Below are 72,089 nucleotides of genomic sequence, written 5' to 3'. Positions count from 1 at the left end.
AAGCTTAGCTCATCAGCAGCTGGCTGTCGGCCCATGACATACATTTTCTCATCTAATGGCCAACAGGAAGCCCATCAAGTCTATTTCACAAAATGTCAAACAACTCCTTTAAATGAATTGATAGTTATTCAGCATGTTTTCTTCTTCCTGTTCAGAGTGTGCCCATCTCTTCCATAAGGGTGGCGCCCGGCTGATCCTGTGTGGGACGAGCTGGGATAAGCTGGAGTCTCTGTATGACTCTCTGATTAGTGACGCAGACCCCAGAGAGGTGAGGAAATAAAATAAATAAGCATGTGTCAGAGTAAACTCTTATGAGCCAACACCATTAATCTGTTTATATGGTGGCTGAATGACAAATCCTTCACTATGGCTGCTCCAGTAAACACGACCTCATGTCTATTCATTTATGCTGGAAACTTTGGCAGTTCTTAACCCTCGTGTTGTCCTTGGGTCAAAATGACCCGCAGCTGTGTTCAACCAAGTTCTATTTTATTTTCATATTTTTGGGGATCATTGGTGACAAGGAGGCTGTGAGGGTTTCTCTAAAGAATGATGACCAATGATCCCCAAAAAATATAAAACTATAGAAATAAAATAGAACTTGGTTGAACACAGCTGCGGGTCATTTTGATCCAAGGACAACATGAGGGTTAAGAGAGAGCAAAGTCCTTTTCATACCACAAAAGTCTGTCAGATAACCAGCAGGAATGAACGTGTGACACTGACATGACACGGTGGGTTTGAAGTGTAAGAAAGAGCATATCAGGTTCTGTCCTTGTTTTTATCGTGATCCTGCTCTGTCACCACCTCCCAGATCAACACTTCCTCTGGTCAACACAATAGCAGGATGTCCTGTCTGACAGCACACTGTCCTCCATGTGTCTTCTGCATACAGAGCTGAGCAGATGTGAAGACAGGAAGAAAAGCAAACATCTATGTATACAGCTGACACAAAGCAAATTAATTTCTGTTTACAGTTGGTTACTTGTTTTCCTTGGGATTATCATTGACTGGCGGTCAGAGCTCACTTACCTTTCTTGTCCCACAGCTGCATCTATAGGCCCTCATGTGCCTATAGGCCCTAGATGTTTGCAGTCTATTACTGCCAGTGATGCCAAAACAGCTCCGTTTCCCCCTTAACATCTTTGTCACACTGTAAAAAGATATTTTAATATAATAATGACATATTTCCTAGTTACCACGTACCAAATTATTTAAGAAATCTGTCTTTTTATAACAATCTATCATTTTTGCACAAAAAGCATCTTTAAACCTGTTAATCTAAAGTTATTTAAAAAAAATGGCAAATACTTGTTTACATTACATTACATTTCATTTAGCTGATGCTTTTATCCAAAGCGACTTGCAATAAGTGCATTTCAACCATGAGGGTACAAAACCCAGAACAACAGGAATCAAGAAAATACAATTTCTTCAAGAAAGCCAAACTGCAAAATGCTATCAGTAAGTGCCATTTTAACATGTACTGATAAAGCTTTATAATATACTCAAGGTGAGAAATGAGGAAATTACAAATTTCACGTTGTTTAAAGATGTCAACAAAGACACAAAAATACTCTTAAGTTGATTATTTTCTGACATATTTAGTTTGTGAGCAAGAAAAGGTGTCATTAAGTAACTATCCATAAGAGCAAAAACTTTAATTTTACAGGTTTGTTTTTGAACAGATTTTAAACTAATAATAATTCAATTTTGGACAGAGGCATCTGTCCTTCTGGTTTTTATGCTACGCTAAGATAATCACCTATCTTAATATTTATCTTACGGACATAAATATGGTATCAATCTTCTAATCTAAAGAAATCCCTGAAACGTGAAATGTATTGTTTCTTCTGACCGGGACCAGGACATATTGTTCACACAGTGAAGTAACACTTGTCTCTCCCCAGACGTTTGCCCCTAAGCTGGTGATCCTGGACTTCAGTGATATGGACGTCGTAGAGGACGTGGTGGTGGAGGTGATGGAGTGTTACGGCTACGTGGACGTGTTGATCTGCAATAGCAGCATGAAGCTGAAAGCCCCAGTTCAGAGTGTCTCTCTGGAAGTGGACAGAAACATCATGGACATTAACTACTTCGGACCAAGCACTTTGGCTAAAGGTGGGCCGGATGTTGCTGGAAATCACCACCGAACAGGCCGTCAGTTGTATTTAATTGTCTGTTCTTAATTATATTAATTCTGATATGTCTGAATAATGCGGCAGGTGTTCTTCCAGCGATGGTCTCAAGAAGATCAGGACACATAATCCTGGTCAACAGCATTCAGGGCCGACTGGCCGTCCCGTTCAGAAGTTCATGTGAGTTGCCACAAGAGTCACTGCGACCTTTGTGATGAAGTGTCGCGTCATCATTCAGTTGCCAGTTCATTGGGTGCATCCAGCTAAAACAAATGCAATCTAATACAAGAGTCTTAAAACATATCTTCTTTTGTGTTGGTTCAACTGAATGATCATTTTGATTACTGACAGGTGTTTCTATTATTTTGTCCACCCTATTTATATCAGTGATAATCTAAATAACATTAAGATCTTTCTAAGCTGAACTTGATAACCTTCAGGAAGGGAAGCTTTATTGCATAACTGTTGTATTACACTACATTAGTTTTAGTCCCTAAAAGACTGGTAACTGAGTGCATATCAATGTATATATATATAAAGTATTTATATGTATATGTATATGTTAGGGGGTGTGTGATAACATACAAAATCAATGTGAGCATGCAGGTCCTTTATGATTAAAAAAAAAAATACAAGCAGGGACCACATTAACTGTTGTGTCAAAAAGACAGTATCAATATGTTATGGAGTCAAAAAAGTATTTGAATTTGGATCTACCTTCTACTAAAGAAAGAGTCTCTATGGAAATCGTTGGTTACATGAATTGTACAGACCAACAGAGCAAAGATTTCTGACAACCTCCCGAGCTTTCAAACACATTGGTCTTGTTGTTCTCACAGTATGTTGTAACACACAAGAATGCTTCGAGCTTACAAGACAGTCAATAATTAGACGAAGTATGCTCTTTGCGATGTTTGGAATGAGACGTCTTTCTGGGTTGATCACACCTTTTCTGTTGGATGAATGTGTGTGTTTGTGTTGGTGTCTGTCAGATGCCGCGTCTAAGCATGCGGCGCAGGCCTTCTTCGACTGCCTGCGGGCCGAAGTGGAGGAGTACGGGATCGTCGTCAGCACCGTCAGTCATACTTTCATCAACGTCTCCGACCTGCCGCCAGTTAGGGAACACGCCACTAAAGTCAACGCCCTGGCTGCATGTGAGTAAAACAACTGGTTTGATGTCTTGAGGAAGCTGAAAGAGTAAAAATACAAAACAAATCTTTACACATGCGCAAAGACTTTCAGTGTTCCTTTCACTGTGGTGCATGGTTGAATCTAAATCTGTCGTTTTTCCACAGTTGTTAGAAGGCAGTTGACCCATGGCGTGCGCCCGTCAGAGCTGGCCAATGAGATTGTGCAAATGGTGAACAGGAAGAGGAAGGAGGTTGTGCTGGCCCACCCCATCCCCAGGGTGGCCCTCTACCTCCGCTCCCTCGTCCCCCCCTTCCTCTTCGCTGTGCTGGCTGCTGGAGTGAAGGACTCAGGGTTGGCTGAGCAGATGTAGGACGAAGGCAGAGAGAGAAAATGGAGTCATACAGATGTGGAATAAGGCAAATGATTGTTCGGAAATGCCAGATGTGTAAATGTATGTCCCGAAGGCTTCAGGCTGTCGCGTAATAACCAGAAAAGCACATTGTAAACTGAGATGATACAAGTCTTAAACTTTGAAACAAGACGAAGATACAAAATCATCTTATAAAGTTGATGTGGCTACTGGAACAGGAAACAGTTGCCTACTTACACACTCAGCAAACTCAGAGCAAATTTATAATTAGAAACGTGTAAGTCCAGTGTTCATTCTCGTTTTAGCTCTGTTTTGGTCTCCACCATATCCTGAGAAAAATATCTGGCTCTATGTTTACTAACTAGTTGCAAACCTTGTGTGTCCGCTGCTTGATGACAGGCAGGTGTAGTCAATGTTTTAGGTCATCCCACCGCTGCCACTCTTTTACAGACCTTTGTTATTTAACTGTATAAACAGCGAGTTAATCCAGTGCTGGCGCGACACAATGTTAAAGTGGCTGCACTCTCACAAAATAAAATAAAACAAAATTCAAATGAAATCAAGGCTGACCTGGGGTGATCCGAAATATTGATAATAGTAATTTTCTTCAGTGTTGCATTTCATCAATAAGAGCCGGTCAGATCAGAAGAATCTCAAACTGGATGTTTAGTGTCACTCGAAAACCTCTATTGTAATTATTTGTTTGTGCTGTTTCACTCTTCCATGTAAAAAGAAAACAACTGAATCTTTTTGTTTTGTTTTCTTCTTTATTGCACTTTGTTTACTTGATAAATGTTGCGTATGGATTGACTTTGAGGAACCTGTGATGAGAAGAGGAAAAGGAACGATTCTGATTAACAGCGGGACAATTAGGAAGTGGAGGAGATGTCGACAAACAAACAGCAAATCAAAGAAATGTAACAAATATCCATCTTCATCAAATATGCAACTCACCATGAATCATATTTACTTGATCAGATTAAATTAGTGTTAGAATTTGCAGGGATTTACAGGCAGAGGATGCAGTGCCATATGTGCTGCAACATTTGCTTAATGTCTGTAATGAAGTGTATTTTTTACATACCTTAACTTTATGGAAAGACAGAAAGGCCATAAGGATTTGAATGTTATAAGCATCTGAATACCTGATTGTAAAATGTAACCACTATAGTTGATCATCTATTTTTATCTCTTTATCTGAAAAAAAATCATAGTAATTATTTTTTATTTCAAATTTTGAGAACTCAACTTTCTCTTTTTTACAGTGTAGGAGGCAAAAGAATATGAAGGTTTAATCCAATGCTATACAACATATTTCCATGACATAAATTCTTAGAAAATAGCACTGACAGTGCACATTCAAGATGAAGAGTGGAAGGAAAATAAAATAAATCTACAGCCTCTCATTTCTTGTGGGGAATGGAAAGTGTTTTCTTTTTCATAACACCGGTAAAATCATCAGGATCTCTTAAATGTTAACATTCATAACCCACCTCAGATAAATCCCCCGGGAAGACATACTTCAAGAAATGGAGTCCACAATTACATTTTTGTTTATAATAAGCAATATTACACTGTGATAGACTGGCGACCTGTCCAGGGTGAAACCTGTCTTTGCCCAAAATGAGTTAGGATAGGCTCCACCCCTCCCCCTCCCCCTCTCCATGACCCTGTTCAGGATAAATCAGGTATAGATAACGGATGGATATAATATTATACTTTAGGTGATAAATGTTGCGATAAAGGATGGACAAAAGAGATGAGACTATGAAGAATATTAAGACCCACTGCTTTGAAATTAATCTTGAAAAAAGCGCTGCAAGTAACATGCTCAAGATAAATTGAAGCAATTTTATGTATGGGAAAATGACTTATGAAGTAAGAGCATTATTTCATTATATGAAAAAAGATTGTCTCTCACTGTTCCTTTTTATTCTATATTATAAAAATGATTTAAAATTGTTGCCGTGTAATTAATGCATACATTTTGCAAAATGGATTAAAGAATTTATTAGTTTTTCTGGATAACAATAATAATGATAATAATAATATAAGGTCTATACATAATATCGAATAATGTAAAATTAAATAAAAAATGTAGATAAAACAGTGGATGGAGTGTTGAAGGCAACACATTGATATAAATGTAAATATTGTGTTTAACTCATGGCACATTATGGGACAGCACCTGTCTGGAAAAAAAGAAAAAATAGAAAGAAGTATGAAAAAGTCGTGCATCTACAGTATCTGTATATACAGTATTTATCTACTCTATCTATAGATAAATATATACATAATCTGCTGCGTTGTAATCATGCTGGGGATAAACTAATGGCGCACAGTATCTGATATAAATATAGTGTTTTATGATGAAAATGAAGGTACTTCTCTGTATGTCCTCTAGGTGGCAGCAACATATTGTTGTGTTCACTATTGTGAAGAACCTTTTGCTGACCACATCACACAAAGGACTGTACTTTTGTTTAGGACCAAGTGTCCCAGTATTTATTCTGTTCAGATATGAACTAAATCTCCTGATGTCTTAGTTATTAAATGTGTGATTAATCGATATCAAATGGTTTTGGTTATGGTTTCACTGATTTCTTCTAATGCTGCAATAACTGCTTATGTAGAGCAAATAATAATATTTGCTCTACATAAGCAGTAGTATTTTATTAGAATAATAAAATAAACAACAAAGAAACTAAGCTTTTGTGATATAGATTGTTCCTCTAAAACACAAGATTTTCGTCAGGCAGTTCGGATGTTTACACACATGCAATGCGTCCAATTACATGCCACTCCCAGATTTATGGCTCTCATCACTTCAGGGCTGGAGGAGAAGAGCCGTGTGCTGCCACACTGCTGAGATCAATGCTCATCCATGTGCTCTGAACATGATGTTTATTCTTTTCTGTGACACGCTTGGCAAATTATATCAGAAATAACATGTCATATACAGGGTGTCCAACTCTTCTGTGTGCGTCTGTATATGTGTGTGTGTGTGTGTGTGTGTGTGTGTGTGTGTGTGTGTGTGTGTGTGTGTGTGTGTGTGTGTGTGTGTGTGTGTGTGTGTGTGTGCGCGCGTGGGAGAGACTATCGGCGTCAAGTCCAGCTGGTATGCGTGGGTCTGTCCTCCAGGTCACTCTCCTCTGGGGAGTTGCACGTCTTTTGTCTCCAGGGCCTCAGGACAGGAATGCGCCTCTAATGTTCACATGAATAAATGCAGCTCTGTGACATTTCCACATGTCAAACAGAAAAGATTTCTTTAGAGCACTCAGCTGGACTCTACTAAATTGGCATTTTGATCGGACACATTTACATATGTCACGCAGAACTGCCACATCATGTATGTTTCATTGGGTGTGACGGAGGTCAGCCTCACATATGAATAATTGCTTAACAAGAGTTTTCCGGGGAGATCACGAGCAAGTTGTTTCATATCAGCCAGAAAATTGTCAGATTTATCTCTGCTTAAAGGTAAATCAGACAGAAGAGCATTGATGTGTGCAGCAATATCTTTGAATGATCTAAGCCTAATAGTTTCTCTCAATCATCTGTCTGGGCTCTCTGGTGAGCAATATGTTGATAAAGCCCAAACACGGAGAAGATGATTGTCCTGGAGCGGTATTCAAAGTGATGCATCCTGAATGCAAGGCATGACTTATATATGAGAATCACCTCACAGGGACATCTCCTGCTCAGAAATGATCTTTCCATGAACGAGGTGATCACCCTTATCAATTTTTAAAGCCCAGATTATTGACACTAACCTGACTTATGGAGGTTATGCAGAGGCCATGATAATGATTCCACAAGCTTTCACATACAACACCAGAGGGGCCAGCTCTCACTTTAAAATATCAGATGATAGCAGACTTCGCTGCTCCAATGAGTCATGTCTTCTTTGTCCATCGCTTGTTGCCATGGATATTTATATTCTGCCCTGCGACATATAAAATAAGTCATAAAAAAACAGTCCAAAAAAATATTCTACCAGTAAACGTACACCATGCTGACGTATCTATGGCGGTATGTTCGGGTAATAATGGGATTTTATTACATGTTGGATGCTGAACAGTCAACCTGTCCACTTCTCCAGTCAATAATTACACATTTATGATGATGATCTAATTATCACAATATATTTGTGGCGGCATCAGAATAGGGTCTGATCTCACGGACTGAGAAATACATTTATAAATAACATTGTAAACAAAGTGCTACTTTACAAACAAATCAAAAACTGTAAGAATGAGCCTTTAAAATATTAATTTTAGAAATATATGCACAAAGCAAGCCGCCTGTTCAGGTGGCTATCTTTAGGCGACAAACGTCAATCACACAAAAGGCCATGTTTGTTGTTGAATGATAAGCCAATTTTGAAATGTTGAGTTTGTTAATCACATTCGTTGGGTCATTCTTTACTCATCTAAAATGATCGCACACTTCGGATGATTTCCTGCCTGACATACAGCCGTTTAACAACTTTGGTGACAAGGAGAAGTTCCTGTGAAGTTTGAGGTAATGTTGACCAATAGACTAAAAAAACCTGATTCAGTGAACTGGGTTATTTCACTGAGCTGGTTGAAACAATGGCAATAGCAAATGAATTGGTCTTTGTCAAATTTATATTGATTTTCTTTCATAGCCTATCAAAGTGTGGAGTAAATACAGAGCTTTAGCTTGTACCAGAGCTTGTGAAGTCTTGGCAGAAAGCCCATTTGTTCTCTGGTGTTTATAAAGTCTCCTCGTCTGTCCTGCCTGCGGTGGTGTTACTGCTCTGCATATGACTCAAAACACTGTAGGGCTTTTTCTTTTACTGCAACAAAAAGACCAAGAATACCTGATCGGCTAAGACTTTTTTCATTCGATGTCAGGTTGACTATTATGAAGCAGCCATATTGTTCCAAAAACGATACCAATGATTTATACTTTTCTATCTGTTTAATTAAGTACAAAACGGGTTCTCACACCCAAAACAATTAGGTATTTCTTTTTACATAGCCTAAATATGTAAATGTGGTCCTTTGATTTAATGGTTGCGTCCTTTTAACCTTTCCTCAACAATAAATGTCATATTACTTCTAACTGGTCTCTGAAGGGATGTCCACAAATTTGTCTCACTGAAAGCGCTTGCATATATTAAGAGAAATAGCTACAGATTATAAAAATACATTAGATTACAAAAAAATTGTCTCTAATCTGAACTGTAGGTATCCATTGTAAAACTTTAATTCAATACAAACAAATCTGAAAAAAAACAACTGTCATATACAAACAAAATAGGATATAGTAAAATATTTTATTTGGCTATTGAACCACGGAACTAGATTAATAAATAACATTTCAATCCATTATGCTAAAGACATACTAATCTTTTTTTCTTTAAAAAAAATATTAACAATGAATCAAATAACTGTGTAAAGTGAAAGTAGTGACTTTTAGTAAGATTCACAAAAAAAAAGTATCTCAAAGTCTGCAGTCCCCCCAGTTTAGCCTCTTTTAGCACATTGTTCTGCTTTTACATCCCAAGACTTTACTGTTTTAGATAAGCCTCACTAAGGCAAAGTTAATTCCCTTTGCAGCTGGCAACTTTTTTTTCAACAGAAAATACAGCTCTGATAAAATCACCATTAATGACCTCTCCAGCACCGAAATGGTAGACATACAAAGTTAACGACAGGCCGGTGAACATACTGTAGAGCCCATTTGTCTAGAGCTATATTTGTCCAGTCGGAGGAGACAAAATTAATGTAAAGGGAAGTAATTATTGGATCACATTTTGTAATTAGCTAAATAATTCATTGATGTCTTGAAATCAAAATGAACTGTCCGATGCATACATAGACAACTGTTTGTGAACGCATTGGCTACATTTGCATTATAAGTGATCATGTGTTGTGTTTACAGCTTGCTCTGCTGCCTACAAGTGGCCAACATATCAAGTAATGCTGCTTTAAGACAAGAGACTAAAATAGACAGTCAGCAATATCAACGTGTAAATTTCTCATCTGTGGACATTCAATGTGAGAGTGACACTGTAAACTACAAAATAGAGGCAATTAAAGATTACAGGCAATCCCTACTGCTGGAAAAGCAGGGCCACATTATACCTTTAAGAGAATCTAAAAACAAATATACAACTAATTTTAGATAACAATATGACTTTAAACCAACAGTGGAATTACCAACCAACCAAAAACCATATTGACTCTAGAAAGTTGACTGTTCAGTTCTTGATTAGTTTATGGGGTCATATTACAGTATCTTTTGCAGGATTAATATTAAAAAAAATTTTAGGATGAAAGAGACTCATTTGCCCTCAAATATTAAACCCAGGAAAATCCCTTTAAAACTGCATGTACTGCCCTCTGAAGTAGAAGAATTTGGATCAACCAGACCTGTCAGGCCGAATGCACTATACAGGATTAGACTATTCTTTCAAGGTATAATCTTGGCATCACATGTCATCTTGAGAAGGGATTTTTTTTTTTAGTCACAGAAGTCTTCCTAATCCCTCAATCTTGTTTGATTTAAAGATTACACATATTTAATCTTAAAGGGAAAGTTTGCCTTAATCTCTCATAAATCCAAGCACGCACTGCTTCTCATATCCCCTCACTTCAGAAACAGTTTCTCACAGGCACACAACAGCATCCGCAAGAATACAACCGCGCTGCCAGTTACAGATTAGAGGCTTTTAATGTTTAATCCCTCAATTTTCTTGCTTTTGGGTATAAACGCATTATAATATTTCTCATGACCCCCAAATGAAGAGATAACACAGATATAATTATGTTAGCAGAGAGGTTTAAATCAGCATTACAGTTGGCCTGGAGAAATCCTTTGTGTGCAAATGCAACAAAAGCCAAAGTAAAGCACGAATCCGGAGTCTTTGTACTGAAAATAGATATGGATTAATTTGATAAGTGCACGGCTGATGGCTTCTTTTTGGAGTTTAATTGTGGTCATTAGTAACAGCTCTCTGTTCGAATGTCAGCATGTCAGAGCCCTTATTGATCCACCTCAGTCCAAGTGGAGATCTTAATAAAGTTCGAGTGTCTCTATTGATTGTCTGCCTTTTATCAGTCAATGTATTGGGTGATAACTCAATGTTCAATGTCAGGCACTGGGCAATGCTCTGGCTTTATTGCTGTCCTTGTAAAGTCTTTGTTTTTGGATTACACACAGTAAAAGGTATTATTCTACCCATTGACAAAGAAGCTTGCCAATGGATCCTGTTCCTGTTGTATCTTTGCACATGACTCATGAAGCATTGAGGGAAAGGGATTGTGTGGTTTCATTAAATTGGAAGATTATTCAAGATTAAAGCAGGAATAGTCCAGCGTGTAATAGACATGCCCATCCACAACAGCAAAACGGGAGATAGCTACGCTTGCCGATGTATAGGCGTGTGAGTTACGTTTAGCCTTGGTGGACACGCATGTCTATTACACTCTTTGTCCTGTAGCCATTTCCAGGAAAATGAAACCAACTACAAAACTTCAACCATGTGATTTACAGGAAAACGAAACCATCAGCAAAAACACATAGTTGAGGTCAGGAATAAAATAAAAACTTTGTCACCTCCTAGATTTGAACTTCATCTTCTCACGTGGCAGTTTCTGAAGCCACCCCTCCTTCCTCCTAATACTGCGGAAAAATGTCCTTTGTACTTGATGTCAAGACCTCTGTTGTGATACTATGGTGTAAGTTTCACGGCTCCAAAACGTGTAATAGACACGCCGGTCCACTCTCATGCCTAGACAGCCCCAAGCTTAGCAATTCTCACGTTTTGCTGTGGTGGACGGGCGTGTCAATTTCACGCTTTGCCTTGATACTGGGTTGCATGGTCACAGTCAGTCAATTTTATAATGTACAGTTTAATCACATCTGTTGAGGATTTAGAAACATTTAAAATCAAGTTGTGACATGAGGAAATAATATTTCAGACTCAGTAATTAAGCTGAGACAAACTGGTGTCATTGAACATCTTATCTCTTTTGTACAGAAGGTCAGATTTTCTTCAGTTGGATCCTTTGAATGAAGCAGCGTTACTCTCAAGTGGATTTGATCTCCTCACCAGAGGCTTGTTAATGTACATTAACTTTGACCTGCTATAAATATGTCTGTGCCTGAAGTTTCCGGCGTTACTAACTCACTAAGTGTGATCAGAATTAGGTAAACATGGTATCAAATTGAAAGTATACGCTTTCATATGCTGGTAGTTGAAGCATAGTGTAGCCTGGTTAGTGCTTATTTCTCACAGATTCTTAATTTTTTTTTCAAATCATTACTGATGCTCTTTCATGTACACATTATAATTCTAAAAAGTTTGTCTAAAACAGAGGCACATGGAAAATACATATGCCTACTGCGTTTTTAAATCTGCCCCGATAGATTAAAAGATTGTACTTTATTCGTATATGATGTGGTCCGTGATGCATTTCAGGTGTGGAGACTGGAACAGGTAGAATCAAGGTTCTAACAAACGACAATTCATTTCTTAAACTCTGAGAAGGCTGCGCTACAGTGTTCAATTCCCATTTCAAACCAAAAGCCCGTATTTTTTTTTTTTAACCATGACGGTTCTATAATCCTATTTGCGTTTACAGCATTAATTATTGCGACCATGACGACCGAGGCCATGTACAGTATTATAACGCTCACCCTGAATCTAATCAATCCATTTAAGCACCTAAATCTAACCAGAGGCATCAAACACATGCGCTCTATCGACAGTGTTTGTATTTTACGCTCCTATTGGTTGTATTCAGAGGGAACAAACTACCTGTGTGGTTGTTCATATTGAAAGACTGAGCATGAATAAGCATGTAGAGTAAGGAAAATTATGTGTCTGTAATTCAAGAAGTTGCTCACTCTCTAAAGGGCAAACATGAACGCGACGACTTCAAACGCAAAGATGCCCGAAGGATGAAATTGAATTTGACACCACACAAGCAAAGATTTCACCAAAAACAGAATAAAACAGACGGTGACGGCCTGCAACATGATATCAATCTTTATGCAGCGCGGCCGACTCGCTGAGCTCAAGTGTATTGAGTTCTGATGAGCCATCCCTCTTTGTACATATTATATGAGAGCTATGGGAGTCTAAATGCAACAATATTGACACTGTGCAATTAGAGTGGGGTCATTAGGTCTGCTGCTTTTTCACGGGAAGAAAAAAGCAGGAGTTGCATCACAGGAATCCTGCCAGGCTGTGAGATGGAGAACACACACACACACACACACAAGCAAATAAACTTGGACACACACACTCACACACACAGAGTCCGAACCCTACCCGCCCCCACCCCACACACACACACACACACACACACACACACACACACACACACACACACACACACACACACACACACACACACACACACACACACACACACACACACACACACACACACACACACACACACACACACACACACACACACGCTCACACCCTCTCCGGCTCCTCATCTAAATTAGAGTGTGGTGATATTGAGAGGAGGGGGTGGCTAATGAAACAGAAGGGGCACTGGGCAGGCGGGGATTTCTAAAGCCCGTCGTTGCTGGATGCCTTGACCCCGGCTCAGCTCCTCACCTTCTTGGCCTCTTCGGGCCACCGTATCCCAGCAAGGCTTGAAGAGTGCCAGAAGCTTTTCAGAGGACTTGATTGGATTTTTCTCTGAAAGAGGAAAAATACATCAATGCAGGGAACTGTGCCTCTCAAGCGCTTCTCTGCACAATGACAGAAGAAGCTTGCAGCAGGGCTATCATCTTCCTCAGGATCATATCTGAGTGACCCTTGAATAACCTTACATAAGCCGTGTTAGAGGAGAAAACACACTTGTGCACACACACACACACACACACACACACACACACACACACACACACACACACACACACACACACACACACACACACACACACACACACACACACACACACACACTCATTTAAATGCAAACCTGTGCTGTTCAGTCACACATCTGCTTTAATCCTCTCGATTCACTGTTTTTTGTAAAAAACAAAACAAATTCTTCCCTTGTTGGCAACCTTTATTGTTCCTCTTAAACACAACTCATGCTGGGGCATGATACAGAAAGGTAAAATATAATAGAGGTTTTTTTTGTTGGGTTTAACTGAAATAAAAATTCCTTTGTAAATATTCAATATGTATGGAGTTTTTTTTGTTTGTTTTGATAAGAATTAACAATCCAGTACGATTCAGCCTGCTGTAACTTCTCGCAGCACAGCACCGAGTAAAACACAAGTTAGCCACCACAGTAAAAACTAATAAGTCATGTGTTCGTCATTATTGCAGAATAATTACTGTACAAAGCGCCCACCGCTCTTTTTTTCAGTTAGATATGATGCACAGATGTACCATCTCCCGCGTTTTTGTATTTTTTCAGATGAAGTGTTTTTTATTCTGGGGTAACTGAAAACGTTTCGTTTCAGAAGTAGCGGTATCTCTCTCCTTTTCCAAAGCAGCTGAATGGCAATGTTTTTGAGGAGGGTGGATGTTTGTGGGACCATCTGGCTTTCCAATTTAAAATCTGGCTTGGAAAATGACTTCATCAGTGAACGAACATCTTCTTTTGCAGAGCTGCTGTCATAAAAACCCTCCACCATCAAAGCAAATGCTGTTCTGCACTAAACCCGTAACCCAGGACCTGTGTTCTGACACTACCTTATTAAAAAAAAAAAAATTCATCATCGTGCACACATTTATATGTTCAAGCAGGAGGACTACTGCACCACCATGAGGTCAAACTAGAAAAAACAACTTCACCTTCAAATCACTTCAATCTGGCTTCCTGTAACAAAAAAAAAAATGGCACACTTGCATACGTAACTGTACTCTCTGAAAAGAAACTGTAGAAAAACATATTTTTGATCCCAACTTTGACAAATAGTTTCATTGTTTCCACCGAAAGGTGGGAGGAGATAGACGAAATAACGATTTACATGTTCATAGATCCACATGTACTGAATGAATGTAAAGATGTAGTCACATCCAAACCACTTTAAGGCAACAGGGGATTTTTTTTTTCTACAGGTTAAATTAATGTCAAGAGACGGAGCAGGAGACCTCATATCTCCTAGTAACAACTCAGTTGTCACTCAATGTAAAAAGGCCCATCAGGAAGCTTAAATGTGACATAAATGTTTTCACAAATACCTCTAGAAAAAAAATACGTGTTTTTCTCCACAAATTTCAGTGCATCCTGAAATTACAAAAATTAACCAAGAGAAAAGAATCACAAAATACAAACACAGCAGCTTTGTGTTACAAGGGAAAACATTAAGGCAGAATTTCATATGCAAAACAAGCCTGCCCCTACAATTCATCATACAGAAGGTGAAATGGGCTTCGTGGTATCCAGATTGTCTGCCTCACAGAATTTACACTCCGTAGGCGGCTGAACTTTGGCAGATTTTCAGCCTTGTATTGTTGCCTTCAGTCGCATCACATTTCCCCACCGGCCCTTTTAAAGCTGTTTTCGGTGTCCTGTCTGTCTTCCTTTATTTTGCTCCTAGCAGGAGCTGACAGCCTCAACAGGCTTGAAGGAGGTTCATCTCAGGGGGTGCAGTGGCGGATCAGAGTGGGAGTTGGGAGAACAGTGGAGAAAGAGGCAAGGCATGCATGGATGTAGACAAGAACACAAGCAGGAATCCTAATTGTCTGTTAAGAGGACTTTTGTTCTATTGCGCAGGGCTGACAGCATTTTCTTTATGTACCCACTAAAAGGTCCAGTGTGTGTCTGTGTGTGAGTGTGTGTCTTTTACATAGCCACTAACAGGTCTCGGATCACTGGGTATGAAAAGAGCGGCTGGTAACCGTTGTGTGTCTGCCGGTGGAAGTCTGTCCTGTGATTGGAGGGCTGGAGTCGTGCTGCCCGCTGCAGGCAGGAAGGGTTATTTTGGATTTGTGAATGGAGGCCATGTGGGCTGTTGGGTAATCTGTGTGACGAGTCACTGGGTACTGGTGTATAATGGTGCAAAGAACGTGACTTCTGTTGTGCACATGTGCTCCCATTCACCAAACTGATAGTTGTGTTTTAAAGGAGTTTAAAGGGGCATTTCCACATTTCCTAATTGTATAAACTAGGGGTTATATCTTGAGATATTAATGGCTTGTGCAAGTAACTAAATGCAAGTTTTGAGGCTGGCTAGAAAATGCTAATTTTGTATTGCCTTTTGAATATTTTACCTGTAAACATCATTACCATTGGATACTCTACCAATTTAGTGTGGCATTGATGGACAGTTAAAAAAACACAAAAAAAACCACACCTTCTTAGTCTCTGTTATAACCATGGATGATGTCTGTTTTGCTGGTGTTTGTCAGTCTACTAAGTAGATGTTGATATTTAAATCAATATAAATAATTAAGTCACACTTTTTTTTAATATATATAAACATGTGATGGAAATTCCCCCCAAATCAACTAAAATAAATAATTATCATTGGAGTCAGGAGTTGAAACTGTTCTAGTTAGCTTTAGTAGGCTTTTAAGAAGATTTTATTGAATCAAATTGTTGCCTCTGGCTTATGAAGGCATCAGTTCCACAAAGTGGTTTTCACATTCAGAATTTTTTTTTTGGTCATTTTAGTAATTAGTAATTTTTGGCAGAAAAAGTTTTAGTTAATCCGAGTCTGCATTTTGATTTACAAAAATGTGCTTGTTTTGTAAATTTTGTCAAACAGTCAAATCCTGTGCTCTCATTTTGTGTACTTCCGTTTGTGAACTAACATGCTAGTGCACTTTAGTGTAGTTTCTTAAATTACGTCCAACTACAGTTGTCTCAAATTGCACACTGCTATTCTGTATTAACCAGAAATAACTGTAACATTTAAATGCATCATCAGCAAACATATCTTCCAGCATAATTTGGTTATTTTGCCTAAAAATGAACGTGTTTTCATTCCCTCTGTTTCACAGAAAATGCTTTTGTGTGGACATGTAGGTACAGCTTGTATTTTCATAGTACAATTGGATGTTGTTCCAAAACAGCAGCAGCTTCTTGCCTCTCGGTGGTCTCGGTCTCCCTATTTGTGGATCAGTATAAATACACTATCCCGGTACTCATAGTACACTGCATGTTTCCATACCTGCCAATGTGAACACACTTATTCACTCAAAATAACAGGTGTGAGTACATTAGTACATCGTTTAAAACATGGCCCTGGTCTTTCCTCATTTTTGACTAAATATGTATTAACTTAGTGATTCACTAGACCTCACCGTGGCAGCACATTACCATTTGATGAATTTGGGATTGTTATCCGTCTTGATGGAGGCGACACTATAGTGCTCACCACAGGGGCATTGGTGGAAGCTGTGTTGCACTCTGGGGACTCTGAGGATCGATGGAGGGGTGGCTGGCTGCGATCGCCTCTGCTCAGCTGAAATAATGGCAAACAGCTCCGGTCTCTGTGGGAGTATTAGAGCATGTTGATAATGGCAAGGCTGCTTTTGAGCAGCTTAGATGTGCTTTAAGCAGAGAAACCAAGCACTCAGCACCACTTAAAAAAGAAAAAGAAAATAGAAAATCATACAATCAACCCTTAAACACAGACTTTTCTAAATATATATTGTAAAAAAGTGAAATTGAGATTGAGTTTTTATGTACAGTAAAAACAATGTTTTGATTGGAATCCTGTGATGTTATTTGCTCTTCTACTCAACAGGGATGAAGGCAAATATTGGCAGATTGGGATTTTAGCTCTTCAAACATTTCTCAGGGCAAATATGCTTTGGAGGCAGGAATAATATTGGCTGATCTGAATTGCGTGTTCACATGTAGTGTTTATTTTCCTAAAAAAATCCAAAAGAAGTGACTGAAAGGTGTTCCAACCTTTGCTGTGTCTCTCCTCTGACAGAGGTGGAGCAGAGATGGTGTTGTTCAGGTCACACAATTAAAAATGTTGGCCATTATTTGTGCTGGAGGGAAGCAGTTTGATGCAGTTTCTATCTGGATATAACAATCACTCTCCTTAAATGAGTCTGCCTTTGTGCAATAATGTCAATAGGTTTTATGGCGGGTTCAGACTATTGGATGCTCACTGTGTCAGATTGGATGAATGTAGAGTAAAATACTTAGACAGGACACATGACAAGAATACACGTTGGACAACGACTATCAAAGCTCGCCATTTTGGGCGCCCTCCATGATGCCATTAGGAAAGAGGTGCCAGAGACCTACTTCAGGAAACAATGGAGGTTTGTATGCTACTGACTGTTTTGTACTTAGAAAAGCTGAAAACAAACAAGCAAACAAGCAAACAAACAAACAAAACGGGAAGACATAATATATATAAAAAAAAATCAGACACTATCAAAGTAAAACATCTACCAGCATTCAGACACTTGATTTGTTCAACTAATAAAGACTTCGACTTGTTGTTTTCCAGCCTTTATGAACGTCATTAATAATGGCTGGATTCATTCAGGTGTGACACTTCCACTGTCCTGTCGTTGTGAATCCCGGTTTACGCTGGAATTACACATCTCCAAAAAGACACATAAACATCTCTGCAGGCGTACACAGCGAAGTGTGTTCTGGGTAACTGTAGATCACAGAGGAGCTGGTGTACACACATCCAAAATCTTAACAAATGAGGACCCGATTGAATAATTTAACTTCTAAGGGGATGCAGTTTGAAACTGAGATAAAATCAAATGTCAATGTAATATAAGCTAGTAAAACAGAAATGTATCCAAGCGTCTCCAGGAGAGGTTCAATTCCAGCCTGACTGGAAATAAGAAATGAAAACTCATGTTATTGACTACATCTATTATTTTTCTGCTGTGACAAGTCTCAATGTTGTTGTAGGGAAGGTGCAGGACTCGGCCGAGGCTAATCATGTACTTTTGGGGAACATCTCTTTGTAATAACAATGTCACAAATGATTACATGTATAATGCAACACATGGCGGTCGTAGAGACGTTTTTCAGCTCCTTATTGTCGTCTTCTGGTCTCAACTCTACTGTTTAGGTTCATTTTTACTCTTTTAACAATCTTCTCTCCAGCAGCAGGCGGCTGATTACAGTGAAAAACCTACAAAATAAGCCCCAAACTAGTCAGCACAGTTGAGCAACTGCAGAGAAAGAGAGTAGCCTGAATACTGTTGGAGTTAAGTTCAATGTCTCTCAAATGACTTTAGGACTCAAGTCAAGATGACACAATTTAAATCTGTCTAAAATTGCATGTTGAGTTCTGATATTAAGAAGAAAGAACTCATCACTTCCATCTTATCTTATTCAATATTCTATTTCTCGTGCATTATGGCACTCTGAGGTCAACAGGGATCAACATGCTAACAGTGGTGTCCGAAGATTGTTCCACATAAAGACAATAAAAAGTACAAACTGTCCCAAGAGTGCTCAGACTGTGTGTTAGTTTGTCTGTTTATTGTTGTGTACTTACAAGTGTCTATAGAGCAGCATATATCAAACTCAGTCAGATGGGCTTCTGTCTCAGTGGGAATATACACAGTAGTATACAGCTGGCATTCACAAGGGACATACACATGGGAACAGAAATATGTGCAAAGCTGCCCCAGTTAAAAGAAAGGATTATTTCTACTGTATAATTAGTAGTTGTGGGTGTCAGGTGGATTTGGGGCAATTCAGCATCAAATAAAGTAGTTGTCTTTTTAGTGCTGCTCAGATACAGCTAGGCCTCATCAAAAACAAAGAATCTTAATGATCAATATAATAATTTCACATAAAACCCGTCACTTCTTGGTTTAGCTGTGGTTTTTTTGGTCATGTGGTTTGTTTTGATGATGAGAGGTTGCCGACTTTAGACGAAGAGTTAATGTTTGGCGATAAATGCCCGTTTTGTTTGGAAAGGCTTACTTTGTGCTGCGATGTCATCAGCAAAGCTTCTATTGAATGTTTTTAATCACAAAAATACAAAATTGCAAAATTGTAAGCCCCCACAATTATTGTGGAGATTGCTTGTGTTTGGGTTAATTATTGTGATTGCAAGATTGTGATTTCCTGAAGGGACAAATAGTTGAAACCATTTAAGAACGTATTACAGTATACATACAATGTATTAAAATATATAATGGCAATACAAAACAGCAACATATTTGTCAAGATATATTGTAGTATTAAAACCTGCATTTGTAGCAACCAAACATTTGTGAATAAGCCTCGTGTCCGTACACATAAATGCATCAGGAGGTGGAGCTTCACCGAAACAATATTGCGGCCGCTTTGACGCCTCTGCAACGACAGCAGTCAATGAAGTATCTATGTTTTTCTATATCTATTACCCAAAGACTTAGAGAAGAGCATCTCAATCCAGACAAAACATATTACCGCCCGTGTGATCACTCATGTGTACTCTGGTGTCTCCATATGTGTGTGTCCTATGAGGAGCCAATGAGATGAGGGCCCCGAGGGGCCGGCTAAATGAACAGGGTGATCATTCTCAGGCGATTTTCTGCTGTCAGGACCAGAGCAGAGGAGAGGACGGTGAATTGGAGGATGTATACTGCATTTGGGCTGAAACGTGCACATGAGGATGACACTGAATAGGTGATATTGAGTATTGAATAACGCCTGGAGCTGCAACAACGTCAGAGCGACGGAACAAGAAGTTCAGGAAGCTGGTGTAAGGAAAGTAACAAAAACGAGAGGAGAGAACATGAAGCGGATTTAAGCTAAATTTTGTGGATGATCTAATGTCCTGCTTTTCCCCGAAAAGAAATTAATCATCTGTTATCCTGATGTGAGTAGATTGCAAAGTTTCTGTGAGTAAAATCAAATATACCCGAATCAACACTTGTACACCAAAAAAAATGAAAGCGATGAAAGATAGGCAAATACATTAAGGGATGTAATCCTGTTTGAGCTCAGGGGTCAAAGGTGGCACTAATCTTGTGGTATGAGATGCAAGAGGGAAAACTTAATCCCTCCTCCAGCCGTGCATGAATAATTTTTACTTAACATACCCCACTTTCGTGATCTGACACATAAACACGGGCTAATATACGACATGTGTTGCATTGCTCTTATGAGAAAAACACCATCAGATGGAAAGATAATGGGTCAAATAGATGAATGATAACGAGCGTGATTAAAAGTCCCATTGTTTAAATCTGACAGAAATCCAAACTGTTAAATCACGACATAATAATGATACAATCTTTTATTATTGTAATCAGGGAAAAGCTTAATGACGGACTGAATGTATAATTATTCCTGTAAATCCATATGAGCGGTGCTTAGGAAGCATTTTATTTTACTGTAAGCCGCTGAATGAGAAAATGAACAACAATGACACGTGAATTAGATAGGAAGAATGTTTTTGAGCCTCGAAATGAGCTTTTAAATTTTTATAAAAACACACTTGTGGAAACGTTTTCACGAGGAGAATCCCCTCTTTCCATGACAGCAGGTTTTTATAAAAGGTGAAACCGGAAACTGGATGGGATTACTCCCATATTGCGATACTCTCTCTCTCCGTCTTTAATCCCCTTGCAGAGAGTATCCCTGTACAAGCGCTGGATAACAGATTTATCTGGGATAACATCCATGTCGTTACATAGTCTCCCCTCCTCTCAGAGGCCAAGGGGAGCAATAATCCATCTCTCTTTACAACAGGGATGTTAAACAATGCTAGCAGATGTGTCTGGAAGCCTACGGAAATGAGGACAGGCTTTCCAGCAGGTAGTCTTAATCTCTTTTTTTCTCTCCTGATCTGTCTCTGTCTCTCACACACACTTGTACTTTATCTCTGCCTCTGAGTGCCGGGACATTAAACGGCCCATATTTCCCACTTTTCTGGTGTTTCACTTGCAATTTTGATATCCACAACAAAATATTTTTGTGGTTTTAATTATCAAAAACTTCCTTAACACTACCTTAAAGTATTTTCAGGGTAATTTCACTACCTTCATTTATTTGCACATATCTCGGTTATTGTTGGGGCAAACCATTCATGCTATATCTTGGTTTTTTTTCAGGACAGTTTAGGCTATCTGGATCTTTCATCATATTGTTTAATAATACTTAGATATTTTTTATATTAGCCTTTACAGCAAGGAAAATACTATGTTCGTCCTATGAGATTGTTTTGTTTTTACATGTATCTCACCAGAATATATAGTCAGTAGAGATATTTTCTTTTACAGTTGTGTAGATGAGATTGTCTCGAATCTGGTAATATATGAACCATGTTTGTGGGACTCAGCAATTTGAAAATAATATTTGCTTCGTTCCTGACAGAAAATAAATGTAACTCCTGGTGGCCCAAAACCAGGGACTCACACCCCTTGTGATATGTGCTGATAACAAATATGTTGTCATTATTATTTTTTTCATAGACAGTTTGATGTAATATCAGCCCTATGTTGGAGACAATATGGTCAGCTGTGATTTCAAAACTGAATTCGCTTAAAACAGTTTGTCGTACAGAGAAACGGCGGGTATCAGCAGAAGGGGGAAATTCTACTGTTTATTTTGACATGCAGTACGTTGAGAAGCGATCAGGAACTTCAACTTCGATTATCTCTGCACCGCTTAATCACACATACAAGGCACGGACATTTCTGGAAAGCTCAAGTCGTGCAGTTTCATGGGATGTAAACTTACATCTCAGTGTAATGAAAACTCTTTGCGCTGTTCAACCGAAAAGAATGCTCAAATTTGAGAAAGATTCTAGAAAGAATTTTAACGCAATTTGTGTTCATTGGGTTCTAAAGGTTAATATAGCTTCACATCACCTTTCTTAAATGTTTCTCTGGAAATCTACCAAGAACAGGCTAGTTTGTGTCTTTGAGACGTATTGGTATCATTGACCCTTTCTTTTGATTGGCTGACTCTTTACTCTCAACCGCAGGTTTTCCTCAGACTTGTAGCTCATTAGCTCTGCGATGGAATGACCGCTTATTGTTTTTCTTTCCATGTAAAAACTCGGACGTAGGGTCGTGCTGAGAGCGGACTTATGATGTGAGTGTGAGTTTGTGACATCACAAACTTACGCAGGTCCAAGCAGCACCGTTGCTGAATACGGGCTGTGTGTATTTCTCCATGGATTGAACTTTGTGACACTTTTACAGTGTCTACGAAGCACCTTGACCTGTTTAATAACCAGAAGAGAAATGGAAAAAGGACTTTCTACAACACGGGACCTTTAACCTGTTGTCTCCAGCAGTTACAGTTCAATAGTTTGACTTCGTTGGATGCGACCAGATAAGTCCGTGTGTGTGTTGGTGAGCATTCATGCGTGTGCGTACATGTGCTGCTGCCTGTGTAATAATACATTTTAATGGCAGAAAACTGGGAGGTAAACTACATCATGCCGCTGGTTCTCCTTGTAAAACCCGAATCAATATGGAATGTGAGGTGTTCATGCTTCAGCTGACTGCAGACGGGTCAATACCAAAAAATGCATCAAGGCCCAGAGAGAGGCTCTTTGCAATTACAACTCATTATTATTCCATTAGGATCCATAGAGGAACACTTTTGTCGATACGGGGAGAGCGGTGCAGCACCTGCAGGCTCGTTCCAGCTTCTTAACTAAGTGTGAATGTTGTCTGTTCTTCCATGCGGAAAAACACCTTCATCCCTTCAACTGTGTTAATCTTGTAATTTAAAGGAGTTAGAGGGTGTGGCTCTGGTGATTAACCCAGCTCTGCTGCAGAGATGCAGCCATTCTGATAGTAGCATTGTCACCTGCAGCTGGGCATTAGGGCAGATTAAGGTCACCCTCGAGAGCCCATACAACCCCTCTGACTGTTCTTGAGCTGTGGAGGCGGCACGGCACTCCACGTCTTGCCTCAGCAAGATGTCGGACAGTCGAGATATAGACGGTTAAACAGGTCAACCTAATTCCCAACATTGGAATTGTCAACATGCAACTGTGTCTGGATAATGACGTCAGAAAACACACACATTTTGTCTAAGTTAAGACCAGAATTAGACACTTTACCTCAATATTCAAAATATAATACCATAGAAATATGTTACTTTTTAAAGAAAAGAAAACAAATGAGCTAATTCACAATTCAGCAAGCTTTTCAGAGGCACATAAGATATGACAAAAACTCACATGAAGCATTGAAACTGAATGAGACATTTTTACAACACAGTATTGTTTGTTTTAAATACTGAAAGGCTACATTTTTTGTACAGTTGTGATAATAATATTTTTCTTAGCATTTATTACACCCAGGTTATTTATTATTTACATTTATTAAAATATTTTAAACAGCTAGGCACTGCAGTAGAAATGCTATAGGCTGCCATAAAAGTAGTAGTATTGTTTTGTTATGAATAGCGGTTAGATGAAGGCTCCATGTCACTCAATTTGTTGAAATGAAGTTTTTTCAGGAGTTTATTGGACAATATTTTGCCTTGGTGACAAAATTGGTATCTAGAATCCAAGAATTTCAGTCGTACTATTTCGACTACCAAATTTCTGGTATTGTGACATTTCTGAGAAGTATAAAACGTGACAGAAACCTTATTTGAGTTTTTTGGTTTGACTCATGTTGTATCTGCTTACATGGAGGAGGCATCGTTTTAGACCAATAGTGCAACCAGCGAACAGCAGTGCTATCTTTACATACAGTGTACGGTGGTCACACTGTGTGGACCGCTTTTACACTAAGTTGAGATCTAATCACAGTGCATTATGCATTTATTTTCCACGTAACAGCATGTGTTCTTTGGATGCAGATCACATGATGATACCGAGTGTAAAAGGGGTACCCAGGCCTTATTGTGCTGTGAATGAACTTGGTCGTACAGCACCAAGCGTAAGTTAGAAAAGACTGAAGTATCACCAGATTTGAGGAAGGCCTGGTGTCCTATGCTGTGTTCCAAATGATGAAATAATTAAATACTGAAATAATTAAAAACTGCAGATATTTTGACGGGTGATGTGTTCACATGCTGAGGTTATTTCCACTGAGTGCAGAATGGTCGTATGCAGTCGGAAACAACACGACTCCGGCACTACACAAGTTAGAGTCCAAACATGTAAGAGGACTACTTGTTAGTGTACTGAGGGAAGTATACCATTGGGAACACAGATTTCTCCTGACTTGTGACTCCTTATTTTTCTTGAGGAACCTTCCATCCTTTGAATATCTTTGGTCATCCACAAATGAGGAATTATACTAATAGAGAAAACGGTGAACATTTTTGGTCAGGGTCTGTTTGAAGTCTGTGATGTTGCACCCAAACACAAATTGAGCCTAAATTTCCCCAACTGCTTGATATTAAATCAGATTCCTGAAGAGTATTCTTTAGGTTTTGACTTCTGTCCTCAAACTTTAATGTCAACAGAACTTTACCGTTTACTTTTTAAATTTTCGTCTCCAGTGCTGATGATTCAAACAGACATTCATTCTAATGTTAACTTGGACACCCTGAGTCCTTCCACTTTTTTTTTTTTTTTAACAATGTGTTCAAAGCTGATGACAAAATAACAAGTTAATCATTCTTAAATTGAATTCAAAGTGCTGTGAATGTAAAAAAAAAACTAGTTACAAGCTCAGTTTTTCTGATTAGATTTTGAACCTGGCTGGCTGATGTGTTGATACATCAAAAAAAAGCTGCAACTTCTCTGCTCAATGCACTTACATAGACTACTATCTTCTGAGGGTGGAATTTAAGTAGCAGTACACTGAAGGTTGGAAAAGCTCACAAATAAATCCTGCTCACAACCTACAGACTCACTTAATTCAAACAGCGTGGTGGTTCAGTGGACCATGACCTGTATTTTATAACTACACAATAACCTCATTGCGGCCACGACATGGAGGGGTCAAACAAGCAGCTCACTCATTAAAACCAAAACCATATACACATGAAAAGGCTCCAAGGCTCACACAAAGGAACCGAACACACTCAGACATATACGCACACACACACACACACACACACACACACACACACACACACACACACACACACACACACACACACACACACACACACACACACACACACACACACACACACACACACACACACACACACACACACACACAAAAGGCCCTCCCCAAAGCAGCATAAGTAGAGCTTATCCTTTCTTGGAGAGCTGTGATCTGATCTGGCTCCTACCTCTGATCCCTGTTCACCCTGTGGGTCAAACGCACACTCACGCACACACTCACTCGCTCTTCAACGGGCCACTGTGTGGTTTCTTGGCCAGCGTGAAGATCAATGACAGGTGGAGAGGCTGCTGGGCGAGCAGTAGGTGCAGCCCTCTGATCAGGGTGGGGCTCTGGCAGGACTCAGTGACCCAGCAGGCCTCCGATTCAGGGACACAAGCAGGACGTCAAGGCTCTTCGAATGGAACCGTGGACACTGTATTTAGGACACTGTGACATTACCTGTTCTCTCCAGAGTTAAATGAAGAGAAACATTGAATAAAGTCACATGTAAAAATAACTCAGTATATGTTTAATACCATGATAACCTAATTAAATCCAGACATTAGTCTGTTACATAAACAGGTTTTACAGATAATCAAATTTGTACTTAGCAGTCAGTGTTGGTTGTCATACTAGCTTGTATGTGGACAGTTTTAGTTATTAGAAATAAAGGAACTTGGTGGGAACCCATAACATGTTCAGCATGTACATCCTCACATTAATAAAGATAAATATTTTCCTAAATTGTACAGTTTGGTAGATACCTGTCAGCTCTAGCTGACCAACATAATGCATATTGGGGGGACGGCTGAGGTTCAGACGGTGGAGCAGGTTTGATCCTTTCATTTTCATCCTCCTATCGACGTACCAAAGTGTCTTTGGGCAAAACACTGAATCCCAAGTCGCTCCTGATGGGATCTGATTGGAAACCCAATGACACTATACCTGCCTAGAGCCCCCAGGCCTTTCAATCAAACAGGCACACCCCCAAACATACCTCTGTAATAACTCATTATTATAGATTTTTTTTTTCCAGGTGGACCACCAGAACACGGATCGGAAGGAGTCAATCTATAGCGAATAACACAATGATAAATTGTGGAGAAATGATTGATTTCTTATTTCATGACAGAAACCAAATGAGAGTCTGAGGAACCAGAGGCTTTTTGGAGTGAACCCCTAGAGGCTCTCGGTGGCATTGCACTTGAAAGCACTTCTGCATTGCCCTCAGTTTTCAGAGCTGGAAGCTACGTCCACTTTTATATACAGTCTATTGAGTGACCTGCACAAATCCCAGGGAAAACGCTGGTTGAAATGTATTATTACAACTCCAGAATTCACCCCGTGATGCACACTGATCCTGAAATCATAGGCATAATGTCCCCTGTGATATCTACCCGCTCGTCCAAACATGGTCGCTTCAGGCTCCAAAAAAGAGATAGCGATGGCCAAAATGCCAGACTCAACTCTTTAAACCAGAAGTTCACAAAGCAATGGATGATGTAGCCTAACGGTGGATTTTCACTTGTTGGCAACGTGAACGTGTACAAAAATCCTGCTTTTTACCATCAAAATATTTCAGGAGATAAATTCCTGATGTGTTTCTGTGCAAATCTACCAGCTATTCAAATCCAGAGCTCTGACCAGAGCGCTGAAGTTAATGACTAAATCAGACCTCTCAGTCACTGCCATTTGTTTTCTAGTCTCCCCTGCATACATGCACTTCACTGATGATGTTGCTCAGAAACCTGATCCACACATCCCCCTTTGTACTATTGTTACTGAGTTATAGTCTCTTAGTTTGTGCCTTTTTTTTTTTTTTTTTTTTTTTAATTTCAGCTCATAGTTTCACAGAAGAATTGCAAGCATTTTAAAGTAGGTCATGTCAAACAGGATTGATATGATAAAAAAAAAAAGAGCATGACACATGGGGCTCTAGTGACAAATCAGTTTTAAAAGGTCACCTCAGCCAAATAATGGAAAATACATTTTAGTTTTGTTCAAACTGCTCGAAGCCACTTAGTAGAAAGATGTTTTTTTGGTAATTATTGTGATCGGACCTTGTAAGAGCCGGACAAAGACAACTTCAGCGTGGCCTTTGGTGCTGAGAGAAGTTAATACCAGGTCCTTATGTTTGAAATGGATGGTGAGGTCAGCGGTCAGCGAGTGCGGTTCATTAGTTTGTGACTGTGATTGGCTTGCAGGCATAAGGCTCTCCGCAGAGTGACTTATGGCTGTAATTTAGCCTTGATTACATATACCATTACTTTAACTCTAATTAGACTGTCACTCAGGGCAGGAATGAAGGCTGCAGTCAAACTGGCTGTAAGGGATTCATACTAAAAGCAAGGGTTAATGGCAAATATGTTGATTTCAAAGAAGCTCACTAAAACACCTCTGAAGCTTCTGGAAATGTTGAAAAACAGAAATCTAAACATCATCAGAGTGAGTCATGTTCACATTTTAAATAGTAAACACTTCTGAACCTCTTCATTTCATACATTGTGATGCAGCAGTGTATTAATCATCCCGCTCCATCCCCGTGTTGAATAATGAATCACTGCCTGGGCTCCGGCCCTGACCCCAGGGTCACGCTTTTATAGACGACCACTTCATCACGGAACAATCTGCCGGGCGACTGCAGACAAAAGACGCACTGCCTCACCTGATGACCTTGCCTCGTGATCCATGGAGGGAGGTTGAAGTATAAAATAAACAGGAAATAATAGGATATACAACCTATAGCTGTTCATCACTGAGGAACATCAGGGTTTAAATTTGATGCTGCCTCTCTTCATAAATGTTTGTCATGATGAGGTGGAGAAAAGAATACTTTGGAGTGACTTTGGTCAGTTATTAAGTAACTAGAGCACATAATGATTTCCTTCAGGGTCGGTTGAGCAACTGGACGGACACTTCAGAGTTGGGTGGTTTTGGATATCTATCAGAAAAACAGAAAGTCCCTTTAAGGAACTGCCACGGAAGTTGAAGTAGTAAAGAAGTAGAACACATGTATTCTATCTTTATATGGATGCTTTCATTTGACCAAATATCTAATAAACATTCACTTTCATCGTAAGACCAGGGCGATCCTTTAGTGATGGCCATAAGCCATAAGCAACCCGGGTGACTGGTGAAGTGTGAAATAGACACGCCCATCCACTACAGCAAAATGTGAGATTTTCCTGTAGTGGGCGAAAATTAAACCTACTGCATGCTTTCAGCCATGTGATTTACAAGAAAATGAAACTTACAAAATGTGTAACTTTCATGCCAAGGAAGGCCAAAGCGTGGCTACATTACATATTTTGCTGTACTGGACGGACGTGTCTATTTCACGCTTTGCCGTGAAACTGGGTTGACAGACAGTCATGCAATGCTGACATCATATCTTCAATAGCGGAACACTTACTGATTTTGCAAAACCTAACTTTGATGTGTATCACAACAGAGTGTGCCTGATCTGGACCTGAATCCATCTGATCCAAACAGACCCAGTCGCACTGTGCCGGGCTTTTGGTACACACTGTTCCCACTTGTCAAACCCTCTAGACTTAAGCTCAAATGCACAGTGTGAAGTAGCAAGTGTAGGAGCGCTCTTACTCAGTGTTACCAGTATCAGTTGTATCATCCATGACTGACCTGATGTACAACTGTAAGACAAACTAATGCAACTAATCAATGTAATAATACTGAAAAATGTAGTTATTGTTTTGACAACATTTTATAATGAGAACATTTTAGAACAATATTCAGTCTTGATGAAAAAATGTTTTGGGGCAAAACTGCCTTGTTGAGTGTTTATCCCAATGGAGTGAAGTTGTTTTTTTTTACAAAATAATTAAGAAATATATTGACACCAGTCAAGCCATGAGAAATAAAGCTACATAAAAACTGTATGTTTGCTTATAAAAACTCCACTATACATTTGGCATGTGACTAAAAGTCAAAAAAAAAACCACAACCATATTATTTTGTTCATAATTATGAGCAACTGAGTCACAAACCCTTTCCGACCCCAGACAAAAAAAAAGAAAAAAGGTCTAAGTGTAAGTCAGTCTGAGATTCTGGGAATTTGTGATGATATCTCCTACAGTGTTCATCCATCACTGTCATTTACAACTAAACAAAATCCAATATTATCACTAACAGATTTAGAGAAGCCATACCCAGTTTCTTCATGTTTGGTAATGTGACAAGATGTCTCAGTGGGGTAACCATCCAATAATGTGAATAACGCCCCCAAATTTAGTTGTAAGAGATTTTCCTGATACTCCTGTTCTCCCAACATTGTATGTGTGAACACCTGCTGTGTCCCCGTGGGATGTTTTGGGGTTGAACACACCTCAGTTGAGTGCTGGGCATTGGAGGTCTTCACAGATCTGATTGTGCTGGTTAGGCTCTTGTTTCATTGTCAATATGTCAAATACACGAGTGGATCCAAATGGACCCACAGATGAGCTATCTCTTCTCTCAGTGGCTTCGACTGTTGGTGAAACGGGTGAAAGTAGACAGCATCTGTCCTTTAATCACAGAAACAAATGATTTTTAAGTTACTTCACATTCTCCTGAAGCATTATTATTGCTATTATACTGCTGCTGCTTGTTGGAAGTGACCAGTTTTAACAAGTCAACCGCATTTTGTGTAATCATCCTCTAGTTTTTTTGGAATGGGGCTGGCTTGTGCCCGGTCCCACTTAAATGTGTGTATGCTGGGTTTGGGAAGTTTTTCCACGGGTCTGTTTCTGATCTTGGACCCATGAAGACGTCCACCAGAGATGACTCAACCAGGCTGTTGAAACAGACTACTGTAAGGACCATTAAAAGGTTAACTTCATGCTTTCTTTCTCTCTTACAAAGTTTTTTGCTTTTTGATTGTTGCCTCTCCATCCAGTTCCTTCGCTCGTGTAGTTTCTGTTCTTTCTTTTGCAGATGTCCCGTCATGGAGCTGCATGTCTCTGCTCTGCAATTGTCAGCCCCACCAACAGTTCATGTATTGGATCTCTATGCTGTCCTTTTCTCTCTCTTCTCTTCCCCCCCCCCCCAACTGGTCGAGGCAGATGGCTGCCCACTTCTGACCATGGTTCTGTCGGAGGTTCCTTCCTGTTAAAAGGGAGTTTTTCCTTCCCTCTGTCTCTCTTAATGACAATAAAGTAAATGTTGTATTCTATATTTTTTTAACATCCTCAGCTGCACTTGTGTATCAAGACATTCAGAGGATTTGAAGTCTCTTGGTTTTCTGAGGAATTAATTTCCCTGGTCTGATGGCAGCTGGTTAATAAAGTGTTAAACAGGAAACAGAATAATGATAAAGGGACTATTAGGACTTTATTGTATCAAACTAAAATAAATTACATTCCTTTTCACTTACTTCCAGATGGAAAGTACCAAGTTATAAGTCATAAAATAAACTGTATCATCATTTACCAGAAGTGTTAACATTTTATTTAGCGACCAGTTGTTTTCTGTCTCTATTTTAAAAAGAAGAAACGGCAGCCAAATAAACAAAGTTTTCTGCTGTTGTTTAAATAGATGGCGGATCTCTTTAGTTATTGCAGGACAATGCAGTGGTTTAATGGCACGGGTCACATCTGCTGGGGGATAATGACAGGGGTAAGCCAAATGGAACATCAAGTATGTGCGTATTTGTAAGTGTGTTGGGGGTGAATGTGTGTGTATGTGCGCAGGCGTCCGCTCATGCACGCGTGGTTGGGAGGGGGAACTAATGAGTCTCCTATGAGCTATTACCCGTACCTTAGCTTCGCACTCTGCAGTAATAAAAGCTAACATTGCCGAGCTCCCTAACAGGAAACAGCAACACAACACATACTGCGCTGATAATGTAAGTGATGAAGCGTCCACTTGTGATGAAGAAGCCTCTTCTTGGATCAAAATCAATTGTTTCTTTATTGGTTTGTCATTTGATTAAGAATTCAATATTTCTAATGAAAAATTAAGAAATCAAACAGAATAAATGTCGATTATGTCTGAGAAATGTCTGAATGATTACTGAATGTGGCTTCAGATTGTCTTTTGGGATCAGGATCAGTCGACTATTGGCAGCTGCACTATATAGTCTAAAACTGTCTAACCTCTAAGCCAATTACGCAATAGGTCATAAAGTACAGTGTCAGCAGAGTGATAAACCCAAATCCAAATGGCACCACACTTGTTTATATCGAGACAATAATCGGAGCCTTTCTTTACTACAAGTGATTGTGTCGTAGAAATAATAGTATTACATGGGTTGTAATGTGGCACAAAGTTGCAGAGGATCCTGCTTGATATATTGAAGAATCTAAATCAGTCAATCACATCAGATTAGAGTGATAACAGCAGTGGTTTGTGCACTTATTGCACATTATTTCCCAGGTTCCCCCCAAAAATATACCACTGGAATTAAAGTGCCTCCGGCCATGACCCAGCAATCAAAGGTATCTGAGGTGAAAAACTGAGAGAGAGAGAGAGAGAGAGAGAGAGAGAGAGAGAGAGAGAGAGAGAGAGATCCCTGTATGCGAATCACCGTGAGCCTTGGTGGAGAGACGCAGAGTAATCCCGTGGAGTGAAGAGAGAGAGAGAGAGAGAGAGAGAGAGAGAGAGAGAGAGAGAGAGAGAGAGAGAGATCCCCGCAGCCGCGCTGCTCGGATATTAGAGCTTTATTCTTCTCCCCACGTTGCCAGGATGGCCGAGTAAGTGGGGGCACACACTGGATGTCACGCAAAAACTACTTCTACTGATTTGAGGCTGATTAGTTAGCTGGTTTGGGGCGGGAGTGAGTGCTCAATGCGCTCCGGACGCGCAACATGAAGGAAGGAGCGAGCCGCGCAGCGCACTGACGGAGACTCTCCAAGAGTTAGCGGCATGTTCACGGCGTTAGGATGTGAGCTGAACTTGTGGTAGAATGGCCCCTCATCTCGCGTGGATCTCTGAGGGATGGCAGCTTTTCACCACCACCACCACCACCACTACAACCATCATCATCACCACCACCACCCAAGTGTGGACCTGCGGCGGATCTTCCACCGGCTCACCATCGCGTCCTCTCTGAGCATCCTCTGTTTCTCCCTGGTCTATCTCCTCACTGGATGCTGCGAGTCGGAATTGACAGAAAACTCTGAAATCAAGTCACCCACGAGCGAATTTCTCGTGTCCGGGTCGGGATGGCCGTACGAGAGAAACGAAACCAGGGTTGCCAAGGAGGCTGCCACCGCGGCTGGAGAAGGCGCGTTCAGCAGCGGTCATCCCGGGCTGGAGGCGAACAGCTCGGGGAAAGAGTGGACAGCCACCCGGAGGTTACCCCAGGCTCTGATCATAGGGGTCAAAAAGGGAGGCACCAGGGCTCTGTTGGAGTTTCTGCGGCTCCACCCGGACATCCGCGCGCTGGGTTCCGAACCGCACTTTTTTGACAGGCATTATGCGCGGGGATTGGACTGGTACAGGTACGCACACTTTACGCAAGGAATCCATCCCCACACAGTCACTTAATTTACTACTGAGTGTTCATACATGATTGCTATTTTCTTTTTCTTTTTACAAACTTCATTGACTGGAATGTATCTTATTTAAGCAGAAATGTGCAATTTCTGGGTAAAAAGGAGACTATTTTCTCATTCCTATTGGAGTTTTTTTCGCCTTTCAGCTCTCCACTAATACATTAGTGATTAGTGACTCTTGTCATTTTATTAGTAAACTTTGTACAAGTAGTGAGTTTTTACATTGCATGTACATCGGAGAGGAACCTAATTAGGAACCTCCAGCTTCCTTTTGAAGAAACCAATCTCTTTTTGTTGTTTGCATACCCAAACATATCCACAGCTATTCTGTGGAGGGTTAAGTGACAGTCAAAGAGGCTCTGCCATCTGGCTATGCCAATCTGTGCATGTGTACATGCGTGTGCCTCCAGTGCTTGCTATAAGTGGTGTGTGTGTGTGTGTGGGTGCGCGTGTGCATGCATATGTGTGTGTGTGTGTGTGTGTGTGTGTGTGTGTGTGTGTGTGTAGAGTGGAGAGAGCGAGGCCTCATATGATGAGTTCTCACAGAGCAGCAGAGTAATCATCTCTGGAGCCGGAACCAGATGTTACTGTTGTCATGTGGCTCTGTTGTCGGCCTGTTCCATGAAAACTTGGAAATACTCCGAACACAGCACATGAGTGAGGCTGAGGGGAACCACTTCTAATTGAGGTTACTTACAGCTTTTTGATGATAATTTGTGAGGAGAGGTTTCTCAGATCACGCAGGGTTGCAGATTTCTGGGCTTCATTCTGCATACAGTAAGCGCATGCACCTATAGAAGCACAAACTGCTCCAAATATGACCGATTTAAAACACATCCAAATCTGTGGTGTGCTGCTAACCAGCTTACAGGGGCTCACTACTGGCATTGACTCAGCTCTGGTAGCGTGTTTGGCATGTCAGCAGACAATTTAACCTATGACAGAGATAAAGTGAGAGGATGAAAGTCCTGGCTGATGTTTTTACACTGATGGGAGCACACGCACTGACAGAAAAAACAGCACCACGCCACAGCTGTGGGATGTAAACACAGAATATTCTGAAAATCTGGGAGTACTGGGAGAACCACTGTTACCTCACATCTGCTTTGTGTGTGTGTGTGTGTGTGTGTGTGTGTGTGTGTGTGTGTGTGTGTGTGTGTGTGTGTGTGTGTGTGTGTGTGTGTGTGTGTGTGTGTGTGTGTGTGTGTGTGTGTGTGTGTGTGTGTACGTGACACCAGATTGTCACATATTCCCTGCAGGCCATATGGGCCTCGCTGCATGTCGCCCTACTTGACATCACTGTCAGCGCTGTCAATTGACCTCTGACTCCAGGTCACTTTAGGCTGGGAGTTAATGATGTGTTCACACCACTTCATAACAAACAGCACACACCCAGATTATACAGACCGACAAAGGACATGTCTCTGATGTTTGGAAAAAAAAGTTGCAAAATTATTTTCGTTTTTTGTGCTTGTAAGAAAATTCGTTAACAATTCCGAGGATGTTTTTACGAATAGAATTACAGTTTATTACATTACATTTTTTTTTTTTATCCTTTATGATTAAATTACCAAAGTAATAGCTGAGGTCTGGGAATAAACAAACATAAGTCTAGACGAGGCACAACATTCATACACAGTTGAATCAGATTACTAATCCGTTTTACAGAGAAGGAAAAAAAACAGTATGACAAGTCAGATTGGAACCAGAGAGTAAACTATGATGGTAAACTCTTTACAAACTGTTTCAACATGCTTCCTGACCCGATGCTGATGTTGTCTGAAAGTTACAACATACACGTTTCAGTAAAAGACGTCTTTTTTCTTCTGTGAAAGTCACACATGAAAAAGTTTAAAGGAAAGTTTTTATGATACAGAAATTGGAAAGTCAGTGTAACAGGGTTCTTAAATCTCTTTCATTAAATCTGATTCAATTTATTGCTTTCAGAAATATTCATGACGATAATGCCATATTTTTGAGAGAGGTTAGCTTACAACCATTCTTAATTTATCCTTAATTTTACTTGCAGTATGAATCACAGCTTTTGGAAGTGTGTTTAATGAAAAATAGTCCACTGAAGATTTTTGTCTGTCTTTTGACCCGTGCGTCTTTGCAGCGGCTCGAAAAGAGTCTTTAAACTATGATGGACGTTTACAACAAACAGGTTGGGTAATCATTTTAGTGTTTGCCTTCAATTTGGTTTCCAGTTAAGTTTAACTAACCTGCGAGCTTGTCTGAATGCTCGTATTTCATGCAACATTTCCAGATTTCAGTAATAAGATGCATAAGTTCCAGGGGAGGAACTAGATACATGTAACAGAATTTCTTCAATAAATTACAAAATAAATGTAATTATAATCAATTATAGTTACTGAGAAAAAATGTGTAGTTAAATATAAATTAGCATTCAAAATGCTGCTAATTACAAAGGGGTTACATCTTTTTAAAAAGTGTATATAGAATATAACATTCATTCTGCTGCTTTCCATTGTTTTGCCTTCTGTTTACATCCAGACATGCTCCATTCATCTGGCAGTATGTGCTCAAATTTGGAGCCTTGTTTTTGATTGGTTCTCTTCTTTGGATTTGCTCCGCCTCTCATCTGTCAATCAAATCATTGTGTGGGCTAAGCAACCACAGCAATGTTGTCAGAAAAGACAAAAAGATATTTCAAGAGTCCCTTAAGAGCCAGTGTCAAAAAACTGTGACCAGTATCCAACTCATGACTCAGCACTTACAGAAAAATACAACATGAATTTACCCTGTTTACCACGTGATAACATGGATAAAATATGTGGAAAGGCTTATACATAAAACATTTCCAAAACTACGATTGCCATGTGCAAAATCACATGTTTTCTATCCCGCATGTTGATCACATGAGTTTTTTTGGACAGGTGAAGTTCATGTGCTTTTTCTGTAACAGTGAAGTTGACCTGAATACAGATTTGGATTAAAGTTATGGGAACATCTTTCCTTTACTTTAGTCGCTTGTGATCTACATCCTCATGATTTGTTTTAGTGGTTGTGCTTTAAAATCAAAACATTTTTATCTTAATTCAAGTTATAGTGAAGAACTTTCAATAAAAGTTTGACAGCAATCAGCGTTTAGTTGTTGTGAGGTTTATGACCTCTGTTACATTTACTTTTCAGGACTTTTCAGCCCAATTTAAAACATTTAATAGAAAAGTAAACGAAATCTAACACATGTAATAAATTACATTACTTTGATGGAGTCATTAAAATTAATTATACCATTTTTATCAGGGTACTTAGTAATCTGTAGTTATCAATCGTACAATATACAAAGTAATGTAACACTGATGGGTACAATGTCAATATTACACTTATGAATTATGTAATAAACCAGAATCATACCATAGTGCCCTTTTCCCATTACACAGCACAAGGACGCTCATCTGTAGTGCTGACTCGGTCAACATGACATTTCCATGTAGCTACTTTTCCTTTCCGACCGTATAGTGGACTATTAAAGAAGATGAGATATAGTGTATCTTCCTTAGAATCACTCTTGTATTTGATAGTAAGGGGCAAGGGAGATCAGAGCTCCTGACAAAGCTCCACTAATGGTGTTTGGACCGGAGATTGGATCTGAGAGAGCGCTGCGATGAGCCCCGAGATGGGCTGGAAGTTTCCTCCTCACTGTGCTGCCTGGGATCGATAGCGCTATCTCCTCGCTCTGACCTTGGGTTGACTCCAGCATTAGAGCGGTTAGCTTTGGTCAGCTCGGCTTCTGTTACAATTAGCAGGAAGCTTTATCCTACATTGGCATAACCCCCCCACACACACACACACACACACACACACACACACACACACACACACACACACACACACACACACACACACACACACACACACACACACACACACACACACACACACACACACACACACACACACACACACACATACAGGGCGTCATGTTACACACAGCTTTTTCTCTCCAGCTCCAGAGGAATCCATTAAAATTACTCAGCTGGAAATTCACAACTCACTCATGATGCTTTCGGGGTGAAAGATGGCATGACAGGCGAGTGGTGAAAAAAGGGGCGATAAAATAGAGGGAGCAGAGATAAGGCTCGGGTGAGCTCGAGGTTAAAGGGTAAAGTCAGTGTTACCGCAACCTCACACATCTCTGCTGACCTTTGGTTCAACCCCGGGGACTGTCATTAGAGCCGGCCTTGTGTGTGTGTGTGTGTGTGTGTGTGTGTGTGTGTGTGTGTGTGTGTGTGTGTGTGTGTGTGTGTGTGTGTGTGTGTGTGTGTGTGTGTAAGAAGGCGGACTTCTTCAGGGTCTGTCACAGTCTGGAGACCGTTTTGTCCTCCAGACAGCCGGGCTGGTAGTATTTTGTTCTTGAGGTACAGCGATATTTATCAATATATTATTGACTCTGAGTTACTGGCACAGCTTTAACCTGAGAGGTTGCTTCCTCAGTGATTTCCAAGAAGTGATGATTTCACAAAAAAGGAAAAAAATCATAGACAGCCCGACTCTCTGCAAGAGAAGCAGCCAAGAGCTTTGTGTTTGGAGGCAGATATGAGTTTATGCCAACGTAAAACTCTGCAAATCAGTTGAAAACTCACGTCTCCAGGTGACATGTTTCCCTATATAACTGGTTTTAAAAGAAGAAGCTTGTAAAAAGGCTTTAAAAAAACAGCATCCACATGACGGCTACATGTGTGTTATTATGGTCGAATACTGAGGAAAAGATGACAAATAATTGACGAGTTAATGCTAACTAACGTAGCGCTATTGAACTCAAGATCAGTGCCATGTAAACTTCCCGAAACTGAATAAAGAGCAAGACTTCACTGCTAAGCGCCACTCTAACTTAATCTTCGATATACTGCATACTAGTTACCTTGGCTCCCACCTTGTGGGTGTTCCAGACCCCAAAGAATATTTTTCTAATTACCTGTAATACCGCAAAATATGTAGTAAGGTAACGATGAGCGCCGTGTCAGGTGAAATAATTCTAAACTCATGTTTTAGTGCAGATTCAGCTCGACACTGTAGCACTTAAAAAAAAGAAAAAAAGAAGCTTACTTAATTATCTCTGAGTTTGGTTCAGATTTACATGCTTTTTATTGGTTTTGGTGTGTTATGTCTCTGTTTCATTGTCTTTCTGTTTATGTTGGAACTACTTTCTTTTGAGTTTTATTAAATTGAAGAGCTTTATAATCCAGTTGCAGGGAGAGGTGTTCCCAAGCTGCCACCTTCATGAATGTGTAGGCGAGGGTCCCACATCGCTCCGTGTTTGGATGGTTTTATGAAATAGTTTTTTTTTTTTTTTCAAAATAATCAAAAGTGTTTTCTCTAATCTCTAATAATAACAATCTCATAGGGCCTTAGTTTGTTTGAATTAATTTTGTGACGCCCTTTCTCTCAGGACGTAGAAGGATGAGAATGGAGGACTGAAATTACTCCGTCTTTTCAGAGTCAGCTGCTCCGATGGCACCCGTTCATTTGCAATTCATATTGAACTCGTTAAGGGAGGCTTTTAAATTCATACCCATACATTGACGGCTTTGTCCCACCGATGACACAGCACATGGTGCTACTTGTGTTTTTGTGTTTGTACAATGGAATATAATTGCCATGCAAATCGCAGAAGAATGGTTGCCAAAACATTTGATGTTCAGCGGGATTTAGTGGGCGGGAATTAGCAGTGAACACGAAAAGTGGATTTTCTGATGAATCTGATTTGATACTTTTTGTATTTTGGACTTGTGTTGGCACTGAAACATCACACCGAGGTGTGAAGTAGTTGAAGCTACAGGGACAGAATTAGTTGTGGCAGCCGTGTTGGGTTTTGTTTGCTGTGTTCAGGCTGGGGTTCAGGTGTGGTCCGTCCTGTCCCAATACTGTACTGGAGGTGATCAACATAAGGCCCAGACGGGTGGGGCAATCTAGCCCTCATTAGGGCCCTCTCCTGGGGCGTGGAAAGCAGAGGCGGAGGGGGTGGAGGTTGGGGGATGGGGGGGTCAGGAGCCCCCCTCTATGATGGATGTCTCCTGGAAGTGGACAGGGCACAACCACAATGGACCCGACCCCTTAATGGTCCCCCATTCAGAGGAAATGGATGAGCGGCCCCCCAATAACACACTCATGCATACGTGCGAACACACAAATACACACCCAAATCTCATATTTGACTCATAAATAAGCAGCCAGGTGTGTATAATGAACACAGCCAATATGCTGCTGCTCTTTGATTGGCTATTGTTTTCTCCTTGGATCGAACATCAAAGATGAACCGACCAGATTTTACATCTTTGATCCACCACACCCTCAAATCCTCCGATTCTTTGATGCATATTTCCTGCTGTATTTGTGATGGACATTGCAATTGTTTCCTATTTAATCACACACACACACACACACACACACACACACACACACACACACACACACACACACACACACACACACACACACACACACACACACACACACACACACACACACACACACACACACACACACACACATTAGCACAACACACATCACATGACACAGCATGCTACTGATGGGGCTCCAGAGGGTCCTGGCTCCCCCAGTCTCCACCTGCCACTCTTGGTCTCAGCTGAGGCTCAGTGCTGCATTACCATTCTCAGTCCATCGCCTCGCCTCGTACACCACATCAAATCGCACTCATCCCAATACATGTAATCCCTACTGTTCCTGGTTGTACCCCGTCCACACCCTCCTACACGTAGTTACCCTAAGCCCCCACAGGATCAATAGCCAGTGGCCTTGACTGGCCTGAGGTAATTCACCAGGGAGGTGCGCTGAAATATTGGAAAATGGATGACAAAAAGAGGTTCCTCAAAGCCAAACAGAAGCTTATTATAAGCCGCTGGATAATCCCTGTGTTCATCATCCTGGACGTTTGATCTCACACTCAGTAGTAAATGAGCAGTGTAAGGATGGAGCTAAAACAGGGCTTTTAAACTGCCAATTAATTCTTGCTATCTTTTTTTTGGAGGGGGATTTCCTCTGTCACACATGGTGTCTCCAGCCGGGTCCATTCACCTGCCAGTGTTTGGGTCGAACACATGGGAGGTTACTGTTTAGGGAACCGAACCATCCAGTAGGAGTCACTGCTGTGGCACAAGGAGCAGCTTCTCACTGACTGGCTGACCTCTTAAATAGCAAAGGTGGAAGTAGAGGGACATTTGTTATACAACTACTGTTAAAAAACATATTTGAGAAGCAATTTCACTTTATAAACAAGTGACTTTGATTTGGGAAACTGTGGATCATGTCTTGCTTCTACCAACAGACAGTACTGTGGTCTCTCAGCCATGATGGGGGGTTATTTACTCACCTGGGAGGGGAGGTACTGTGATCAAGAAGGTGGATCACCGTGGTGACACTCAGCCAGTGAACTCTGGTTGTGCTGACTCCTGTGAATTCCCCAAATTTGTGAATCTTGACTGCATAATTTACGTTTTTTCTGGGGCAGCTGTGACCTGGAAGTTTAGTTGCAGTGCTGTGGACTGTAGGGTTGCCAGTTTGAGTCCTTTCAAAACATTCAAGGCCAATGTGCTCTTGAGCAATGCACCTAACCTCCAACTGCTCCTCAGGTCACCTACTGCTCTGTCTCTCTCTCTCTCTCTGTGTGTGTGTGTGTGTGTGTGTGTGTGTGTGTGTGTGTGTGTGTGTGTGTGTGTGTGTGTGTGTGTGTGTGTGTTTTCACTCTTCGTGGATGGGTTAGATGCAGATTGTGGCTTCCTGTATCTAACTCACTGGCAAATAAGATGAGTCTTCTTCATGTCACTCTACTATTCAGGTCAGTTTTCACTTTGGCTCTTGTGTGGAAACACTGGATATACAGACCGGATCTATAGAACTGTAGATAAAGTCGGGTGAGGCGTCACCGTTTCCTCCCACTGTTCAAACGTGAAGCCAAAATGTTTCGTGAAGCCGTTGACGTCATCTCTGCAGTCGTGTCTGAGGTGGAGACGTGGTCGCGAGGCTCAGCCCACTTCTGATGACACACTCCACAAACTCGGCTTCCATGGACTATAGTGGATTGACTCTCATCATTTATTTAATAAAAAATAATTTGCAGTTGCTATTTGTCTTGCTAGCCAGCTAGCGACATATCAACTGCATTTTTCCCGTAGATTGGCTGTGCTCTTAGTTTACAAGATAAAGATTAGCATAAACTCACAAATCGATTTTATTTACTTCAAAACACAAACATACATTCTTTTTATAGTCACAAATTTATCGCAAAATGATTTTATGTTTTGTGTTTATGACCTAAACTGCACCATCCATGTTCATGTTTTCCATGTTTATTTACAGTCTGTGTGTGTAAATGGAGGAAGACATCGTGACCAATCAGATGGAAACATGTTTATAGGCCTTTTTGGGAAGTGAAAGCTGTGAGGAGAGCTACACCCTTCAATCATTCATGGACCTGGTGCCAACAGAAGTTTGCCAAATTAGCTACTAACAATTCCTGTTGGTGATGTATTCATGGATGTACAGAAAACTATCACTGGATTACTTTAATACTGAGGAGATGTGACATGATTCTCAGGCAACTTCCAAACTGTATTTTTGTCTATATTTCCCCAGTGAATTTATGGAAATGTATTTCTCAGGGCGAACGTTAATGGTACTGAAATCAGTTTAGTTTTACATCATTAACATCTCGAGTAAATTTTTTTTTAAATCAAGTGAAGAAGTAAAAAAACATATATTATCTTGTAGTTATAAACAGGCTACAACAAATTAACTTTACCTTTTTTTTAAATTACTGTTTATTTTTGTAATGGGAAGTATAAGTTACAACATCGACAAATAATGTAGGAAAATGTGAGAAGCTGATGAGTTGCTTTTTACTTGTTACAATGTTACAAACCAAAAATATACAGTATATGCAGTATATGCAGTATATGCAGTATATGCAGTATATGTAGTATATGCCACACTGGCAGGAAGTCCTTCGCAGTGTAAATCATATTTAAAAAAATGATTTACCTGCTTGTAATTCAGCAATTTTTTTGAATGTTGAACACAAAACTATTACACCCCAAGGGGAGTAATTATTAAACAACACAGAAGCTGTAGTGTGTCTGATTCTGAGAAAATGTTGCATAACTAAACCTCCAGTCTTCATTTATTCAAGCATAAAATCAAACTGAAGTCACAGCTAACGTCACAGACGTTTCCTCCGGATCACAAAGTTTTCTGTGCCAGGATAAAGCCATACTTAGCGATTAGAAAAACGAACAGCTATTTTGTCTGTCAATTAGTGCGTCTGTGCTCACCTCATAGCAGAAGCATATTTATGATAAATCTTTTCTTTTGATGGGGCTCTTAGGGGCAGTAATTAGCTCTTTGTGCTAAGGTAATGGTATGGGGCTCTTGGCTCTGAGGCTATTCACGGACAGACTTCTAATGGAGGCGTGTTTGTATCCACTCCCATCATTCCTTCATCAGCCACCCACCCCTCTCATTTAAAATGCTCCAGCAAATGTTCACACACACACACACACACACACACACACACACACACACACACACACACACACACACACACACACACACACACACACACACACACACACACACACACACACACACACACACACACACACACACACACACACACACACACACACACACACACACAAATAAAGAGTCTTTAAAGGGTCTGGTAAAAATCCACCACACCCACCCTTTATGTCTTCAGAGCGTTTATGTGTGTTGAGTTCTTCTGAAAATGTATTTGTCTACGTGTGTGTGTGTGTGTGTGTGTGTGTGTGTGTGTGTGTGTGTGTGTGTGTGTGTGTGTGTGTGTGTGTGTGTGTGTGTGTGTGTGTGTGCTAGACTGTGAGAAATGGGTCCACTGGGAGAACAGAAGCATGATAGCAAATGCTTGACTAATGAGTGAATAATGAGTGTATGTTTGTGTTTTGCAGTGTGTGTGTGTGTGTGTGTGTGTGTGTGTGTGTGTGTGTGTGTGTGTGTGTGTTTGTGTCTCTGTGTGTATGTGTGTGGCCATGTACACGTGCCTCCATGCATGTGTGTGTGTGTGTGTGTGTGTGTGTGTGTGTGTGTGTGTGTAACAGACTGTGCGGCTCCTCCTGCTCAGGGTATTGGAGTTAAAAGGGAAGTCTTCAGGCTAAGTGGCGGTGAGCACTGCCTCGCTCTGATCAGATCAAATGAGATCACTGTGTGTGTGTGTGTGTGTGTGTGTGTGTGTGTGTGTGTGTGTGTGTGTGTGTGTGTGTGTGTGTGTGTGTGTGTGTGTGTGTGTGTGTGTGTGTGTGTGTGTGTGTTTGTCCGATTTATGAAAGTGGGGCCTGTTTGGGGAGTAGGAGGTGGGTGTATTGACAGGAGGTTGTGTTGCAGGCGCATGTGAAACCCGAGCCGATACTGGAGGACAGTGAGAGCATCCTGTCCTCTGCTGAGTGTGTCCCCTCCAGTCTCTTTCTGTTTATCCTCCTTTTATTAAAGTCTCATTTATAACTCCCCGGGAACAATTTTTATTGACTCTGTTTTGTAATACTGAAAAGAGGAGACTGCGTAAAAGAACCAAGGGCACAACGTGAGGGTATAATGTGAGGGACGACCAAATCAAATACAAAAAGCATCATGTAACATGGTGATAGTGACAGTGAACCACTTAAGCTGGACTTATGAATAGTCTCATTTTAACAATGGATCAGATGAGTGTGTATTGTTAAAGGGGCCACTCAAACCCACACAGCAGTATCACCAAACTCTGGTTTCCATGGCTCTATGGGGCATTTTAGCGTCTTTCAGCCAGTTGGTTTGGTTTTACAGCCTGTTCTACCGTTTTGGTTCAGTCTGAAAGCTCTCGTCAACCTTCCAGATGCAGCAGCAGCTGTTTCCAGTGAAAAAGCTCCAGTAAACCCTTTGAACATTATTTGCCCATCACCAAACAACAAAAAGACCAAGTTAGCAACTAATTGGTGAACATAATGGAACAGTTCGCAGCTGAAGATATAACTATTTTCCCATGAGTTTGTAGAAACCTTAAACAGAGAAAAAAGGAAAATTAATATTTAAACTGTAATATGTTTAATATCTGTTTACAGCCTGCTCAGCTGCTCACAAGAGGTCAAAACAAACAAACAACAAGAGCAAACAAGAAAAATAAGTTCATGTTGCTTCAATATATTGAGATGTGCAGCAGTACTTTCATCATATTGAAGAATGGTCATCAGTTTTATATGTAAATGAAAATAAGTGCATTTGTAGTCATGGTTCCAAAGGTTTGATTTTCATGGATATTTGAAGAGGATTTGATTGATTAAACCGTTAAGTTCTGGACAAACATTTATTGTTATCGTTTGGGAAGTTTTGGATCAAATCCAACTTTTATAAACCCAAAGAATCCCAGGTTTTTATCTTTGTTTGCTTATTTACTTCGAATTATATTCAATCACAGTAACAATGTAGCATTTTTTTTAACGCTCTTTTCTTTTACAAATTTTGAATGTATTCTTTCAGACATTTTAGACAACCACTAATTACCATTCATAAGTGAACTAAAGCAATGGCTGAAGAGTATCAATTCATTTTATTTAGCATATTAATATTAAATATAAAAATGAACTTCTAAAATAAAAACCGATAAGTTTATTCAACAGGAAGAAAACTACGTCTAAACATGAAGCCTACGTTTGAAAACAATGAGAGAAAATATGAAGGATTTGTAGTTCCAGTAATACTTAGACTGAGACTTTAGACTTTATTAATCCCACATTTTTAAGATGCTGACTCAGATCATGTCGCTGAGGCTGTGAGTGTTTGGTCAGTCAGGTGTGCGGCAGGTGTGATGGCAGATGTCCCCGAGTCCCCAGCCGGTCCTTCGGGGCCTCTGGAGTCATTTATCTCTAAATGAGTCCCATCTGCTGGGCTTCTGGTGCGGAGGTGAACAGAGAGAGACACATTCAAGGAAAGGTTTCTGTGTTTATGTAGCGCTGCTGTCACCGGCGTGTTTGTCTGGATCAACGGAGATCTGCTGCACGGACACTCTGTCACTGCTCACACTGTCAGAGTACGGTGTGTGCCAAAGTAACGGATGGAGTGTGTGTTCATATAACTGTGTGTGTGTGTGTGTGTGTGTGTGTGTGTGTGTGTGTGTGTGTGTGTGTGTGTGTGTGTGTGTGTGTGTGTGTGCTTGGTATCACTGTATGCTCTGAGATTTCATGACTTCACTATTTACAGAATTTTTCACTCAAATATCTGCGTGTATCCTTAACTTCATGAAATAATGTAACTCTGCATCTTTACTCATAATTGTGCAGGTTTCAAGCCTGGCTGAAAGGCCAATAGTTCATATTCTTGGAAAATACATTCACTTTCTTGCCAACATTTAGATGAGAAGATTGATACCATTGATATCGGTTTGTCAAATGGTAATTTTATGTTTTTACACACATTTCAATATCCCATTTTATGGTAGGTTGTGGAGAAAATGCTATAAAATGAAAAACAATCTACCTCCAATACTTTCACTTGATGGTGCATTCATGAAATATGGTTTGTTTTCCAGATAAATTGAGCTTTATTTTATAGCAGTTCCATCATATTTAACTTCTTTATTTGGGATTTTAAGTAGATCCTATATAAAATCAAGTTTGTGGTCCTACGTTTAGAGAAGAGGAGCTTGACACTTTAGTGATAAACGTTTCCACAACTGATTTGATCTATGTGGAAATATATATTTTTAGTTGTCTGCCTTTTATATGATCTATTGCCTGCATATCATATCAGCCTCATACTAATGGGAATCTAAGACCGCATTGAGGTCCATCTGCAGCAGCCTATTTCTATAAATTCCATATATTAACCTGTTTGTTCTCATGTACTTCCAGAAGTATGATGCCCAAAGCCCTGGACGGACAAATCGTTATGGAGAAGACGCCTCGTTACTTCGTTACCGTGGATACACCAGCACGAGTCCATTCCATGTCCCAGGATGTGAAGCTGATTGTGGTAGTCCGAGACCCTGTGACCCGAGCCATATCTGACTACACACAGATCATCTCCAAGACCCCCGACATCCCTCCCTTCGAGAGCCTGGCCTTCAAGAACCGCACCACAGGTACGCTCTTACCTCTCTTCCACCGGGCCGGTGCTGGTGTGGAGCCATTTCTGCCTTGTTACCTTCTCACCTACCTTGTTTCGCTGTTATATAAACTGTCTTTGCATTTAACAATAAGACATCAAACATATAAGGCCAACCGAGACAATATATAATATGTTGATTAAAATATGGGTTACTCTTATTTACAAAGCTTTGATCATTTAATGGTGAAATGGTGTGTCCCTGAACGCCTCATCAACTCTACCCCATCTAGACCAAGTGTGTATTGTACTCAGACCTTAACCCGCCCACAGACACTGTCGTCAGTGGTTCCAATCGTTTGGACCAGCAAGTTTCTGGAGCTGTTTTGATGGCGGCTTTATGCTCTCTCTTAACCATCAATTTGATCTCTTTGAACCAACTCACCCTATTAAGCATTTATAAGTAGGATAACCACATAATAGATTATTCCAAATAAATATTACACTATAATGTAGTTGTAAGCAGATGATTTAAGGGTTTATTAATGTAAAATAAAGTGCAGTTCATCAACAGTTTTAACTTCTTTATCTAAGCTCTCTAATAATGTCATATTTTATACAATTTCAACTGTGTAATAACAATGTCATTCATTATCTGGTCATGCAGCAGATTCCATGTATGAGTGTTCAAGAGTAATAGGTGTTAACAAATACTTTATTAAAAACATGTGTCTGCTTACAACTACATTATAGTGCGCCAGAAACCATTTATTAGACATATTAGCCTATATGCTGCTTATAAATGCGTATGAATAAAGATACATATATATATAAAATTATAATGCAGGTCAGCTTTGTGAAAACAAAGGAACATTTCATAATCTTTGGTAAATGTTGCTTTTTTTTGACATAATGAGAAGATTAGCATCACTGTAATGCAGGTAGATCGAGGAGCTCTCGGAGGGCAGAATGTTGAAGATATCTGGTTTACAGACAAAAACCGGCCAACATAGGGAAGCTCTCCAGACCAAAGTTAAAAGAAATGGACCTACCAGCACCTCTAGAGCTTATTGTTGTTGTTTACCATTTGAATTCCATACAACCTCTGAAAGACTCCAAATAATTAATTAAAAAATGTAAAAAGTATTCAGATTCACTGATGAGCCAAAACATTGTGACCACCCCTGCCTAACCTACTGTTGGTCCGTCACGTGCCTCCAAAACAGCCACAACTCACTGTGGTATGGACAAGACCTCAGAAGGTGTCCAGCGGTATCGTGCACTGAGTCGTTAGCAGCAGGTCCTTTGAGTCCTGGAAGGTGCCAGCATGAGCAAACTTGATCTAGCACATCCTCTGACAGCAGTTTATGGTTTGTCCCTCCTCGGACCACTCTCGGTTGGTACTCACCACTGCTGACTGTGAACACCACAGAAGCCGTGATGTTTCAGAGTTGCTCCAACCTCGAAGTCTGGACATATCAGTTTGGAACTTGTTAAAGCCGTGCATTTCTTTACGCACGCCCATTTCAGCCACATCCAACATGATGGTTTTGAGAACCGAGGGTTTCCTCACCAGGACCTTGACTTGCATTGTTGTTACGAGATAATAGTATTCATCTTTGTAATGTTTTTGGTTCATTGGTGTGAGACCCAAGAGAAAGAACCATGGGACAATTAATGATTACCTGCTCATGCTTAGCTACATCGATTAAAGACAGTCTCATCTTGTTTGATCCGGCAGTAGAGATAGTGGGCCAGTGGCCATTTATTCCAATAAGAATAATGACGATTTTGTCCAAATCATGAAGTGCCCTTTCTCCGCCTTCTTTTTCTTTGTCTGTAGGTCAGATTGATTCTCTGTGGAGCCCGCTGTGGATCGGCCTGTATGCCCAGCATATGGAGCGTTGGCTGGCCTGGTTCCCCAGGTCTCAGATCCATCTGGTCAGCGGGGAGAGGCTCATCTCAGACCCGGCTGGAGAACTGGGCAAAGTCCAGGACTTTCTGGGCCTCCAGAGGATCGTCACGGACAAGCACTTCTACTTCAACAAAACGAAGGGCTTCCCCTGCCTGAAGAAGCCGGAGGGCAGCAGTAAACCTCACTGCCTGGGGAAGACGAAAGGGAGGACTCACGCCTCCATCGACCCGGAGGTGATGCAGAAACTGAGGGATTTCTACAAACCTCACAACCAGCGCTTCTATCAGATGGCGGGCCAGGACTTTGGGTGGCAGTGAACCTTTGATTGTGTGGAACTCAAGGCTTTTGTTGGGGCGGCTTTGCTAAGAGGGCTGTGCAAATCTGGTGTCTGATTAGGACAGATGCAACAACTCAGAGGGCAGAAAAGAGAGCCAATGATCTGCTTCTGAGCAGCCGTGCAGCATCTCAGAGACTAAATAATGAAAACCCAGTGTCAATACTTTCAACTCTCCCAATCAATCACCTTGTTCAAGTGTTTGACAGAAGGCTATGTCATTTTATATACCTTAAATGTTGGGTCAAAATGGTTAAATAAAGCATTTTTGTGCGAAGCCGGTCATGAGGCCGTGGTTGCTATAGGTTGCGGTTGTATAAATGTTGAACAGTGAATCACAGTGTAGCTTTTAGGTCTATGGTCTGCTGTTAAATCCTAATGCTAATGTGTAGTAGCGCAAGGAACCTAAGAACCGATGCATTTCCACATGAAACCCAAGAGCCGACGCATTTCCACATTCCTGAATTTCCAGAGCTTTCCTTTTCTACCTGTTTGTTCTCCTGTCTCACTGGTTAAGAATTTAAGGGCAATCAACACATCCATATTGAGTATCGTCCTCCAAGCATTGTTTTAGAAAAAAGGGGGGATGAATCTTTTATGTGGCAAGCAGCAGAGGGGTGAGCGAGAGAATCTTTGTATGAGCTCAGATTTGACTGAGTGGTTTTGTATTCTTGAATAATGAATGTGGATAAATGGATGTAGGGGAACTAGTGTAGATCACTTGCCTCTTGGCACATTAATGTGCTTGGGCTTAGGTTAGCATCCCACTGCAGAACCAGCCGGGTGTGCTGTTCCTTGAAGGAAGTAAAGGGACCAGTGGAGGACAACCGATACAAACTGGGTCAAATCAATGTGAGGAAGTTCGACGTATCAGTGACCATTTCTGTGGACGTGATGTATGAAGCTGTCTTTGCTTCTGCTTACAGGGTTGTCTGTTTTCAGTTTGCATGTATTTGCACTAGTTTGAAAGCATACAAAATAAAACTATTTTTAAGCAAAGACATTTTTTCTCACAGTTCCTTTTTCTCCTTGTCTGCTGTTGTTAATGAACCCTTATGAGTAAGGTTGTTGCAACTGCTGTGCAAATGTAACATGTAATAGGGTTGCTGGGGCTTCAAACTGCTTCGGTAATGCGATACTAAGAGTCCGGAGGTCCCTATAATAATGTGAATAATGACCTGACATTCTTGAATTTATTCATTCTGTTGGATTGTTTGGGTGATTGAGTTCAGAAATGCTTAATAAAACATTCCCTGTATGTGTGCATGTGTATGAGTTGAAGATTTGATCCGAAATGCAGTTGCTGGGTCTTCATCATCGTTAACTTCAGAGTAAGGCAACACCGCCATCCTGTGGTCAACAAAGGAAAGTTTAGAGGAAAAGTCCAGCAGAAAAGATGGTAAAAAAAGTTCTTTATTATGATATATGCTCATCTTTTAGCTTTAAATTAAATATTGTTATGGATTTTTTTTTTCATATTAATATATTAGGTTGCAAATAATTATCCACAAAAATGCAACTAAGGAACACTACACAAAAAGTGTCACAAAATAAAGAAGTCATGACACATAAAAACACAGCAATCCATGCTTCAGCTTATACTGCAACCCAGGGTGGTGAAACTGAGATTAAACTCAAGCAGAATAAACCAGAAAGTTGTTACATTTCACTTCGAACTCAACAAATAAATACGTTTTTTCAAATGCACTTAAATTGAGTATAAATAACAATCCTGATCTGTGTCTCTCAGTACAAGAAAAGTACCTCATTATCAAGTAAATATTAACACAAAGAGCTTCAAAAGAGGCGCGCTCCTCTCGCTGATGAGTTTTGGCAGTTTGCACAGACAGCTAGACATTTCTTCTGAAGCAGTATTTAGTCGGAGAAACAGCGTCACCCTGGTTGAAATGTTGTGAGCGCAGAGCATGCTGTGTGATTGGAGGCATGCTGCTGGAGGAAAAGGCACTCAGCGTGGCCTACGGGTGTCCTCCACCCGTGGAACCAACACCTTTGTATTCCTCTGCGGGTGGAGGAGCAAAATCCACAGGTCCACCCTGCGTTGCTACAATCCCTCAATCCTCAGTCCAGGGTCTGCTAAACACTTCTTCACAAAAACTCTGAATTATCTTGAAGTACAGGGAATTACACTTGACAAGGTGTGTTTTAAACTACTTAATGCTATTTGGTTCACATTTTAGGTGGGAGGCAAAGTATAATCACTAATACACAGTATCTGCACCATATTACGACCAGTATGTGGGCCTCTCTATCACTAGGCTGTCTAACAATGTGCATCTACAGCTGAGTCATGGACACACAGCTGTAGCAACTTTGTACACTTTTCTCAATGACTAAACTCCAACAATCCAACCCAGTATCACGGCAAAGCATGAAATAGACACGCCGGTTGACTACAGCTAAACGTGAAATAGCTACGCTTTGGCCTGTCTAGACGTGACAGTTACGGTTTTTTTTAAAGTGTGAAACTTACACGCACGTAGATGTCTTGTGACGTGGGATCATGTGACCAAGGCCCCACTACAGAGGCATCGAAGGACATTCCCTGGTGGAAGGGGTGGCTTGGTGGCATTTGTCATAGACTGCCATGTGGAACATTTCAAATCCAGGACGTGACAATGGTTTTGTTGAGTTGTGTTTTGTTTCCCAACCCACATTTTTTTCTCATAACCCCAACCATGTGCTTATTCAGGAACCCCGACCATGTGTTTTAGCTGCAAGTTGCATTTTCCTGTAAATCACATGACTCTACGCGTGCAGTAGGTTTCATTTTCATCCACTACAGGAAACATGTAACTGTCACGCCTAGACAGGCCAAAGCGTGGCTACTTCACGTTTTGCTGTAGTGGACGGGCGTGTCTATTTTACGTTTAGTACCGGGTTGAACAATCATTGAGGCAAGACTCTTTGACTCGAGTGAGCTGGTTGCAGATGGTAAAATGTTGGCAGGGAGTGGTTGGGGTGGGGTCAATGTTCATCAGGTTACTGTCCTTCCTTTCCTTCTGGCTTTTGGCTTTTTTTCTTAAGTTTACTCTCTTTTTAACTCATAGGCTTTAAGCAGTGACCCTTCATAGCAGTATTGCTTCGGCAGAGGTATATTGTTTGTTTACACCAAGTAACGCAACCGTAGAACCGATATGGTGGACTCAGCGACATGTTGAGTGGTTCAGACCTTAAAAGTGCTACGTGTAGCATTTTAGCATCGATATAGCCGGGAGTATCCTGGTTATATGTTGTGGTCGTTTACACATCTTATCCTGGTTTTAGAAATGTGGATAAGGCCTTAACCCAGTTTTAAAAAGCCTCGTATTTGAACTTTTTTGTTGACACAGAAAAAAGTGTCGAAGATGAAATCAAGACTGCCGACCAGAAAGCGGGACACTGTTTGAATCATGTAACGTCATATGCTGAATATCGTCAAAACCAAGATAAGATTTAATAACCAGGATACTAATTTCCAGTAAACACAATCAATTTGGAGATATTCTAGTAGTTACTGTGAACAAGTGAGACCACTGTTGAGGAGACTACAAACCTTCAACTTCTTTTTCTGGTGAAAAAAAGCTGAATGATGACAACTTTTAAAAAAATATTTACTGGGTAGTTTTGTGATAATTACCTTGAATTTAGCATAGTGATAGTTTGTGTTTTATCTTTCTGACCACTTCTTCTAAACCACAACAACAATAACTGGCTTAAATTGTTGCTAGCTCGCTACAGTAACCGCTGTTGTAACCTATCTAGCCAATATGAATAAAACATTGCATGTTTAAAAGACCAAGAAAGATACTTTGGAGGACATTAGAAATGTTTTATAAAATTCAAATGTTGAAAAGTCTAATCTTTTATGTTAGTTGTGGAGCTCTAAGAAGGCTACGTGGGACAGTCGGCAGCAATGTTGTCAATTCTTAAAAAAGTCCCCAGAAAAGTAAGGAGCCACTGCGTAAAATAATAAATGTGCATGGTGAGAAAACCAAAATGGAAAATGTAGTTTCAACTTTAAAGCTGCATTGCTCAGTATTTTTATACCAACAAATAATAAAATGACAATGTGTAATATCCACAGTGATGAACTGAGATAGAATTATTACCCACTCAGCAAGTCTTCTTAGCTCTGCAGAGCGTTATAATGACTTTCAGCTCATTCTTTTGGTTTTGCAGGTTTTTACAGTTTTTAAAAGTTAGCAACACCTTTCATGAGTAAGTATTTCAATTTATGACACTTGATCAACATCAGCACCTGAGTTACACACATTTTTGTGACCTCTGGTAAGTATGGATTTGCAATTTCAACATGGAAACTTGAGCAGAGCACACATTAGATTTTGTGTCAAGTTTTTGGGGAACAGAAAGTCGTTACAGGGAGCCAAATCCAGCGAGTAGAGATCGTCAGGAGCGTTGTCATGTTGATGAACCAAAGTGCCATTACACCAGAGTTCAGACCAGTAGCACCAAATAATCAGACGCCTCAGAGCATCACGGCAGATCTCGCTATTGACAGTCTGACCCTGCGGGGTCCAAATTCATGGTGCACAATACCTCCGATGAAAAAAACCAACCTTCTGACAGTGTTGTTCAGCTTTTGGAAACACCTCACCCAAATCATCACTTCACTGCTGCAGGCTCTCTGAAGCATTTCAAGGGTCTCTGTTGGCAATTTCCTGATTTTGATGCAAAATTGGATTTGCGTTCTCTGCTCAAGTCCATATTGAAATCGCAAAAGTGCACTTACAAGTGGTCACAAAACGGTGTGTAACTCAGGTGTTGGCTAAGCGAGAGACCTTGTAATACTTACTGATGAAGGTCGAAGCTTCCCTCGGCTCTGTACTCGTCACGGTGCTGCGCTCAGTTCGTGCGCGACAAGACCAGACTAGACTTTTTGACGCCTCTCGTAAAATAATAAATCACCAGAGCTCTCAACTATGGTCTCATTTTGTTTACAGTATTTACTCACACTGATAATGACATATCGGTCTTTCAAAATGCTACACGCTGCTCGTCTAACAGTACTCCTCTCCCTGTGAGTCGGGCAGGTCGTTGAGGTCCAAGAAGATGGAGGTGTTGGAGAGCTTGCGGCCGTTGGACGACAGGTCCAGCAGCTCCTCGGCAGTGCTTGGCACCGAGCTGATGTACATGTCCCACACCTGCTCGGGAGAGTCCAGCTCCAACAGCTTCTGCTTGATCTTCAGGTTCTTCTCAATGTTCCTGCGCTTGTGCTTGAACTCCAGGATGGTTTTGGTGTAGCGGTTGATGGTGGTGACAGAGGACGCCATGCAGGCCGTAAAGGAGCTCCACGCCAAACTTTAGGAGAGAGACGCCAACAGCCTGAGCCTCTTCATTCTCATATTATAGATTTTAATGCATTGAAAAAATAGACTAGTTCATGCAACTATTAAAATGCCTCCTGACTTACAGGCCACAAAGGAAGATGGGCAAGACAATTCAGACTGCAGTGTGGATGGAAATGTGTGGAAAAACACAGACGGGGAATGACTTCTAACTGCAGTCACTGCTGCCGACATTTGCACCCATGAGGGATGTGCATGAACCACTCAGCTATAGAAAAGGAGGATTTTTCAACCTTATATTGTAATGAATGTTTTTTTTGACTTGTTTCTAAAATGAAAAATAATTACTTCTGAAAGCAGGTTGTCTTATTATTTCATTTTCTTGACATAACAATTACTCCATGACAACACAACAAGACAAGCTGTGAAGAGCATTTTTGTCATGATAGAGTAATAATTATTGCGTGACAGAGAAATAAAAGCTGTTTCCCTTCATCTTAGTGTTCAGAAGACAAACAATACTGAAAAATAATATATTTGTTTTCACAACTTCAAATAATAAAGTTGTAATGTTGTGAATTTAAATACAGCATAATAAGATGTGTGAACTTTTGTTCGTAGGCTGTTTGTCACAGTTTGGACAACATCCCCTTTAAAAGGAATCTTCTGACTTTTTTTTCTACATAAAGAACAGATTTTTCCAATTTCGTGACAAAAATGGGAGCATATCTCTGCAGCCAGGTTCCAACAACCCTCAGACTGTTATACTTTCAATTTTTTTCATTTCATTTTTTTTCAACAGATGAAAAGATCAATTGAAGTACAGGCTGGACACCCACTGCCTTTTTATGTGTGAAAAAGTTTCACCTCTCAGTCAGTCATTAACCTGAAAGTCAGGGCAGTCATCGCTACACGGTTATTTCAGAAGACCACTAAATAAAAGTTGAAAATCGCTCCTTCTATATCGCATCCATCTTTTTCAAATCCAAACATCTGAAGTTGGTAAAAAAAACATCAAATTTCACTGAACCACAGTGCACAAGTTTATTTCAATACTTCAAAGGACACTTTTAAACATCATTTGGATTATTGGTTTGCATCCGTAATAGCTACTGTCAAACAAAAAGAAAAAGAAAGCTGAAACGATAACACCAATCAATGACACTATGAATTGTATGCAAATGCTGTTGTTCTTACTCCTCTGACATATTAAACTGCTGAATAAAACAAGCAATTTGAATGTGCCAAAAATGTAGATAATTAAATGTCTTGCCGTCATCTTACGTAAAAGGAATGATTTTGTTCAATTTGTTCATTTTGATTGTTGTATTGTTTGTCTTGCATTAATGATATTCTATCATGTATCCTCACTGCTTGGGTTTCCAGCCGGAAAGCAGCTGTTAAACAGCCGACAGCTGGTGATGCTTTTCATTGAAATGCAGCTAAAAAAGAAAAATACAGAAGAAGAAAAGAAGAAAGAGAATGCCACTCACATGTATGACCAGCTGTAGTCCCACGTCTGAGGTTTCCAGTCCTCTGGGCCCAAACTGACAGTCAGCTGGAAGGCTGTGGTGTACATCATGTGGGCCACCATTCCCAACAGACCTGCCACACACAGAGGGAACAATAAGTTGAACGCACACCGACAGCGTCCTCTGACACCTCTCAATAGTCACCACTTGGTGGCAGTGTTTCATAATGTGAAGCTGGCGAGCCCCAACAGCACATTGAAGATGTGTCAAGACACAAGAGCAAATTAATCACCAAAATAAAATCTGTCATCTGTAACTGTGTACGGTTACTCAAATTCTGTATTTAAGAACAGTTTGAGGCTTCTTGTCACATTAAAGATGTCTTAGAGTCTTTAGCAGTTCAATTAAAAAGTGATTTCCCTCTGTATCTCCAAATGATTTTTAATTAAATAATTGAAATAAAAAGATTTACATATATTTATGTCACATCTTCTCATGACCCCTCAGATTTATCTTGTGACACATGTAGGGGATGACAACCCCTAGGTTGGGAACCACTGGACTAACTTGCAAAATCTTTATAGTACTTATACAATGAAATATCAATAATAATAAACCTAATAATGCCTCTTGGGTGAACTCCTAATACTCTAAATTTACTGATAATACCTTTGTACATTTAATGTGATACATTTTGAATGCAGGACTTTCACTTATAATTCAAGTTTTTGTATTGTGAAATGCTTCTTCCACTTCTTACTGCAAGGAAATGTGAGGTAGACTGAGGCCGCCACATTATGCAGCTGATTCTGAGGTCTATAAGTCCGTCATACCTGGAGGCGCTGCTGTTTTTTGGCTTAAGTATGATTACATCACCAAACCAGGATCACTCATCATGTTTATTATTTATGTGGAGCCAGGCACAGATTTGGTGTTTCTTTGTTTTTGTTTTAGCACATTCTTATGAATTCTTATGTTGCAGTAAATCTCGGTGCGCAGAAGTGTAGACGAGTTATTTACTTATGCATGAATCGCAGGCTTTGGCTTGGGACTTGCAAATAGGATCAACTAGCGCAGCGAAGGATATGGAGGCATAAATATGGTAATGACATCCAACCTCTCAGTGTTTGTGTTTGTGAAATGAAGACAAATAGAGTCAAAGACAGAATGGAGGAAGAATTTACTGCTCGCTTTGCTCCGTCCCCTGCAGCTGCTGCTATGCAAGTTTTCGGTTCTCGCATGGCCATCTGCAGCTTACACAATGGAGATAACACATGGATAACAATGGAGGTTTCACTCAGAACTCATTGGGATGTTTAAAATAGAGCAGCTTCTCATTTCCCAGATAGAGACGGTCAACAATCAAAACTGCTACGAAAAGAGCAGCTGCAGTTAGATAATTATCAAAAACTTCCAGAGTGAGTTGGCTTAAAACTCAATCTACTGATGGCTTTGGCTGGAATTAAAGTAGTTACATAAGTAATACTGTCAAGTTTTTCTCTACTATAAGTCACATAGTTTGAATTTGTTTTGTGGCAACTACCCAACGGGAAACTCCAGAGACTGAAGGTGAGACTGTTTTAAGTCTTAGACACTTGTGGAACAGAGACTAGCCCGGATGTGACATCAAGACTTCGGCTGTTTATTCACACCCTGTTTAAAATCTTGAGAAGTCCAGCATTTGACAGGCCTGCCATCAAGCCATGATTGAACAACTGCTATTTGTAGGCGGTTTCAGCGACTGTGTAATGAGTCCAGTCTGTCCACTGTCCTCTGGGTCCAAAGAAAATGGTGGAGATTGCATCTAATTTAAGGTTGCTACATCTTCCACTTTCCAATCAGTGCTACCACTTCTACTTTCCCCAAGCACACTTTTCCTCGTCTCGTCTTCTCTTCTGGCCCTTCTCTGGTTTTCTGGATTTCCATCCATTTATTTTTTTTACTCTTTATGCCTGTGTTTTTTTCCCCCTCATTTATGTGCCAGGTTTTGTCATCTGAAGCACAGTTTCTGGCTCGCCTCACACTGGACCTCTCATCACCCACAGAGCAGAACAGGAGTAAAAACCAGCAATTGTAATGTACCAATCCGATTAGAACTAAACCCACTCCCAAATCCATGGATTTAACAAGAGTGCACCAGATTTAGCAGCGAACATCTAAATTCCCATCTCATCCCTATCAATGGTCATGTTTATTCTTCAAGATTTCCCAGTGCAACATTATCATAATGCTATGCAGATCAGAGGCAGCTTTGTGTCAGGATGAGTGGAACAAATCACAGCTCGGAGTTTCAGCACGCTCTGTCGTATGGAAATGATGCGTGTTCTCCTCACACAAGGTCAGATTATTCCATATGAAGTCAATACATGTCAATCCAAGTTATTTATGCTTTAGTGCCAAAGCACTTAACATGGACACACAGCATCAGGGACGTGACACTCCTGTCACAGCTGAACTGTAATGAGAAAGTGGTTTGGTGTCGTCTGCAAACACTGTAGAGCCATTTAACAACCACTAGGGGGCAGCAAGGTTTACCTAAATAAATGAATACATTTATGAATAAAATTATGAGAAAGTACTTTTTAATGGAATTAGGATTTGTTTCCTTCTTTTTATCTGTTTTATTATTCTGCACAAGAATCAATGAAAGTTTTACTATCATTATTATTTCTTTATTATCCTGATGTTCAGAAAATAGATTTTCTGTCAAGCTACAAAGTCTCTAATCCAGTGATTCCCGATGTCAGATCAGGTCCCCAAAAGGGCAGCAAGACAAATTTCAGGGGTTGTCAGATGATTAAACGGATATGAAAACAGAAAATATGAATATGCTTCTGTTACGCCAACTTAATAACATTGGTCACAAGCTGTGTCAGACTTGATACTATCAGTTTTTTAGGAACATCAGATGAATGGCTGCTGAATTGCAGACATACAACAACAAAAGCTGCAAGCAGGGACTCGTCATCAACTCGTGTCGTCCATCTGCAGTGCTCTCGTCAAAAATTCAAACAAAACAATATGCTTTGGCTCTAGTCATGGACGCTGCTGTGACATATGTGAACAGATAATTCCGTATACTGTCATATACTTTCGTATACTACGTGCTATATACTTTGTGAGAAGTTTAGTCTGATTGTCAGAGACGTGGTGTTGTGTTATAAATGGCATTCTTACATTCTAACACTGAACATTTTGAGTGTATAAGTGCATTCACAATGATAAGTGTGAAAACACTGCAGAAAGTGTCCTCAAAACAATCCAAGAATTGAGTGTGAAACGACGGACACTCAGTAGTCGTCATCTTGGCTACGAAGCAGAAAGGTAGGCACCACCGATGTAAAGTATTTTCAAATTGTGGCATCTGAGGAAGCTGCAGCTGCTAAAAAACACGTCACAAAAGTGTTTATTTTTCCAGCGTACTGCTGCTTGACAGAAGGCATCAGTGTGTTTATTGTGTGCATTAAACGGAGGACACGAAAACCTGCTAATTTCTGGGTAAAATAATTCAGGCCGACAAATATGTTGGCAGGTGATGCTTTCAAATGCTTGTTATTTCTGGTGAAGAGACAACTCTACTCTACTTGAAATCCCATTACTACACAAGAGTATTCTACGTGAATGTACTGAGGGAAGTACGCTATTTGGAACGAAGCCATCACTATCTCACAGCGTGAGGGGATTAAATACAAAAAGTACATATAATATACTTATTTATCCAAGATGTTTGAAGGTACTGTGCAACATATTCCCTTTAACAGTATGGACCATTTGGGAATGCTTTGTGCCATATTATTGTGCCAAAAATAAGACAACTAACAGGCTAGAGGAGTCTTTGTCTATGATAAAGCCAGCAGTGGTAAAGTAAACGCAGATGGGAGAAACTCTTGTCACTTTAAAAAAGATGGAGTAACCCAGTGATCTATCATGTGACCACGTTATTTTTATATATGCATATGTGTACAGATGGTTTGTTACAAGTCTTTTGATACTGTGCAACGTATTGAACATTAGGAAGTATTTGTCATATATTTTCCATGTCAAGGGCCAAAAAAAAAAAAAAAGACTAGAGAAAGGCCAGTGATGAACCCTTGTCTACTGATTTAGCTGGTGGTAAATGATAACGGTGGAACATCTCATCGTTCTACATGAATCAACCGTTCGCCATGGCACTTGCAGCTAGTCATCCTTAAAAACAATTTAATATACAGAGCAACACCAGGGACGAGCCAAGGAGCTCCAGTCGCAGAATAAATAGCAGAATAAACGGTGAACTCGTATCGAAGAGTGATAAGGAAGAGATCACATCTTCAGAAGTCAACCCTGCTCCATACCACAAGAGATGTATCATTATTATGAAAACATGTTCATACAATATTTAATGCTGGTATGTGCATTATTAAATACTGTTAGAGTGTGTAACCTACAAGAAGCAGAGAGGCTCAAAGGTAACTTGATTTAAAAAGAATAGAATGATCTTTTTTTCAAACACACATCTCCTGTTAAATAAAGATAAATAAACAAACATGTCGTGGATTTAAACAATGGAGCTTCTTAAAAAAAAAAAAAAAAAAAAAAATTAAATACACATAAAGATGACATATTACATAATGCTTCTCTCGTCACATATGGCCATAGATCTGATTTTTGCATGAGAAATGAAATGAAATATTTCACCACGTTCCCCCTCACAGTTTCATCTGTGATGTCTCATACAGTAATATTTCAGTGTGCAGAAGCCTGAAGGGAACACAAGATGAAAACACTGAAGCCATGTTCTCTGTCATTTTCATCCATACTGAGGTGTCAAGAGCAAATTACACAAACTGTCATGACCACTTTTACTATCTGTAGAAACCCAGAGGACCAACAGGCTTTGCCCGGAAAAACAGCAGCCGTTGTTGTTTTTTGCAGTTGCAGCAGAAAAACCGAACAAATGCTTGTTTTTACAAGACGTGGCACATTTTAATCACCCAAGTTCAGCTCTGCTCAAGTTCTTTCCTCACATCAGAAAAGTGATCTGACTCACACAGGTCTAGTTTCCATCATCACCTCACACATCCTCTTCAAATATTCTCATCAGAGCCCGCGTGATTGACAGCTGTAATAAAGCTTAATCTGGTCCCTTGTATTGGCTCCTCTGGACCTCATTACCGTATCTGCTCTCAATCTGTTCACCCCATTAAAAACAGAAACAACTTTTAAATGCCTTTCTTAATTCAAACATTTTACAAGTGCACTAAACCGTTTGCAATCTTAGCAGCTGTTTAAAAGCCCAAAACACTGCGACAGATGATACAAAAGTGTCAAACTGAGTCTTTGTTTTCTTTCTTCTCTCAGTTTGAACTTTACACGGTTCACTCAAACAGCTCACTTCTCCAGACAGCAAGCCACAAATAAATAAAACATATCACATGCAGACGGGGTTGAGAGGTTCACTTACTATTCGACTGAAAGTTAGAGCAGACAAAAATGCCAGTGCAAGATCATGAAAACATAACTCAGTGAAGCTTGAGTTTACGGGTGCGTCAGCGGCAGGAGAGCCGGCTGGGTTCAACTCCTGCCAGCTCCAAATAAAAAGATGAGAACAAACAGGATGACAAAAAGGATGGTCAACAATTTATTTATCTTTTGATACAATGCTCCTGCACATGGTGTCAACTCTGTGAACCCAGTGGACTCCCCCTGCCAGTAAAATGCACCTAAACCCAAATATATTTGTACTTTGGTTGCACCTATCCATTTTAGCATCTTTCAGTTAATTGTTTTGTTTTTACAGCAGTAGCATGCAGAAGTTTTGAGTGTAAAAGCTCTAATAAACTAAATCGTACTCTACCCGCCCACCACCAAACAGTAAGCTGACGCATTTGCATTGATGACCCAAAACATAGATAATAGGAGGGTGGAAATTAGACTTATATTTGCCCGGTGACAAGAAACACAGCTCCACATGGATGCTGATGTTTCTCTGTATCTGCTAGATATGTGACTAGCCAATTTGTTAACCCATTAGCCATAACAACTTTATGAAGTCATATTGTGTAACTCAAAGTTCCTGATTTGGTTACTTGTTTCTTGGTAACTACTCGAGGTCATGAGACTAATGAGGCTCCAATAATGTAATACGAAGTTGAAATAACTTTCAACCATTCAGGGCACAGCCTGATCATTATTTCACATACCAATGAGATCAAAGGGGACTGAGCGAACTCTGTGACTAAAATCAAAGTGTTAGTCAGTCTAGGAGTCCAAACCTTCACTCCAAACTGTAGCCTCAATATGTAGCCTCGGGCTTCAGCAAGGTCTAATATGCCATGTTTCTGAAAAGAGTTTCTCCAGATCTTTGACAGAGGTGTTGCACACAAATTAATCTAAACTTTGTTTGCTGATCAGGGCTATTTATTTATAGACATAATGTTGGTTGCTTCAAGGAACAGAATACTTGCTGGTGTCCAAATATGATAGCAACTTTAAACCCAATAGAAACATAATGCAAGATTCTGTAATTTGACAACCTGTCTTATTCTTATATTTGGGTCGATGATGACTTTTGGTTTTAGCTGTAGGACAGAGTGGTATTGAGCTTGTGATCTGACTCCTTTAAAAGAAGCTATTAGGTGTATTTCGTGAGCAGTGTATCATTTTTTTCTAGGTTTAAAACAACTCAGACTTTTTCAGAGTGAAAAACCACCTCAGTAGTACTACCTGGGAGTTTCTAATAAGATACAATGTTACAAACTTTAAACATTAAAGAATGTGTCCAAGGTTTGGGCGTACGTTTTATAGCGGTATAATTCTTCAGCTCTTTTTTATGCATTTCTGGAATTTGTCAGTAAAATGCTGTGACTCGCTGCTATTGAACAGAGTATCTTTCACTGCTGACTCACTGCCCAGAGTGTGGAGGTCAGGATCATTTTCAAAGAGTGGATTAGAGAGAAGGTCATTGTTAATTCCTCTGCTGAGAGAGGGAGGCAGACTGAAAACTGTCTGGAAATCTTCTCAGAGGCTGAGAGGCTGAAACTGGCCTAAATATTGGAAAAATGACAGCATGGAATCAGAACTAAAGACTGAATTGTTTTTAAGTTGAGCTGAAACTGAACAAAATCAGGATGTACAGTATATCCTGGACTGTACTCAAATTACATCCTTGGTCAAAATTGTAATTACTGAAAAGCAAAATAGTAAATTTCATACTTTTTCTTGCAGTTCCAGTCGGCCTACCTTTATCTGTGTTCACCCACAGGGCATGACGTTTTAGTTCTGACTGAGAATGTTACTCCAACATTCAGACAAGCATGAAACGGTTCGTAATGCCACTAAAATTGCAACAACCACATGGACACCAGTTGGGAACTTACGTCATGACTCTGGATGTTACTTTTGGCATGTGAGTCACGTGCTAACCTACGCTGTGTTACAACAATATATGTTTCTGTGAGTTTTTACACTCACACCTTTCTATAATGTAGGACAAACACTGTATGTGCACGAGCTGCGAGTGACTCAACAGAAGTTGAAATAACACGTCAGAAAACAAAGTTATCTAACCTTCCCTTTCTAGGAAGTCTGCCTACCGTGCTAGCTGGAATACAAACTCACCATCATCATGATGATGTTGAATGTTGTAAAGGGGCACTGATTGAATCACTACGTCTGACAGTGTTAAAAGAGGGGAACAAAGTCTACACAGACTATACAGGCTATGATGTTCTCTCGTAAGCAGTGCAAGCAAAACTGGTTTTTAAATGTTACTCAGCAATACCAGACAAAATGAAAACCCAAGGGCTGAAATCTTTTTTCAGCCTAAAAGGTTTTATCAGGACCTGACGTTAGCCGTTTGCTGGTATGTGACTCTGTTTTGTCATGTGGCTCACATGCTAACACATATAGTGGTAAGATTACAGGAAAATGTTTTTGACAGTCGGGTCCTTTCTACCTTAGTGGTCTTAAAATTCTTCACAATTCGCTTCCCATTTGCCCATTGACACACATACTGTCACATACCAATGGTGACAGAGCTGCCATGTAGGGTGCCTGCCTGCTATTGAGAGCACCTTGGAGTTCAGTGACTGCGCCCAAAAATACATCAGCATGTGGACAGGAGGACACTGGGACTGAAGTGCCAACCTATTGATAAGTGGGCCACCTGCCGCTCTACCGTCTGAACCGTAGCACAATGGTTGTAGCAATAAGTCTCCCCAAAGTTGTAAAACAGCACACGAGTTAAATCACTATTGGTAGATAACTCAAACTATATAAACTAGTTGAAAAGGTGAAAAAAGCTTGTAGGCTACCGAGGCTTTCACATTCCCCAGTTAGTAGTTGACAGCAAGTCTATTTGCAAAAACGCCTCGCTAATGTTAGTCAGTGGCACCTAAAAAACGTCCACTGAAAGGCTTAAAGCTTCGATCCAATTTCTACAAATATGTATGTTACTCTTGTCATGCAGATAACATGTTCACATACAGAATGATATGTTACGGGTTGATGTGTTTCTATGGATCAATGAAACAGAGACAGCTGCTACGTATAACCTCCACCGCACCTCTTTCTGGAGGGAGAATTGGCTAATTTCTTATAGGTTCCTCTTTTTGAGTACACAAACGTATTAACAGCACAATGCATAATGGCTAAAAACCCGAGCTATAAAGTGTTTATGAAAAAGATGAAAAAAAACCACCGTCAATGTTCATAGGCTTCTGTTAGCCTTTGGTATTAGTATAATTTGACTGGGCATCTACTATCAATGCTTGTAGAAGCGGTGCCACAAATGTGTCCAAAACAGGTTTTATGAAGCTTACTTGATAACAGCTTCAGTATCTGTAAAGTTTAGGTGTCCTTATACAAAAATGTAGGAAATTCAAATTCCACTTCAACTTAAATAAAAACAAGAAAACCAACCGTTGAGGGCCACCACTGAATTCAATTTTTTGATTTGATTCAATTTACTACACCCAGCTTGATAGCAACATTATGACGCTGCTCACCTGAGAGCACGGTGAATATGGCAGCGAAGGCGTTGAGCTTGAGGCCGTCGATGACATTGCCAAAGTGACACACTTCTATGGACATGAGGATGCCTCCGGTGGCCAGCAGGAGGATATACAGGCACTCCGCAACGATGCACAGCCACAGCACTCCTATGGAGACAGGTGGATAGAAAAGAGGAAGAAAAGCAGAGATATATTCATGTTGTGGGGATAGGGGGGGGGGTGTACATGGGTGAGTGGGTGATGGAAGGCTGGTGCACGGTGTTGAGAGAGATGATAGATGGGGGGTGGGGAAGCAAGAAAGAATACTGGTGAGAGAGGGCAAGAGAAGGCAGGGACGAGGAACGGAGGAGGAAGGGGAAGGAGAATGAGTCGAGAAAGGTGGACCGGTGACCCCCATCACCCATATCATTAACCTTCACAAGTCAGAGAAAGGATATATGATCTACCGAGAGACACACAACATCCACAGATCACAATCCGTGCGTGGTTGGGTGAAATATCAACGGATTTGAAAACCTGTAAATATAAGCTGTGGTGTAATTCCATATATCACCCAAGGGCAGGCAGTTATTGTGCGGTTAATTAATCACAAGGAGTGCAAGAAAAGTAATGTGCCTGTTACCCAAAATATCACCGTATGAATTATGAATAGAGTTACAGCCTTCACCTAAAAGTCTTTTTTACCTGCTCTAAATTGAATTCCACAATTCGGTGAAATATTTCTCCAATTCAATTTGGAGTAGGCAGATGGAAAGGATTAGGAAATGTTATTAGAATATATTTTAGGCTTTAAAGCTGTCTGCAATTAAATGTGTCTCAGAAGAGTTTTTTCATTACTTTGCTGTGATATACCGAATATTTGATAGCAGAAGAAATTACTGTAAAAAAGACGGATGTTCTCAATTTGATGTAAAGCAAATGGGATTGGGTGTTTAATAGAACAACTATCCTGTCTATAAACTGAGTCTTTCAAGCTGTTTCAGCGGATAAAGATCTCTTCATTTTAGGCAGTATCAATTCTGCTTTTTAGTAGAGGCAAACGTAGTCACGCATCGCTTAAACGCTGTTTACATCTTGCATTTTTTCAGCAATTTGGTGCACATCCGTCAACAGTACGCAGCTGGAAAAAGAATCAAGTCAATCAGAGGTGTGTAGGTGAGATTAAAGGATAAATACTGTGCGTTTTTGAATATTTATGTCACTCAGTACTGTCTAAGGCTCTCAGCTGCACTCCCATTAGCTCTAATCTTTGAAAATACAATGTAGTTTTAGTATCTTCCTAAAATAGCTAGGCACTGCAGTTTTTTTTTATTAAACATCCCCGATACAGGATGAAATAGTTTATTGGTCGGGTTCTATTTTCAGTGATGGATTAATCCACATGTGGTGCTCGTGAATATTTCTGACAGCAGGACAGTGTAAGTGGGATTAAGTCGAAATAAACAACAGCTTGTTCATGTCTATTGCATAGTAGAATAAGATATATCAGGCTTTGGAGACACACTTTTCCCTCTGTTTTTCCTTGTTAAAGAGGATTTTGGGGGATTTCTTCCTTATCTGGATTCAGCCTGTTCTCAATCCCAGAGCGTCAAATGCTGCATGACTTTCAACCAGGAGAGCAGTGTTAGAGTCCGTGAGAAAGCAAAAGTTAAAGTGGATTTCTTTTGAGTAAGATAAGGAAGTTACTTAGGTAAAGTAGGAAATTCAACTAACTTAACCCTCCCATTGTCCTTGGGTCAAAATGACCCGTAGCTGTGTTCAACCAAGTTCTATTTTATTTTCATATTTTTTGGGATCATTGGTGACAAGGAGGCTGTGAGGGTTTCTTTAAAGAATGATGACCAATGATCCCAAAAAATATAAAAATATAGAAATAAAATAGAACTTGGTTGAACACAGCAGCGGGTCATTTTGACCCGAGGACAACACGAGGGTTAAGTAACTGACTCCACTCATGCAATGTTACTTGTGTGGATTTACCTTTTCCTAACCCTAACCGTTTTTTTGTTGCCTCACCTAAGGCACCTTGTGTGTCTGTATGAGACATCAAAGGGCACCCGTGCATATCTCTGAGATGCCAGCAGGCTGTGACAAAACTGCCGTATTTGACGCCCCAAGATGAGAACGGGTTGCTGAATTGAGGGTTTAATGAAAGAGAGATTCATACAGGCGTCACAAAAAAAAGTTGACCATGTTTTCCACATGAAAGACACATCTTTATCACGTTGCAACATTTGACATGGGGAAAATATGTGGAAGCGTTTTCACATGGGAATCTTCATAGGTTTACACACTACACTATGAAAGTGTTCCAAAGCCATGTTTCCCATGAGCAAAATACATGTTTCCCATGTGCAAAATACATGTTCACATGTGCATTATCACATGTGATCACTGGAGTTTTTGCATGAAATTCATGTGGTTTTCTTATAAGGCAGTACTTGCCAAAGCAACCTATGGGGTTGTTTTTTTTTATGGGTGGACAGTCTTATGACACTTTCTTTATAAAACGTACATATTAAATAGGCTTCGGTAGGTGGATTCTGTTACTCTTTTGTTTCTGTTAGTTGGAAACCCATTTCCTGTCTTTATGCAAAGCTGACCTCCTAAGATTCTCTATCAACTGTCTGGATGTGGGAAAACCAACTGGCAGAAAGAAACTATCCTCCCATAAAAATGACTCTATAGGTTGTTTGTGAAAACAGCTGATTTCAAATCATACACTTTTGATTGTAGCGCCGCTCTCCACTGGCTTTACAAGGAGTAGAAACATATGGTCAGTTTCAGGAGTAGTATGGGGTGGATGAATGGGTTAATAAAACACTGGATGCTAACACATAAGACTGCTGTTTGTTTCACATTTTAAACCAAGTCCATTTTTTTTAAACCAGACTATTCCATATGTTTATGATTGTAACAATCACAAAGAAGGTTCTCTAGTTTAACCCATACACAATATAACCAACTGGTTCTTGTGCCTAAATCTAAACACGTTGTTTTTTATACTCCTGCAGGTCATATTTGCAGGTTGTGCCTGAAATGTTAGACATTTCGACACAGTGGCCAAGGATTCCTTATCTAAAATGTCCACTTGAGTCTAAACGGCATACTTAGAGTGATGAGAAAACAGCCCCAATGTTGAGAGAGGTCAGATTATTTCAAGCCTAGAGATGACAAAACTGATCAAATAAGGTCTGTGTTTCTTTGCTATGTTCAATTTCTCAGCTTCTCATGATTCCTAAAACCTTATTTTGCATGTCATTGATTAGTTATAAGAAGTCTGAATATTTCAATGTCCCTGACAATGTGTTTGCACAACAACATTTGATAAAAAAACATATATTCTTACCTCTTTCATTTGATGGTGCAACATAAATGAAATTCCTGCAGTTTTCACCTGTAAAAGAATGTAAATTAGAAATGTAATTGACACTCAATGACAGAAACCACAACTGCAACATGCTGATAAGCACAACAGGGACTTCGTTTGCATTCCATCATTTTTACAGATTGAGATAGAGAGTCCCCGGTACTTTCTGAGAAAAAGACAAAGCTGTGATGTAAAATTTAAACAAAAATCCCCATTTGCTCCAATCTGTGAACGGATTTCCTTTCTGTGTTTTGCTGTAACAAGCTTTGCCACCATCCCCCACACCAGCGTTTCAAAATCTCCTGCTTCAAGAGCATCTTGTAGCAGCGTTCAGGCCAGATATTCTACTGTTTATGCAACAAATGCTTTCATGACACTCTGGAGACAGACACACATTCTTCAGCCTCATATTGGCACAGTTTTTGGGAGGGTGGGCGGAGGAGGGGGGGGGTAAACTGCCCTGAGCTGTTTTGTTTGTTGTTGTTTTTTTAACAACTGGCCCTTCACACACAATAGTGAATGGTGCAGGTGAGAAACTGAAACATCATCTTTGAAGCAGGTGTAATAAGCCTTTAACTTCGCTTGTTCCTTGTTTTAGGAAAGCATTACATTCCAATTCATCTTTTAATCAAAATACACTGTGTTTTGCTTTGTTAGTTGTTAGTTTCTCAAATATTGATATGTTGTGCTTTTCTTAGTCTTGTATATGATATGAAACCAAATTGACTTAAGCCCATGTTAATTTATTTTTAAATTGGATTTCAAATTGCACTTTTTTGTTTTTCCATTTGACTATCAACTTTCATTTTTGTGTATTGTCTGTGACAGTTTTTGCACCATACATGTTCATCCTGACCTTATTATATTGATGAAAACTCTGCATATGGTTTGTTACTCAATAAGCACATTAGGAGTTTCTGATAATATTGTTGATATAATTTTCAAAGCGATTTCTGAGAAAAATCCACAAATCCATTTTTTTTAAAAAGTACAATTTATGAGTTTCATTGAAAATGAAATTAAAAGCAAGAATTGGATTTCTCAGACTGGACCGACGTGGCTCTCCGTCACGCCGCTCTCTGCGCGCGCGCTCCGCGCTCCGCGCTCCGGTTCCACAGTCTGCCCGGTGCCTCCTGTGAATAAAAACAAACTCACCGGTCATGTTGATGTTCTGCTCGCAGGAGAACCAGATGCCGGTGTGAAACTTCCTCATCACGTACTTATCCTCCCCGGTCTCCCAGATGTACTGCACCAGCCGCGTGTCGTTGATGTTGGTGCTGTTGAACCTGAGGCAGAACGACTGCCTGGCGGTCACCGGGCCGGTGCAGAAGGGCTTCGCCACTTTCCGCGTGCCCTCGCACCAGTAGCTGGTGGTGAGAGCCGACACGGCCAGGAACAAGGCGAGGAAGTTCAAGGTGAGAGCCAGCGACGCTCTCCGCCGCCGGTCTAGCCCCATAACGGCACACCGGAGGAGTGAAGACGCCTAACTTAATCCCTTGCCTTGTGTGACACCGGATTCTGGCGATTTTTCCTCCTCAAATCCTCATAATCCGGTTATTCCCGTTAATATATCCGCGGCTAATTATCGCGGCGCGTCTGGCTCCTACAGTGCACTCCGCACATCTGCTCCTCCGGTGCAGCTGACTCTCATTTTGTAGGCTGCCATCCCGCCCACCACCTGATACACCCCTCTCGGTCACACACAAACACACCTCTTCTCAGCCTCGTGTCACCGAGACGATAGCGGAGCTCGAGCTGTACAACTCCTTGATAGGATTACCGCACTCCACAAAAATAGCATTTAATGCCATCAAGTGTTGCGGTGGTTTCACCAGCTGTTGTCAGCGGTCCTACTTGTCAGTGCTCTCTTGTTTTCCAGTGCAGCTGCCGGCACTTGTTTGAGGGATGTTTATGCCTCAGTGGCTTCCTAGAAACAAAGTAGAATGATGCACATCCCTTGCGTCACGGCCAATAATGACACACAAACTGCTCTAAGAACAGGTGTTATCTCATTGGCATTTTTTAGTATAGGCTATATAGTTTTTACATAAACTTAATATTTCCACATGTTGGTACTCCAAACATGTACTATGCACCAATAACATGTATTCAACCAATTTGAACTTTGTGAAGGGTTATTCCATCACTTTAATGTTGGACTTCCAGAAAGGTGGATGTATTAGAGAGGATGGAAATGGAAGCAGGAGAGTTTGAGCTATGCTTACTTTTAGTTGCATTAATGGTTCAAGCCCTCAAACTCTGGTTCCTACATTACCCACAAACCCTCTTCTTCCATAAAGGCGAACTCAGGTGTTATTATGTACATTTGTAGTATCCAAACCCCAGCTGTTATGACATCATTCTGAAATCATCAGTGATGTCAGAGTAATGTCATCCAGAGTCACTGTGTTCACCATCTTTTCTGAAAAAAAAAAAAAAAAACAACAACTTTCAAGCCAATAAACACTTCCTTTTGTTTTTGTCACAGAAGACTGTAGATTCCCCTTTACTGTTGAATTAACATGTAAAATTGGTGCTTTAATGGTTGACTGATTACTGAATTTATCCAGCTATGTTTGCACTGATCATGGGGGGGGGGGGGGGGACACATTCAAATATGTCATTAAATACAGTTATGAAAGACTAAATAACTGATAACTGAAGAAGTTATTTACTGACTCGTCCACATCATGATAAAGCCTGTTTTTAGTAGTTGGACGGAACTATTTCAACAGAATAAATTCCTTTCAACTATGTTCAGAATTTCAAGGGAGATGCATGTTAACCACTAACAAACCAGTTTTATATAGTAGGATCCTACATATTACTGGAAAAAGACCTCTGCTCGTGACATGTTTGGAAATATTGGAAATGGTGGCTGTGTCGTTGCAGACTATAAGTGAATGTATCTGAAAATAAAAATAAATTGCTAGCATTCCTATCGACCGCTATCAGAAAATCATTAAGTATTTGAATTTTACAGTGAATAAAAAAAATACCAGTAGATATCACTGATGTTCACAACATTTACTCATTTATCAAAAGGGCAAAATTTCAATTATTCGAGAAACCAGCCAGAAGACAAAATCTGGTATGTGGCTGGAAGATGTTTGAAGCGCAGGAGGGCTTTTGATTAGAAACAGATACAGAAAGTTGTAGCGTTTGGCCGACCAATGGTTACTTATGTTTTCTCATATGAAGATTGGATATTGTCCAAAGAAATCAGGCAGGTGAGTGGGAACAGGAACAGGTGAATATCACAGTGCACCCTGGGAAGTTTAGAAACCAGATAACTGGATATGGAAAGGGCAGAAAAGAGTAACATGTGAGAAGTGCTGGTGAGAAATAAAGTCATGGCTGAGATTAGCAGCTTCTGCAAGGCACATGCATACTTTGACATCATTCTCACAGGTTTGAATGTGGATACAAACATATATAGTTGTTGCATTAGCCGATCTGCATCATAGAAGAGTGGAGTATTAGCCTTGAAGCAGTTCTGTGCGAGTTGCATAATGCAGTTACAATAAAATAAGGCTACATACTCTATTAATAAATTAATAAATTACTCCCTACCAAATTATTATTTTACTCTAAAATGGCAAACAGTGGAGCAGTTGCAAAATATACTCCACATTCTGAGCCTGTAACATCTGCAACATCTGCAGCAGGTCTCCCTCCAAGAAAGAAGAAGGAGAAAAACTGACTGCTGACAGGAAGTTTATCACCCCACAAACAGACATATAGCACCTCTGTGTAATTGCTGGGGGGGAATTGCTCTGCTGGTGTTGGGTCAGGGTGGGCGGGACAGCTATCAATCAGTGACACAGACACACAGGGAGTGTATGAGGGTGGTTAAACTGCTGGTGCTGGAGCTGTGCTGTGTCACTGATATGTGAGCTGATCTTTACCTCTGCAAATGTTTTCCTTACATGAATGTATTTTTGCTTGTTAGAGGATTTTCAGAACAGGGTAACATCCATCTATAATTTTCTCTACCTACATGCTGTAGATACATATAACAGAGAGCTAAATTGATTGTGTGTGTGTGTGTGTGTGTGTGTGTGTGTGTGTGTGTGTGTGTGTGTGTGTGTGTGTGTGTGTGTGTGTTTTTAGGGAGGCTGTCGAAGAACGGCAAACGTTTGTCCCGTGAGATTAAAAGTCATCATTCTTCTTCCTTACCGTCCCCGATCCGCTGACCTACAACATTACACACACACACACACACACACACACACACACACACACACACACACACACACACACACACACACACACACACACACACACACACACACACACACACACACACACACACACACACACACACTGAACCAGTGTAGCAGTTTCATGCTGCTGTGCCCCCAGAAGCGATATAATATGCTCCTTCAATTTCAGCCCCCTTCACATTCTTCCTCCCAGAGTTGAACTGTAATTTCTTAATTAATTTCGGTGATGTATGCACTGCCTCTGCTTCCCATCACGTCCAACATCACCTCACCAGGCACGTGTGTGTGTGTGTGTGTGCATTTGCCTCCCATGGGGCACGAGAGATACAA

At 40.3% G+C, this 72,089-nt stretch overlaps 3 protein-coding genes across 3 annotated transcripts in view; 2 read left to right on the top strand and 1 right to left on the bottom strand.

Moving 5' to 3' along the window:
• The window catches only part of dhrs7cb (dehydrogenase/reductase (SDR family) member 7Cb), a 7,346-nt gene extending 2,962 nt beyond the window's left edge, over positions 1–4,384 (top strand). The window contains exons 3-7 of the mRNA XM_069707434.1: positions 156–268; positions 1,911–2,121; positions 2,226–2,318; positions 3,131–3,292; positions 3,434–4,384. Coding sequence (XP_069563535.1) covers positions 156–268; positions 1,911–2,121; positions 2,226–2,318; positions 3,131–3,292; positions 3,434–3,639 — 785 coding nt within the window. The 3' untranslated portion in view covers positions 3,640–4,384. The remainder of the gene's footprint in view (positions 1–155; positions 269–1,910; positions 2,122–2,225; positions 2,319–3,130; positions 3,293–3,433) is intronic.
• Positions 4,385–32,181: 27,797 nt separating this feature from the next.
• hs3st3l (heparan sulfate (glucosamine) 3-O-sulfotransferase 3-like) lies at positions 32,182–49,654 on the top strand. The gene is made up of 3 exons (XM_069707433.1): positions 32,182–33,003; positions 45,951–46,180; positions 47,987–49,654. Exons 1-3 carry the CDS (start codon positions 32,498–32,500, stop codon positions 48,373–48,375), a joined length of 1,125 nt encoding a protein of 374 aa, XP_069563534.1. The 5' UTR covers positions 32,182–32,497; the 3' UTR covers positions 48,376–49,654.
• Positions 49,655–49,784: 130 nt separating this feature from the next.
• gsg1l2b (gsg1-like 2b) lies at positions 49,785–69,172 on the bottom strand. Its single transcript, XM_069707432.1, has 5 exons — positions 68,689–69,172; positions 67,513–67,560; positions 64,158–64,310; positions 55,192–55,303; positions 49,785–53,711 (listed from the first exon to the last, which is right to left on the bottom strand). The coding sequence occupies exons 1-5, from the start codon at positions 68,987–68,989 to the stop codon at positions 53,411–53,413; spliced, it is 915 nt and encodes a 304-aa protein (XP_069563533.1). The 5' UTR covers positions 68,990–69,172; the 3' UTR covers positions 49,785–53,410.
• Between the last annotated feature and the right edge of the window lie 2,917 nt (positions 69,173–72,089).

Source organism: Brachyistius frenatus, unplaced genomic scaffold (assembly GCF_029030835.1).
Source record: "Brachyistius frenatus isolate BFR_SWC_R1_liver_20210118 unplaced genomic scaffold, ASM2903083v1 Contig_69, whole genome shotgun sequence".
Lineage (NCBI taxonomy): Eukaryota > Metazoa > Chordata > Actinopteri > Embiotocidae > Brachyistius > Brachyistius frenatus.
The sequence above is the reverse complement of the archived record's forward strand: the minus strand, read 5'-3'. Positions and strand labels throughout refer to the sequence as shown.

What these genes read in the sequence shown, in the direction of transcription:
- gsg1l2b (XM_069707432.1), bottom strand. Translation starts at nt 68,989, where the DNA reads ATGGGGCTAGACCGGCGGCGGAGAGCGTCGCTGGCTCTCACCTTGAAC. An exon ending in GCAGAACATCAACATGACCG is followed by an intron (nt 67,561 to 68,688) that starts GTGAGTTTGTTT and finishes ATTCTTTTACAG; the next exon opens with GTGAAAACTGCAGGAATTTC. An exon ending in GACTACAGCTGGTCATACAT is followed by an intron (nt 53,712 to 55,191) that starts GTGAGTGGCATT and finishes TCTCTCCTAAAG; the next exon opens with TTTGGCGTGGAGCTCCTTTA.
- hs3st3l (XM_069707433.1), top strand. Translation starts at nt 32,498, where the DNA reads ATGGCAGCTTTTCACCACCACCACCACCACCACTACAACCATCATCAT. An exon ending in CGGGGATTGGACTGGTACAG is followed by an intron (nt 33,004 to 45,950) that starts GTACGCACACTT and finishes ATGTACTTCCAG; the next exon opens with AAGTATGATGCCCAAAGCCC. An exon ending in CTTCAAGAACCGCACCACAG is followed by an intron (nt 46,181 to 47,986) that starts GTACGCTCTTAC and finishes CTTTGTCTGTAG; the next exon opens with GTCAGATTGATTCTCTGTGG.